Source organism: Rutidosis leptorrhynchoides, chromosome 10, assembly GCF_046630445.1.
Source record: "Rutidosis leptorrhynchoides isolate AG116_Rl617_1_P2 chromosome 10, CSIRO_AGI_Rlap_v1, whole genome shotgun sequence".
Taxonomy (NCBI): domain Eukaryota; kingdom Viridiplantae; phylum Streptophyta; class Magnoliopsida; order Asterales; family Asteraceae; genus Rutidosis; species Rutidosis leptorrhynchoides.
In genome coordinates this window covers 149,998,572-150,070,660 of record NC_092342.1, presented here as the reverse complement: position 1 = coordinate 150,070,660, position 72,089 = coordinate 149,998,572, and the positions used below count along the sequence as shown (strand labels likewise).

The following is a 72,089-nucleotide window of genomic DNA, read 5'->3' as shown; positions in this document are numbered from 1 at the left end:
TGGAAAAGTTAATTACATCACAAACTCAGCTTGTCACAAATATAAACCAAACCAACGAGAAAAACGAACATCAATTTAGAAACCAACAAGCATCAATTCAAAATTTAGAAAAACAAATGAGTGGTTTAGCCAATTTACTGAGCGAGAGGAAACCAGGTAGTTTACCGGGCGATACCAGTAAAAACCCACGAAATGAGCACGCAAATGTTATCACCACACGGAGTGGTCTAGCATACGATGCTCCAATAATGCCCGAAAATTCTGATTTCAGGGTTCCATTGAACCAAAATGATGAACCGGTTAAGGAGCCGGAAAAAGTGGTTGAAAAGGAAAAACGGGAAAAACCCGTAGTGAAACCATATCAACCACCGCTCCCATACCCAAGAAAACAACAACAAGAGAGGCTAGAGGCCGAAAGGTCGAAATTCCTAGATATGTTTAAACAAATTAACATAAACATGCCTTTCATTGATGTAATCTCAGGTATGCCCAAGTATGCTAAGTTTTTAAAAGACTTACTTACTAATCGGAAGAAAATGGAGGAACTTTCATCCGTCACCATGAATGCTAATTGTTCAGCAATTTTGATGAACAAAATACCGAAAAAGTTAGCTGATCCTGGAAGTTTTACCATACCATGTCTCCTGGGAGATTTGGAATGCATTAAAGCATTAGCGGATTTAGGGGCTAGCATAAATTTAATGCCTTATTCATTATATGTTAAGCTAAACCCCGGGGAACTGAAACCAACTCGAATGGCAATCCAACTAGCAGACCGCTCTGTTAAATTCCCTCGTGGAATTTTAGAGAATATGTTAGTAAAAGTAGGTACCCTAGTATTTTCGGCTGACTTTGTAATTCTAGACATGGAGGAGGACACACGTGTGCCTCTTATATTAGGTCGACCTTTCCTCAATACCGCTAGAGCTATGATAGATGTTCATGGGCAGAAATTGACCCTTAGTATTGAGGATATGAAGGTTACCTTTTCCGTTGACCATGCCTTGCAATACCCCGAGTCTACTGATGATCAATGTTATTATTTGCAAACCGTAGACACGTATTCGGAGTTATTGCAGGAATTTCCAGAATTGCAAGGTACAGGAGAATGCATTTTTGCGGAAGGTGATGATGAAACAATGGTGGAAGAAGTGGAGATGTTGACCACTTTGATGGCTAACGGGTATGAGCCAAATGATGAAGAGTACAGAAAGTTGGATTTAGGGAATGAATACCGATGTAAAACATCGATTGAAGAACCTCCCGTTTTGGAACGAAAGCCACTTCCAAATCACTTGGAATATGCTTACCTACAAGAAGGTTCTACTCTCCCGGTGATCATTTCATCCGAACTCTCTGTAAGTGAGAAATCTAAGCTTGTTTCCATGTTAAAAGCCCATAAAACGGCTCTAGCATGGAAAATTCATGACATCAAGGGTATAAGTCCCTCTTATTGTACACATAAGATATTAATGGAAGATAACTATAAGCCGTGTGTACAAAGACAAAGGCGACTCAACCTCAATATGCAAGAAGTTGTTAAGAAGGAGATTGTAAAACTCCTAGATGCGGGTCTTATTTATCCAATTTCGGATAGTCCTTGGGTGAGTCCGGTCCAATGCGTGCCCAAAAAGGGTGGCATGACCGTTGTCACAAATGAAAATGACCAATTAATTTCTACCAGGACTATCACGGGTTGGAGGGTATGCATTGACTACAGGAAATTAAATGATGCTACCCGAAAAGACCATTTTCCCCTTCCTTACATTGATCAAATGTTGGAAAGATTAGCGGGAAAGAATTTTTATTGTTTTCTTGACGGTTTCTCGGGATATTTCCAAATCCCTATAGCACCCGAGGACCAAGAGAAAATGACCTTTACATGTCCTTATGGTACTTTCTCCTATCGGCGTATGCCTTTTGGCTTATGCAATGCTCCTGCTACCTTCCAAAGGTGTATGGTGGCTATTTTTCATGACATGATTGAAGATTTTATGGAAGTATTCATGTATGACTTCTCAGTCTTCGGTGATTCTTTTGACTCATGTCTTAAAAATCTTGAGCGTATGTTGATTAGGTGTGAAGAATCAAATCTTGTACTAAACTGGGAAAAATGCCATTTTATGGTAAAAGAGGGAATTGTATTGGGTCATAAAATTTCTTGTGCAGGTCTTGAGGTGGATCGGGCTAAAGTGGAAGTAATAGCCAAATTACCACCACCAACGAATGTGAAAGGTGTTACAAGTTTTCTGGGGCACGCCGGTTTTTACCGGCGGTTCATTAAAGATTTTTCCAAAATTGCAACCCCCATGAACAAACTTCTTGAGAAGGACGCTCCATTTGTCTTTACGGACGAGTGTCTTACCGCCTTTAATCTTCTTAAAGCAAAGCTCACGCAGTCACCGATTCTCATATCTCCGAATTGGTCAATACCATTCGAACTTATGTGTGACGCCAGTGACTTTGCTATTGGTGCCGTCTTGGGGCAAAGAATAGAAAAACATTTCAAGCCCATTTACTATGCTAGTAAGACACTGCAAGGAGCCCAACTTAATTACACTACCATCGAGAAGGAACTCCTTGCAATCGTCTTTTCGTTTGACAAATTCCGATCCTATTTAGTGCTAGCAAAGACGGTTGTCTACACCGACCACTCGGCTTTAAAGTACTTTCTTTCTAAGCAAGATGCTAAACCCCGTTTAATACGTTGGGTCTTGCTTTTGCAAGAATTCGACATCGATATAAAGGATAAAAAGGGTGCCGAAAACCTAGCTGCCGATCACCTTTCTCGACTTGAGAACCCGAATCTTGGGATTCTACATGAGACAGTTATCCAAGATAATTTTCCTGATGAAAATCTCATGAGAGTTGAGAAAATTGATGATCCATGGTTTGTAGACATTGCCAACTATCTTGCGGGTGGATTCCTAGAAACCGGTATGTCACACCAGAAAAGAAAGAAATTCTTTAGTGACTTAAAATACTATTTTTGGGAACACCCATATCTCTTTAAACAGTGTCCCGATGGGATAATCCGTCGGTGTGTTTCGGGGAAGGAATGCACCGAAATTCTGCTTGACTGTCACCTTGGTCCAACAGGTGGGCACTTTGGTCCCCAAATCACGGGGAAGAAAGTTTATGAGGCCGGTTTCTATTGGCCTACAATATTCTAAGATGCCTACACTGTTTGTAAGGCTTGTGACGCGTGCCAACGGGCCGGTCAAATAACTAAACGGGAAGAAATGCCTCAACAAAGCATCCAAGTATGCGAGGTGTTCGATGTTTGGGGAATTGACTTTATGGGCCCCTTTCCAAAATCTCATTCTTACCTCTACATACTTGTCGCCATAGATTATGTTTCTAAATGGGCGGAGGCAAAACCTCTACCAACAAATGATGGCCGAGTAGTGGTAAACTTTTTGATGGAACTTTTCTCTAGGTTCGGCACACCAAAAGCTCTTATAAGTGACCGGGGCACCCACTTTTGCAATAAGCAACTGGAAAAGGTATTGAAAAGATATGGAGTAATTCATAAAATTTCGACATCTTATCATCCCCAAACGAGTGGGCAAGTAGAAAACACCAACCGGTCATTAAAACGCATACTTGAAAAGACCGTTGGTGCCAATCCAAAAGAGTGGTCAACCAAGTTAAACGATGCATTGTGGGCCTTTCGCACGGCCTACAAAACACCGATTGGAACAACTCCTTTCCGTATGGTATACGGAAAAGCATGCCATCTCCCGTTGGAGATTGAACATAAAGCACATTGGGCGCTAAGGGCATGCAATTTGGATTACCAAGAAGCGGGTCGGTTACGTTTGACCCAACTAAATGAATTAGACGAGTTGAGGCTTGAAGCCTATGACAACTCTCTAATTTACAAGAAAAAAACCAAACAATGGCACGACAAAAGATTGAACCGTCCAAAGGAATTCATGGAAGGCGATCGTGTCCTTGTTTATAATTCCCGTTTCAAGTTATCACCCGGAAAGCTTAAGTCCTGATGGACGGGACCGTTTGTTGTTAGAAAGGTGTACCCTTATGGTACAGTCGAAATGGAGAACGGGAAGGGTGATATTTTTAAAGTGAATGGCCACCGGGTCAAACACTATGTTGATGGTCCCCTAGAAATTGAGGATGAGGTTAGCCTCAACTTCAAGAAAAACGCCTAAATCTAAATGGGGACGAGTTTGGTGAACGACTCGTAGAAAAAATGGTTCACAATTGCAATTAGGTTTGTATTGTGTGCACGATAAATTTTAGTTTGGTACAAAATGATTAACGTATGACCACTAAACACGCGCGACTCAGAAAATCTGATCAGTGAGTTTTAGTGAAACGGGACGCCGTCCCAAAACGCTAGACGCCGTCCCACATTACAAACCGGGACGCCGTCCCAAAACGCTAGACGCCGTCCCAACTCTTAAACCGAGACGCCGTCCTGTTGGCCGAGACGCCGTCCTGAACCCCTGATTCAGAAAATAATACGCGTTTTATACACCTACCCACTCATTTCTTATCCACAAAACACACTCTTCTCTATTTCTCTCTGCCCTAACACGAACCACTCTCCAAATACCCTAATTTCTACCTCAATTTCGCGATTTCTTCTTCAAATTCAAGCTTCAAATCATGAACTTTTGGGTATGGATACTCCATTTTTACACTTTTCTTTATCAATTACTTGAATTGTATGTCTATATCTATAAATTGGTGAAGGATAAGTGTGGGGTGTTTGATTTGCATGATTATTGTTAAGATTAACATACCTTAGTAGTTTAATTGCCCTTAATGTGTTTATTTTGCAAAGATTACATGTTTTTAAGGGTTTGTTCATGATTCTAGGGTTTGTAGAAATTAAATCCGAATTTGGGATGCTTAATTTATGATGTTGAGTTTATGTATGATGTTTATGATTCTTGTGAAGTATATGATTGTGTTGGTGATGTTGATGTCAACTTGGCCGGGTCATTTTTGAATGTTAGTGAATTTCTAAGCATATTGTTGAATTGTAATGAATTTATGAAATGTGTATGCTTGTTTTTCATTTGTAAGGGCCTGTTGAATCAAATTAATGGAATGGAATGCCATAATGTATGATGTTAAGATGGTCATTTGAGCTAAAAATTGTGAAAATTGTATTATGATTTGTGATGAATATGATTAGAATGCAAAGTTAAATGTTATGACCTATGACACAACATACTTGAATCTTTGAGTCCTAAGTTTGTGCTACTTTGTGAAGTTATGATTTTCATTTTTAAAGGTGTCTTAACGAACTCATGTTGACGTTGGTTGACTTTGGTTTAAAATTGTGAACATGCACTTTCGTTTAAATGAATCATAACGCTTTTGAACTAGGAATTGAATGATTAAGTTCTCCTGCTACTCGGTTATGTTTTTAGCTAACATTAACACAACGGTTTCTATGTTCTTTTGGTTTGGTGTATAATGTTTTGCAGGGACAACCAAGCAGAGGAGGACCGGCAAAAAGAGGAAGGACAGCAGGTTTGGCTCCTCCACGACAACCACCACCACCACAACAACAACATCATTCATCATCGTCTTCCAGAGAAGAAGAGGAGGAGGATCTAAACGATCCTCGAGTTTGGTTAACACAGGTTCAGAACGATGAAGACTATACGGAAACATTTGAGAGAATAAACCGTAGGCCGATTAATGCAACTTGGTATTTTATCTGGGGGCCATTGGAAGAGGCGGGCATGCGCCGACATGTTTCTAATTTACTCGCCATTCCTTACGGTAGAGTAGTTACCCACGCTTGGGAACAGGTTTTTAGCATCAATGAACCAATCTATCCGGTGCTGCTTAAAGAATTTTACTCTACCATGCGGTTTAACAATGTCAGCGATTATTTATCGAATGAGTTTCTACGGTTTCGTCTCGGGGGCCAAGATAGGGGTATAAGCAGTTTACAGCTTTGTAGAGTTCTGGGAATTTTTGGGGAATTCACCGATAATCAGTTAGGTGAATATTTGCGGGCTTCTGATTACGTTGGCCGGCATGTTTTTGATGACACCTCTTATTGGCGCAGAATTTGTAAGCCAGATATTGCGCCTGCACATTTTAGATCAAGCAAGCACAGGTACAACTAAATCGCAGCCCGGGATGATAAGCTGCTTCATCGACTCATCGCATGCACGTTTAATGCGAGGATTGAGGGTCATGAGAAGGTGAAAACATTAGATTTGTGGATTATGGATTAAATCAAGCGGGGTTCCTACACCGACATTCCTGGGCTAATCGGTAATTATTTCCTTGCCATTGCGACTGAGACACGGCTACGGAAGCCACTTCTGGGAGGCCACTACATCACCCGAATTGCCCGACATTTTAACATTGATTTCAGTAGATTACAGGAGTACACGAGCGTAATGAAACCATTAAAAAAGGTTTTTTATATTAATGCTGAAATCATTATGAAAGATAGAAATGGGCATTTGGTGCCTTTTGTGGCAGTTGGTGCAGGTGACGCAAGTGGCAGTGGTGTTCAGCAAGAGCAGCTGCAGGAAGAGGAGGCGGAAATGGAGGCACAGACTAATGTTGGTGAACAGGTTCCGTGGCATCCGTCCCAATCAAGTTGGGACAGTTTGGTTGGTAGTGTTAATAACATGAGGTTGAGCCCGAACGAACAAAGGATGCACAACGATCGAATGTGGGATAGTCAGCAGCGAATGGAGCAACGACAGATTGCTCAAGTGCACGATCAGGGATGGATGAGTTATGGTATTGATTGGAATAACCATAACTCAGAGTTGTTTTATTCCAACCCCGAGCAGTACTATAGGACGACACGTCTGACACCCCAATATTACACGGATCCTCAAAACCCACCTCCGCCTCACCCGATTTATGATAATACCGCTGCGTTGCAGGATGCTCGGAACAGATTTGAGCAGCAATATCCACAGGGACGCCCGTACAGAGATGGTTCGGGTAATTATTTTTGGCCGTTTGATAACTAGGCCTGCGTGCCTATTGGATCATTTTGTACTTTGTTTTGAGACAATTTAATTTGTGTGATGTGTTTTGAGATAATTTCGGTTTGTAATAATGTACTAATGGTGTGGTTTGATAAACGGTTGTGGTTGTAAAAACACCGTTATTTTTATTGTGATTTGTGTGGTTTGTTAATTTGTGCAGCATGATTGAACTTCAAAGACTGGCATTAAGTTCAGCGACATTTGATATTATGATGTGTGTATGATGATAATCGCGGACTGGATGATGCTCTTATGCTGGCAGTAAGTTCAGCAGCATCCGTCTACATGTTCCACGATTTACAGGTTAAAAATTGAAAATTTCTACAATCACCCTATCACTTTGCCCTCTAAATTTAATCCTTTTTCTGATTTCATGCAATGAGGGCCTTGCATGATCTCAAGTGTGGGGTGGGGAGTAGAAATTTATCGGGAACTCATTTTACTAAAATTAAGGCGTTCAAGGCAACATAACTTGTAAAAGGTTAAATTTTATAAATTGATTTTAAAATTTATCGACGGATTAAGATCAGGTATAACAACCGAATTTCCGTTATAAATATAAATTTTTAAAAGATATTTTATAAACTTAATTGATTATAATATTATTTAAAAAATTTTAAAATTTTCAAGTAGCCTTAAAAACGATTAAAAGCTCAAAAACCACATTATACACATTATGGTCTTAAAATCTAGAAAATAAATGTTGGTTTACATTTTAAATTATTAATAGTCTTTGAAGTTGCACTATCATTCAATTATTTGAATGAAAATCCTACTAGTTTAGTAAGCTAACTTGTAGGTCACTTGTACCAAAACGAGTGTAAACCGTGAGAGAGCGGTGATTGTATAGCGTGGTCGGAAACCGGATCTCGCGCCAGATCGAAAACCTTAAGGACGATCCTCATTATTTCTCCTAACAAGGACAATGTTGCGTCCGACCACCTATTATGACCAATAGGATGTATCCATTCCATCCTTAAGGAAGTAAAGTCTTCCGAATGACACACTTACTGATTCAATTCAGAAGATGTAGTCCAGACCAGTTGTAGGGTGATAAAAACTCTTGAAAAGTCATTACTAACATCGACTGGAAATCTACCAGGCCTCAATGTCAAACAGGGAAACTGGTAGTCAAGGTTTGTCTCAATGAGGGGGATTAACTAGTAAAACGGGGGGGCACCATGTATACACAAAATGTTAGTGATTTATCAGATCCCCGGAAGGATAACCTCCAGAAAGGTAAGATATCAGCTTTTAAGACTGATGAACCTCAATCTTAATGATTGATTTAACGGATTAGATGATTACCTCATAATTGTCAATGATATCCGGACGTAATGTGTATCCTCCTAAGCACATTATTTTCTACCGACATCTCATGATGTTAGGTACCGGGGGAGGGATTGGCTTGACCAATAGCGGGAAACCCGCACTCATTTTTCAAAATTCAGAAAATCCGACAAAATCGGAAAACGGGTCTAGTATTAAAAACTAGCATGATATTTTCAAAACCACAAAACGTTTTCATCAAGGTCCTGATTTTCCTAGGATCAAATTTTTCGAATACTTGGCTCTAATCTACCAAAAATGTGTGTGTGTGTTTCCATTGTGTATATAGCGTGAGTGTGTTACTTAAAGCGTGTGTTTCATATAGTGTGAGTTGTGTTTCATATCAACGTGTGTGTTCCGTGTGCTTCGAGTGATTCATGTAATGTTTGTAATCTATATTGTGTGATTATGTTTGATATTGTTCTACTTTGTAACGAAAGAATTGCTTGAGGACAAGCAAGGTTTAAGTGTGGGGTGTTTTGATATTGCTCAAATACATCATATATATCTATCGCAATATCACTAAAAGCGCTCTAGAATCAAAGATAATGAAGGTGTTCTACAAGTGATAAGCCAAGATGCGCAAATTTGTATCGGAAGAATGATTTACAAAGAATTTTGATGATTTATGACATTGGTTGATCCCGATACGACTTAGGGTCTATTTAGTGCTTTAAAATGATAAAACAAAGCTTCCAAGGTGTTAGGCTTCGTCCGAATGAAGTAATATTGAAAAGAAAACGAAACAGTCAAAATCAGTACTTGAGGACGCCGTCCAGGGATTGAAGACGCCGTCCTGGCTTTTGATCTGGGACGCCGTCTAGGGGGTTCGAGACGCCGTCTTGACCTTTAATTCGGGACGCCGTCCTGCATTTTGGGACGACGTCCCGTAGTAGGTGTGGCCGACTTTTTGGCTTTTTACCTAATTTCTCCACTTTAAAACTTCAGTTTTTGAGGGACTGTTTAATGAGAATACGAACCAGAGAGTTTAGAGGCGATTTTCAGGAGCAAATTGGAGAACTCCAACCTCTTTGAAGAGGCTCAACATCAAGGCATCATCCATCAAAACCTTTTTCATCCAAGAACTCTTGTTCTTGTAGGTTATTTACTTGTTCTCAGCAATGATTTCAGTTAATAATTTGATTATATTGTTGTCTGTTACCATGATTGTTGGCTAGTTTCTATAATGTTTGTCTAGATTAATAACCAAGGTATTGGATGTAATCTTATTGATTGAATGTATTATGCGTGATAGATTGAAGCTTGAATTAAGAACCATGCTTATTGTTGTTAAAATCATTTGTATCTAGTTAATTGATATGTTGTTGATAAAGAGAACTCTTGTTGATGTATCATATTGATTTACAATCAACTTGTCTTAGATTGATTGTTTGCTAAACCGGACCAAGGGGGTAAACTAGATTAAAACGGTTAAACAAAATAGGAATGAATTGTGTAGAGCGAACGCAAAGACAATTGTTATTCAAGTCTTTGATTTTGTTGATCAACTAGTCACAAACTAAAAGGTCTAAGTTATAGGGAACCCTCGCTTAGTAATTCTAGTTTGAGTACTTGCTAAAGAGAACTCTTGGCGAGTCGATTTAGGTGATTAGCATGCTTATAGTTATTTGATTACAAATACAAGAACCATAGTGAAAAGGGAACCCTTGATCTTGTTATTGTATTTGCGTGTTTATCCGAGAGAACTCTTAGTGAACCTATTAGATAACTACACACATAATTATTCAATCAGGACTTAATATCTAAAAATACATCCAATACCGAGGGTAAAATATCTAGATAAACATTTCATCTCTTTGATTTAATTCAAAACTATCTTACTTGCTTTATTTGCATTTATTATCATTTCATAAACTTAAAAGACAAAAATATTGTTTTTACATTTAACCTTCTTTGATTTGGCTAAATCGTTAAATAGCCACCAAAACATAAAACTTGTACTTTTAACTTTCATTCACTTAGTTAATCATAATATAGTTTCTAATTCTAGTTTGACTGATATAACTGTCCTTGGAACGATACACGAAACTAAACCAGTTACTATACTACTACACGATCGGGTACACTGCCCGTTAGTGTGTAGCAATCTCTAAAACCGGTATTTTCCATACGATAATTCATATACCACTTTTCGCACATCAACCATCTCTCCAATTTCAAATTCTATATCTTTTCTTTTAATGTCAGCGAAGCTCTTTTGTCGACTTTGGGCGGTTTTCAACCGTTGTTGAATTTGGATGATCTTCTCGGTAGTTTCTTGTATAATCTCCGGACCCGTAATCTGTCTATCCCCCACTTCACTCCAATAAATCAGAGACCTGCACTTTCTACCATAAAGTGCTTCAAACGGCGCCATCTCAATGCTTGAATGGTAGCTGTTGTTGTAGGAAAATTCTGCTAACGGTAGATGTCGATCCCAACTGTTTCCAAAATCAATAACACATGCTCGTAGCATGTCTTCAAGCGTTTGTATCGTCCTTTCGCTCTGCCCATCAGTTTGTGGATGATAGGCAGTACTCATGTCTAGACGAGTTCCTAATGCTTGCTGTAATGTCTGCCAGAATCTTGAAATAAATCTGCCATCCCTATCAGAGATAATAGAGATTGGTATTCCATGTCTGGAGACGACTTCCTTCAAATACAGTCGTACTAACTTCTCCATCTTGTCATCTTCTCTTATTGGCAGGAAGTGTGCTGATTTGGTGAGATGATCAACTATTACCCAAATAGTATCAAAACCACTTGCAGTCCTTGGTAATTTAGTGATGAAATCCATGGTAATGTTTTCCCATTTCCATTCCGGGACTTCGGGTTGTTGAAGTAGACCTGATGGTTTCTGATGCTCAGCTTTGACCTTAGAACACGTCAAACATTCTCCTACGTATTTAGTAACATCGGCTTTCATACCCGGCCACCAAAAATATTTCTTGACATCCTTGTACATCTTCCCCGTTCCAGGATGTATTGAGTATCTGGTTTTATGAGCTTCTCTAAGTACCATTTCTCCCATATCTCCAAATTTTGGTACCTAAATCCTTTCAGCCCTATACCGGGTTCCGTCTTCTCGAATATTAAGATGCTTCTCTGATCCTTTGGGTATTTCATCCTTTAAATTTCCCTCTTTTAAAACTCCTTGTTGCGCCTACTTTATTTGAGTAGTAAGGTTATTATGAATCATTATATTCATAGATTTTACTCGAATGGGTTCTCCGTCCTTCCTGCTCAAGGCATCGGCTACCACATTTGCCTTCCCCGGGTGGTAACGAATCTCAAAGTCGTAATCATTCAATAATTCAATCCACCTACGCTGCCTCATATTCAGTTGTTTCTGATTAAATATGTGTTGAAGACTTTTGTGGTCGGTATATATAATACTTTTGACCCCATATAAGTAGTGCCTCCAAGTCTTTAATGCAAAAACAACCGCGCCTAATTCCAAATCATGCGTCGTATAATTTTGTTCGTGAATCTTTAATTGTCTAGACGCATAAGCAATCACCTTCGTTCGTTGCATTAATACACAACCGAGACCTTGCTTTGATGCGTCACAATAAATCACAAAATCATCATTCCCTTCAGGCAATGACAATATAGGTGCCGTAGTTAGCTTTTTCTTCAATAACTGAAACGCTTTCTCTTGTTCATCATTCCATTCAAATTTCTTCCCTTTATGCGTTAATGCAGTCAAGGGTTTTGCTATTCTGGAAAAGTCTTGGATGAACCTTCTGTAGTAACCAGCTAGTCCTAAAAACTGGCGTATGTGTTTCGGAATTTTCGGGGTTTCCCACTTTTCAACAGTTTCTATCTTTGCCGGATCCACCTTAATACCTTCTTTGTTCACTATGTGACCGAGGAATTGAACTTCTTCCAACCAAAATGCACACTTTGAAAACTTAGCGTACAATTCTTCCTTCCTCAATACTTCTAACACCTTTCTCAAATGTTCACCGTGTTCTTGGTCATTCTTTGAGTAAATAAGTATGTCATCAATGAAAACAATGACAAACTTGTCAAGGTATGGTCCACACACTCGGTTCATAAGGTCCATGAACACAGCTGGTGTATTAGTTAAACCAAACGGCATGACCATAAATTCGTAATGACCGTAACGCGTTCTGAAAGCAGTCTTTGGAATATCATCTTCTTTCACCCGCATTTGATGATACCCGGAACGTAAGTCAATCTTTGAATAAACAGACGAGCCTTGTAGTTGATCAAATAAGTCGTCGATTCTCGGTAGTGGGTAGCGGTTCTTGATGGTAAGTTTGTTCAACTCTCGGTAGTCGATACACAACCTGAATGTACCATCTTTCTTCTTGACAAACAAAACAGGAGCTCCCCACGGTGATGTGCTTGGTCGAATGAAACCACGCTCTAAAAGTTCTTGTAATTGGCTTTGCAGTTCTTTCATCTCGCTGGGTGCGAGTCTGTAAGGAGCACGAGCTATTGGTGCAGCTCCTGGTACAAGATCTATTTGAAATTCAACGGATCGATGTGGGGGTAATCCCGGTAATTCTTTCGAAAATACATCGGGAAATTCTTTTGCAATGGGAACATCATTGATGCTCTTTTCTTCAGTTTGTACTTTCTCGACGTGTGCTAGAACAGCATAGCAACCTTTTCTTATTACTTTTTGTGCCTTCAAATTACTAATAAGATGTAGCTTCGTGTTGCCCTTTTCTCCGTACACCATTAAGGGTTTTCCTTTTTCTCGTATAATGCGAATTGCATTTTTGTAACAAACGATCTCTGCTTTCACTTCTTTCAACCAGTCCATACCGATTATCACATCAAAACTCCCTAACTCTACTGGTATCAAATCAATCTTAAATGTTTCGCTAACCAGTTTAATTTCTCGATTCCGACATATATTATTTGCTGAAATTAATTTACCATTTGCTAATTTGAGTAAAAATTTAATATCCAAAGGCGTCAATGGACAACTTAATTTAGCACAAAAATCTCTACTCATATAGCTTCTATCCGCACCCGAATCAAATAAAACGTAAGCAGATTTATTGTCAATAAGAAACGTACCCGTAACAAGCTTCGGGTCTTCCTGTGCCTCTGCCGCATTAATATTGAAAACTCTTCCGCGGCCTTGTCCATTCGTGTTCTCCTGGTTCGGGAAATTTCTAATAATGTGGCCCGGTTTTCCACATTTATAACAAACTATATTGGCATAACTTGCTCCGACACTACTTGCTCCGCCATTACTCATTCCGACACCATTTGTTCCTTTTGTTCTATTAACCCCTGGTCCGTAGACCTCACACTTAGCCGCGCTATGACCATTTCTTTTACACTTGTTGCAAAATTTGGTGCAGAACCCCGAGTGATACTTTTCACACCTTTGGCATAGCTGCTTCTGATTGTTATTGTTGTTGCGGTTATTATTTTTGTTGGGATGATTATTGTAGTTGCTGTTGTTGTTGTTATTGTTGTTGTTGTTGTTGGGCCGTTTGTTGTAGTTGCGATTGATGTTGCGATTGTTGGGATAATTGTTGCGATTATTGTTGTAATTACTGTTGTTGTTGTATTGGTGATTCTTATCACCGTTTTCCTCCCACTTTCTTTTGACTTGCTTCACATTGACCTCTTCAGCAGTCTGTTCTTTAATTCTTTCTTCAATCTGGTTCACTAGTTTGTGAGCCATTCTACATGCCTATTGTATGGAGGCGGGCTCGTGTGAACTTATATCTTCTTGGATTCTTTCCGGTAATCCTTTCACAAATGCGTCGATCCTCTCTTCCTCATCTTCGAATGCTCCCGGACACAATAGGCACAATTCTGTGAATCGTCTTTCGTACGTGGTAATATCAAATCCTTGGGTTCGTAACCCTCTAAGTTCTGTCTTGAGCTTATTGACCTCGGTTCTGGGACGGTACTTCTCGTTCATCAAGTGCTTGAATGCTGACCACGGTAGTGCGTACGCATCGTCTTGTCCCACTTGCTCTAGATAGGTATTCCACCATGTTAACGCAGAACCTGTGAAGGTATGCATAGCGTACTTCACTTTGTCCTCTTCAGTACACTTACTTATGGCAAACACCGATTCGACCTTCTCGGTCCACCGTTTCAATCCGATCGGTCCTTCGGTTCAATCAAATTCCAAAGGTTTGCAGGCAGTGAATTCTTTGTAGGTGCATCCTACACGATTTCCTGTACTGCTAGATCCAAGGTTATTATTGGTATGTAGCGCAGCCTGTACTGCGGCTATGTTTGAAGCTAGAAAAGTACGGAATTCCTCTTCATTCATATTCACGGTGTGTCGAGTAGTCGGTGCCATTTCCTTCAAAATAGTCAAATGGAACAAGTTAATCATACAGAATATTAAGAGTAGTTAATAGTATTTCGTAGCATAATATGAACTCATTTATAAAAGCTTTTTCTTCATATTAGCGTTTTATAAGTTTAAATTCGGGTAGTATCTACCCGTTAAGTTCATACTTAGTAGCTAATATACAATTCAACTACTACAATTCTATATGAAAAACTGATTATAATAATATTCCGCGTTCAAACTTTTACACAATATTTTACAAACTTACAATACCGCTTATTTTACATATAACATGAAATATAGCACACAATAAATTTGATACAAGATGGTTGTGAAGATAATTCTAGCTAGTACACAATTCGTTCAGCAAAGGCAATAAAGACACGTAATTCATACGTCCAGAAACAAGTCATGCATTCTGGTTTTACTAGGATTACTTCCCATCCTTGGTCTTGTGAAACATAACCGTTATGGCCGTTGATAAGACAGCGTGTTGTAACGTCATCAAAGGGACGAGGGTTACGTAATGTCCAACAGTGCCGTAACAATCTAAAAACCTCATTTCTTACCCCAATTACCGACTCCGTCACTTGTGGGAACGTTTTGTTTAATAGTTGTAGCCCGATGTTCTTGTTCTCACTTTGGTGAGAAGCGAACATTACTAATCCGTAAGCATAACATGCTTCTTTATGTTGCATGTTAGCTGTTTTTTTTAAATCACGAAGTCCAATATTCGGATATATTGAGTCAAAATAATTTCTTAACCCATTGCGTAAAATAGCATTTGGGTTCCCCGCAATATATGCGTCAAAGTAAACACATCGTAACTTATGGATTTCCCAATGTGATATCCCCCATCTTTTGAACGAAGGCCTTTTATAAACCAAGGCATTCTTGGAACGTTCTTCGAATATCTTACAAACTGATCTCGCCTTAAATAGTTGTGCCGAAGAATTCTGACCGACTCTAGACAAGATTTCATCAATCATGTCTCCGGGTAGGTCTCTTAAAATATTGGGTTGTCTATCCATTTTGTGTTTTTATACTGTAAAATAGACAAGAGTTAGATTCATAAAAAAAAATACGTATTAATACAAGCAATTTTTACATATATCATAAAGCATAAGCACACTATATTACATATATTACACCACACGAATACAACTATCTTATTCCGACTCGCTTGTTTCTTCTTCTTCAGTTTTGGTTCATTTTGCCAAGTTTCTAGGGATATATGATGTTCCCCTAATACGAGCAGTCATTTTCCACATTGGTTTAGAAAAACCTGGCGGTTTAGAGGTTCCCGGGTCATTGTTACAACTTAAGGACTTCGGGGGTTGACGATACATATAAAGTTCACCGGGGTTGGAATTAGATTTCTCTATTTTTATGCCCTTTCCCTTATTATTTTCTTTTGCCTTTTTAAATTCAGTTGGGGTAATTTCTATAACATCATCGGAATTCTCGTCGGAATCCGATTCATCGGAGAATTGGTAATCCTCCCAATATTTTGCTTCCTTGGCGGAAACACCATTGACCATAATTAACCTTGGTCGGTTGGTTGAGGATTTTCTTTTACTTAACCGTTTTATTATTTCCCCCACCGTTCTATTTCTTCATCCGGTTCCGATTCTTCTTTCGGTTCCGATTCTTCTTCCGGTTCCGAGTCTTCTTCCGGTTCCTCTTCGGGAACTTGTGAATCAGTCCACGAATCATTCCAATTTACATTTGACCCTTCATTATTATTAGGTGAGTCAATGAGACTTGTTCTAGAGGTAGACATCTATCACATAATATCAAACGCGTTAAGAGATTAATATATCACATAATATTCACATGTTAAAAATATATAGTTTCCAACAAAATTTGTTAAGCAATCATTTTTCAAGTAAACACGGTCGAAGTCCAGACTCACTAATGCATCCTAACAAACTCGATAAGACACACTAATGCAAAATTCTGGTTCTCTAAGACCAACGCTCTGATACCAACTGAAATGTCCCGTTCTTATTGATTAAAAACGTTCCATATTAATTGATTTCGTTGCGAGGTTTTGACCTCTATATGAGACGTTTTTCAAAGACTGCATTCATTTTTAAAACAAACCATAACCTTTATTTCATAAATAAAGGTTTAAAAAGCTTTACGTAGATTATCAAATAATGATAATCTAAAATATCCTGTTTACACACGACCATTACATAATGGTTTACAATACAAATATGTTACATCGAAATCAGTTTCTTGAATGCAGTTTTTACACAATATCATACAAACATGGACTCCAAATCTTGTCCTTATTTTAGTATGCAATAGCGGAAGCTCTTAGTATTCACCTGAGAATAAACATGCTTTAAACGTCAACAAAAAATGTTGGTGAGTTATAGGTTTAACCTATATATATCAAATCGTAACAATAGACCACAAGATTTCATATTTCAATACACATCCCATACATAGAGATAAAAATCATTCATATGGTGAACACCTGGTAACCGACATTAACAAGATGCATATATAAGAATATCCCCATCATTCCGGGACACCCTTCGGATATGATATAAATTTCGAAGTACTAAAGCATCCGGTACTTTGGATGGGGTTTGTTAGGCCCAATAGATCTATCTTTAGGATTCGCGTTAATTAGGGTGTCTGTTCCCTAATTCTTAGATTACCAGACTTAATAAAAAAGGGGCATATTCGATTTCGATAATTCAACCATAGAATGTAGTTTCACATACTTGTATCTATTTTGTAAATCATTTATAAAACATGCATGTATTCTCATCCCAAAAATATTAGTTTTTAAAGTGGGACTATAACTCACTTTCACAGATTTTTACTTCGTCGGGAAGTAAGACTTGGCCACTGGTTGATTCACGAACCTATAACAATATATACATATATATATCAAAGTATGTTCAAAATATATTTACAACACTTTTAATATATTTTGATGTTTTAAGTTTATTAAGTCAGATGTCCTCGTTAGTAACCTACAACTAGTTGTCCACAGTTAGATGTACAGAAATAAATCGATAAATATTATCTTGAATCAATCCGCGACCCAGTGTATACGTATCTCAGTATTGATCACAACTCAAACTATATATATTTTGGAATCAACCTCAACCCTGTATAGCTAACTCCAACATTCACATATAGAGTGTCTATGGTTGTTCCGAAATATATATAGATGTGTCGACATGATAGGTCGAAACATTGTATACGTATCTATGGTATCTCAAGATTACATAATATACAATACAAGTTGATTAAGTTATGGTTGGAATAGATTTGTTACCAATTTTCACGTAGCTAAAATGAGAAAAATTATCCAATCTTGTTTTACCCATAACTTCTTCATTTTAAATCCGTTTTGAGTGAATCAAATTGCTATGGTTTCATATTGAACTCTATTTTATGAATCTAAACAGAAAAAGTATAGGTTTATAGTCAGAAAAATAAGTTACAAGTCATTTTTGTAAAGGTAGTCATTTCAGTCGAAAAAACGACGTCTAGATGACCATTTTAGAAAACATACTTCCACTTTGAGTTTAACCATAATTTTTGGATATAGTTTCATGTTCATAATAAAAATCATTTTCTCAGAATAACAACTTTTAAATCAAAGTTTATCATAGTTTTTAATTAACTAACCCAAAACAGCCCGCGGTGTTACTATGACGGCGTAAATCCGGTTTTATGGTGTTTTTCGTGTTTTCAGGTTTTAAATCATTAAGTTAGCATATCATATAGATATAGAACATGTGTTTAGTTGATTTTAAAAGTCAAGTTAGAAGGATTAACTTTTGTTTGCGAACAAGTTTACAATTAACTAAACTATGTTCTAGTGATTACAAGTTTAAACCTTCGAATAAGATAGCTTTATATGTATGAATCGAATGATGTTATGAACATCATTACTACCTTAAGTTCCTTGGATAAACCTACTGGAAAAGAGAAAAATGGATCTAGCTTCAACGGATCCTTGGATGGCTCGAAGTTCTTGAAGCAGAATCATGACACGAAAACAAGTTCAAGTAAGATCATCACTTGAAATAAGATTGTTATAGTTATAGAAATTGAACCAAAGTTTGAATATGATTATTACCTTGTATTAGAATGATAACCTACTATAAGAAACAAAGATTTCTTGAGGTTGGATGATCACCTTACAAGATTGGAAGTGAGCTAGCAAACTTGAAAGTATTCTTGATTTTATGTAATTAGAACTTGTAGAATTTATGAAGAACACTTAGAACTTGAAGTTAGAACTTGAGAGAGATCAATTAGATGAAGAAAATTGAAGAATGAAAGTGTTTGTAGGTGTTTTTGGTCGTTGGTGTATGGATTAGATATAAAGGATATGAAATTTTGTTTTCATGTAAATAAGTAATGAATGATTACTCATATTTTTGTAATTTTATGAGATATTTCATGCTAGTTGCCAAATGATGGTTCCCACATGTGTTAGGTGACTCACATGGGCTGCTAAGAGCTGATCATTGGAGTGTATATACCAATAGTGCATACATCTAAAAGCTGTGTATTGTACGAGTACGAATACGGGTGCATACGAGTAGAATTGTTGATGAAACTGAACGAGGATGTAATTGTAAGCATTTTTGTTAAGTAGAAGTATTTTGATAAGTGTATAGAAGTCTTTCAAAAGTGTATAAATACATATTAAAACACTACATGTATATACATTTTAACTGAGTCGTTAAGTCATCGTTAGTCGTTACATGTAAGTGTTGTTTTGAAACCTTTAGGTTAACGATCTTGTTAAATGTTGTTAACCCAATGTTTATAATATCAAATGAGATTTTAAATTATTATATTATCATGATATTATCATGTATGAATATCTCTTAATATGATATATATACATTAAATGTCTTTACAACGATAATCGTTACATATATGTCTCGTTTAAAAATCATTAAGTTAGTAGTCTTGTTTTTACATATGTAGTTCATTGTTAATATACTTAATGATATGTTTACTTATCATAGTATCATGTTAACTATATATATATCCACATATATGTCATCATATAGTTTTTACAAGTTTTAACGTTCGTGAATCACCGGTCAACTTGGGTGGTCAATTGTCTATTTGAAACATATTTCAATTAATCAAGTCTTAACAAGTTTGATTGCTTAACATGTTGGAAACATTTAATCATGTAAATTTCAATCTCAATTAATATATATAAACATGGAAAAGTTCGGGTCACTACATATCTTGTGGTCTTCTATTTCTTATTTGTACAGCTAAATGGCGAACAATCACTTCATCAAATCTGAAACCAGTATTCCCTGCAACTACTGGACAGCAATTCTAGAGAGGCACACACTATGACCTGCTCTCAGTACTACTGCCAGTGTAGCTGTAACAGATTTGGAGTTACTTAACAGATCAATTAGGTTTGTGGAAGCTACACAACCTACTACTGAAAATCCAGAGGGAACACAAGCTCGTTTTGAATTTCAACTGAGAGGAGTTCAAGGGAGGAGGAGTATCACTAAAGCTGATTTCAGGAGGATATTCAGACTTCCTGTTGTGCAGAATGCTACTGCTTTTCCTGCTACTCAGCAAATGATGACTTCTGTCTTTGATCTTGGTTATGTTGGAGCTACCAATGTTCCACCAGCTAAGTTTCAGAAGAAATATCTGCACTCAAGGTGGTATGTGATCTTCTCAATCATCAACAGATGCTTGCTGATGACAAGGAGTGGATCCGATAGCTTGACTGTGCCAATGCTGAAAGTATTCTACTCTTTCATAAGAGTAGAGGCTCCTGACAATGCTGAGCTTTTATGGGATCTGGTTCAAGCTCAAGTTGATAAGTCAAGGGGTTCATACATCCCTTGCGAAAGGTTTTTCTGTATCTTTATCCATGATGCTATAAATGCTTGCAGAAATGCAAATATATTTGTACCAGGTACACATGGATTACAGATGAAACGATTTGGGGAGCTGAAGATGAATACCCCGATGGTGTCTGATAATCAATTCACTGCGCCAATTCCAAATTGGCTAGTGAGGCTAGATGAACCCCAAGACGCTCGTATGCGTTCTTATTTTGAGGCTGTAGGAATACCTCTTCCGAACCCGGTACAACAAGAACAAGTTGAACCCGCCGCGGTTCCAGCCCCAGAGGTTGTAGGGGAACATGTAGTTCAACCACCCGGGCCAGCTAATCCTCCACTTAGGGTGAACCTTAAACGATCTAGGGTAGCACACCAAGCTCAACCCGTGAGGATCAGGGAACCTAGTCCAACTAGGATTAAACGAACCCTTTCCATAACACCCGAAGTGAGCAGTGACACCGACACTTCAGCAACAGCATCTGAATCGTCTCCCGAACATTCACCTAAGAGAACTCGATATATACCTGATGAAATGATTCAGACTCCGCCAACCCAACGAGTAACTAGATCTAGGACTTTGACACCTATCGTCCGCCAAACAGTTACTACTACCGTTGGTGATACGGACCAAGACCTAGAACCAATTAGGTCACCCTCACCCATCTCCGTATCACATCCAATAATAACAGTAAGACCTACGCTAAATGAAGCGCAAGTTTCGGTAGGCAAGAGATCTAAACGCACGGATGGTAAAAAGGCCACTAAGCCCATCCAATCTAAACATGACTTAATAATAAATCCTACAAAGCAAGGTGCTTCGGCATCTAAGGAAGTAAAGTCTTCCTCTGCAGTAAAGTCTGCGTTGACTCAATCGATTGAGGAAACTCAATCATTGAAGTCCAGAACGGCCGAAGGGGAGCAGAAAAGTCTTGAAAAGGCACCCTGCGTATCGGCTGGAAATCCTCCTGTGCCTCAACGTACAACAGGGTCTCGAGGTCCGGCTTATCTTGATGAGGAAGAGCTGCCGCGTCCCATGGAAACGAGTCAACATGACAATCCTTCGGGATATTTATCAGACTTCTAGCAGACTGATCCCTTGATTCATGAAAGTGATTCATTGGATCAAACCACTTCTCTTCCGGATTCTGAACCTCAGGGTCTGGAGGAAGAGTCTTTAACTGAAAGAGATTTACCACCTCATGGTATATCAATGATTTCAGGAGTCGGAGATAGCAATATATCTGTGAGAGCTAAACCGACGGGTAGTTCTGCTACTTTGTCAGAGTCCCATGAGACCAAAGTCATGGAGGCGGATGCTTCGAAAGAAACTTCGCCGGTGACAACTCCGGTTGTTACCCAACCTCCATCAGAAGGGGATATCACGAATCTGACTAGTAGTATGTACAGCCCTACATATAAGAATAATACCGTACAATCATCCTTACCTGCCCTCACGGTAACTCATACACTTCCATCGACATCGCCTTCAACAGGTACTGCTGCTGCTGCTGTTCCCATTGTTACTTTTCCATCATCACCCTCTCGTTTACCACATTTCTATGATGCTTTGGAGCAAGAATATTTCAGTCGTATGTTTTCTAGAGTCAATCTTGATGTTCTTCGACGTACTTCGCTTCAAGCATTGTTTCGTGCTCGTGTTCGATATCCACTTACTTCCTGCTCTTCTCCTTTAAGTCCTCACCGTGATGATGAACATGACGATTCTGATCCTCAGAATAGCCATGAGGGGGAGATAGGAGTAGATGGAGAATATCTATCGGTGAACATTTCAACCAAGGGTGGTGATGTGAGATCTTCATCAGCTTCACAAGCTCAACGAGTTCAGACGGAATCAGAAATGGTTTCTGTACATGATGAAATTAATGATAAGGAGCCTGAGAAAGTTATAATTCCAATTGTTCATAAAGAGGCTGATAGTGGACCAGTAGATGAGGATTTGAACTTAAGTGATTTTTATCTTGAAGAGACGGATGATGATGGGGTTGTCATCTTAAGCAAGTTATCTTCAGTATCTTCAATTCCGGAAGATGTAGAGATTGTAGATGAAGGGAATCCTGATCCAGTAATAGAAAGTGATGATGAAATGGATTCTTCTGATGACGAAGAAGACAATCTTTATGTTGATCCAAATGAAGATGATATCTTTGATCATATTGAAGATGATGATGTTCCAAATGATGATGCAACAAATCCTACTGATCATTCATCGAATTCTACACCTTCATCGAGTTCACATCCAACAAATGCTAATGAAAGATCAACTTCTGGTACATCTACATCAAGTGAAACAGTAAATTCCAGATTCAAATACAACCATGGAATATTCTTTAAGTATCATGAACAAAGATTGTTATTGGGAGTTGAACATGATTTTATAACGTTACGAAACACATTCATCGAAGAAAATGCTTACAAGATCTTCCGCATCAAAGATACACCAAGGAGTAAAAGGTTTACTTATATAGGTTCACGATTGCTTCCAGCAAGTGAAAGGAATTGGTATGAGTTTATGTGGAGGAAACATATCAACAAAGATGAAGATGATTTGTGGCTTCAAAGAAAATATCGTATTTCAGAAGTGTTGAATATTGCTCAAGTCGGAGTAGAGATAAGTGAAAAAAAGACGTCATCAGTCAGTTCCATGTTATAAGAGAAGATGAGAAAGAGTACAAGTTCACAGAAGCAGATTTTCATAATCTTGATATGCTTGACATCATTCACATCTACAACTACCTCAGTATCATCACCATTCGACCTTTTGCTAAAGCTCAAGCTTTGGAAGCTGTGAAAAGATACATGATGGAGACAATTGAACTGATGAGACGTGAAGATTTTCAAATAGGTCTCGAAGCAAATAGGAAAAAGATTCGAATAACTTGTCCGAATCAATTTACAGAGCGAATGAAGGATATGGGGATGTTTCAAATGCAATTCGAACCAGAAGGGTTTGTATTTGTAAATTCTCAAAAGGAAAAGGTGTTCATTCGTACTGAAGAGCTGAACAAATATTCAGATGGAACACTTAAGGCTGCACTGAAGTATCTTAAAATTCGTCAAAGCAAGGTTGATGACTTTGATACAAAAATGGGTCTTGGAGAGTTTATAAAGCATATCAGAGATCGTTTAAAGCTCCGAATCCGTACAAGACAGTTTGAGATTCTTCGTGGCCAGAGAAAGAGAAGGTATTTCAAGGAAATGGATGAATATCCATTACATGAGGGAGATCCAAGAAAAACGTGGGGAGTCTGGAAAACTTCTAAGCAAATTTCAGAAAATCAAGTAGAAGTTTCAAAACCAGATGGCTCACGATGAAAACTAACGTTTGGACCTCTCAAGATTTCACAATAGGATTATATTGTAAAGTTCACATTTAACACTAAGGGGGAGATTGTTAGGACCCCGAAGTTGTATAGTGTTAATGTGAATTAAGCTTAAATGAAGGTTCCTTAGAAGAGGGCTATATAAGGAACCTATGTAGTCCTAATTAGATAGCCATTGTATTGTAACTGAGTTCTAGAAGCTGTGGAATTTAATTTGTACCGATTCTCTCTAGTACCGAGTCTCCTTATATACCGAATCTCATTCTATCTTATCATTTCTCTCAATCTCAACATGATCTGACCTATCAAAATTGTAGAGATATAGGGAAAATCCTTGGTCCAACATATCCTAAAACTTTAGCTCCAATCCAATTTTTGGATCACTTTATCCGGGGTTAGTCCGACCTTATTTTCCATGCATTTCTTAGAGCTTTTGAGTATGCCAAGTCGCATTTATGATTAGCTAGTTACATGACTATATCATTTTGGCTATGATATTTACACAACGAGTTTTATTTCTTTCTTTTTACCAAAAAAACAAACTTGTATAAATAGAGTGTTGAGAAATTTTCATTCAGAAATGAAAGAGTCGAGAAAAACGATACTAAGAGCTTAAAAAACTAAACTAAAACGAAACACATCATGGAGCCATTGGTTTTATACATCCAGCACAAAAGTACTTCATCAATGCATTTGTTACAACACATTTATGCATATTACTTGGTGTATGCGTTTGAAATATATTACAACAATTATATGTGTACGCAGATAAATTAAAAGTATAGTGTAAAAATCACTACCCATATTTATCCTTTATATACTATTTGTCTCGCCAGAATGTGTCGTATGATCCCTCAAAAACGACATCCCCAACCATATATATTAGTGGCAACTGAAATTAAAAAAAAAAAAACCTAGCACCCACTCTTTCACCCATTCTTCCTCCCGACCCTTCCATCAACTCTACTTTCTTTTCTCTACACCTAATTAATCTTCCCAATTAACAAGCAACTTTAATTCTACGCGAACTTATTAAAGCATCTTCAACAGAATACACCAACATTGCTCAATTCCGTCAAGACATGTATTGAGAAGAAACAATTATACTTATAAAAAAGACTGTTTTTAGACGGGCCGTCAGCTACCTCAAATGCACAAAGGTAATAAAAATAAAAAATAAAAAAATAAAACAGATAAAATAAAAAAAATTGATGTGAGAATATATGGATACGTATATATACTTAACATACTCTTCCATTATCGGTATCAAACCAATTGCGATTCATACAAGCTAGATCATCTAGTTGATGTGTTAGGCCAAAAGAAAAACTTTAAAATAGTTTATTCGTTTTATTTTGTCAACATTTCTACTTTCATCTTAAAACTTAAAAGGGTCTTGTTCATTGGCGAAACTAGTAAGTGTGTGTCACTTGGCCCCAGTGAATTTAAATATTTTAGTGCAAAAATTTTTGGATTTTTTTATTTTCCCTCATTGATTTTATTGATTATTTTTTTTTTAACATCAGTACGGGATCACCCAGGGGACTTAACCACCCACACGTTCATCTCCCTACAGTTTCAAACCTGCCCCCAACTGCTGTTCAGGAGGAAACCCAGCCCAATCTGAGGGCATGGGCGGTAAAACCCCCCCTCCCCCACTGCCCCGCAACGCGATGTGAGGAAGGCACCCTTGGGTGGAATTCAAGGGTAAATGGGCAACCTTGTGTGCAATGTTGCACCCCAGGGGAGTCGAACTTCTGAGAGAGGCAGACCACTACCAACCTCAAAATCTTCGTATTTTGCCTAAAAACTTCTATAGTTTGCTTAAATTTGCCCCAAATCCTCCATTTTCTGCCCAAAAAAAATCGCTACGTTTGTAAAAAAAGATTCGCCCCGGTGAAAAAAGCTCGTGTCTCCGCCACTGGTCGTGTTTATGGTAAAAGTTGCTGATCGGAACTTGCTCTCACTTTTATCTTTAGGCAGGTAATTTACAAATTAAATATCTCGAAGATGAGTATGTTACTTATTAACTTTGTCCCAATGTATTATGTTTGCAATTCTAAATCTTAAGTTATATTATTTTACAGTAAGTTGCAGTCAGAAGATTTAAATGTATGGGTCAAGAGCTGAATTAGGGCTACAATACATAAATAAAAGAGTTGTTGCCCAACGTGAAAACATAGAAAGTTTAGGTAATAAAGGAAAAACTGTGTAATATTAAACTTATTCCTGCTTTAATATCCAATGATGAATACATATTGACTAACAGATTCTTATATGTATATATATGCTGCTTTATGCCTTTGTAACTTCACATTTTTGTTTTCTGTACAATGTTGATTTCAGCTGCAAGTCAACTTGTAGTGGTAATTTTTACAATGTTTTCGGTGTCCAGATGACGCCATTAGAACTACAATAGCTACAACAAACATGGATAGCATGCCTACAAGTAATCCATATGTTCTCTTTGACGATTTGCGGTATTCGCCAAAAAACAGCATTCCCCAAAAGGTAATCACAAGTGGAAAAGCCTGAAATGAAACATGTACATATCGGTTGTACACTAGAATAATGCATTATTTAGTTGTACCATAAAGTACAACAAATTTCTAATAACCATCAGCTTATAAAGACTTTGAACTAACCTGAACTGCACCAGCAGCAGCATAACCAGCAGCTTGACCTCCCATAAACTGGAGACCGTTCCCAAAACCGCACAAAAAACCAGCCAGAAACGCCCAACCTCGCCCATCCCAGTCCGACAAATACGCCTTGATCGAAGATGTAGGCAAGTTGAACAAAGGGCGGTAAAGAAATATAATATTTAAAATTAGACCGATTACAAAACACGAGCAAGAAAAGCAGAAAAAAGCTGTGTAGACACTTAAGTATGGGACCCCATAGTCCAATGTATGCCATTGATCATTCGTTGCAAGATTAAATGCCGGTGAAAAAAGAGAGAAACAAATTCCAGCAAATAAACATAGGGCTAAACCAATCAAAGTGCTTCTTCCAAACACCTTGATTGATCTTCGGCTCTCAATCTCGATAAGAAAATTAGCAGTCCCTCCTTTAGCTTTCGCTACTTTGAGAGATCCATTTTCCAAATCCTTTCCTGAGGATTATAAAAAAAAAAAAAATTTAAAAATAGTCATGAACCATCATGTTGGTTGCTTGACGAATAGACTATGAACCTAAATGTCAATGTTGTACACCTAGGTTGTTATGAACACACGAAAGTTATCGTCACAGGAGCATATGTGACAAGATTAGTTCACTCGTGAGAGAAAGGTCTGTCACACTTGCGGATGAAAGTCAAACGCACGTGTGGGAATCTCACGCGTGCGAATGGACTTCATCCATACGCAGCGGCGGAACTTGAACTCGGATACAGGTGGGGCGGGTGTAAATTTTTTTTAAATATTTCATATTCAGCAGGGACGAACACTAAAAAAAACCTTAATTTTTAGTAAATTTTTTTTTTTAGTGTACAAATTTTTGTTCCGTAAAATCCAGGGTGGACGGATACCCACTTTGGGTTACCCTATGTTCCGCCTCTGTCCATACGTGTGAGTTGACAGTAGAAAGCAATTTTTGGGGTTCATGCATTCCACCCTCTTCAACTGCGGCTGAAGAGGCTCCAGGGTGATTTCATGTTCAAATGATTCCTGAAAAACCCATGTTTCATTGTTTAAATCGTTTGTATACATCGTGTAATCGTTCCTCAATCAATATAAGCATTCAAAAAGCATGTCATTGAACATGAATAACTGAAAATTCAAGTGTTCTTACTTGAATTCGAGTTTGTTCCATTACCCGTTGATCTGTCATGTACCATTTGAACCATGTCATTTGAACCAAGTCCTAGTTTATCAAGTTTTAGTTTATTATCTTTGGCATCGGATGTATGCACCAATGAACCAAGACAAGCAGCAATCAAGAAACACGCTACGCCTGGGAAAAGTATTTCGGCTCTGTTGATCTTGTCGTCTAGAAAGTAGTTCGAGGTTGTACCTATTGCCTCATGAAAGACATGCTAGTATGATCAAAATAATTATATTTCTAAAATGATAATCCCATCTTTGAACTATAAATGATGTTAATGTGATGATGATACCTATGATAACTGCAATACTTGAAGTCATCACCTCAGTTACTGATAAACCAACAAATGCCCAGGCATATTGTGTCGACAGAGTTCCTAGACTTAAAACGACCCCACCAGCCATTGCAAACAAAACACTTGGCCAATTATTCTGCAACAACACATAATAATCCACATTTTACAACTCAAAAACACATATAAGATTGCACCAAGGCATTTAGTTACTTTCAGTTCATGATGATATTTACCTGAGATAGCTGGACTATAAAGTTGGGTTTACCATCATTAGTATGTCCTAATTCCCCAAACGTAAAAGCAATTATGACAGAAGCTAGAAGATTAGTGATTGTGTAATCAAGATAAGTGTGTTGAGGTAGCCTGCCACGTCGTTCTAACAACGTTAAAATGGCGGGCCATGTTCCTAGAAAAAAGAGTGCAAGCAGCATACATGCTATAGCTCCTCCTCTGCTTTCTACTACATACATCCTAAAGCCAGTAAATTTGATCAAGAAATGAAACTTGTAGATTACCCTGAACAAAATAACAGAAAGATTAATGGGGTCTTGGGATTTTATAAAATCTTGAATGAATATAAGAAGTTATGATTTGTGAAGCTGAGCTAATCAGTTAGTCAAACTACAAAAGAGACTAGTTAATTACCCATCATAATTTTGAAATATAATTAGCATCAAGTTGGAACCTTTAGGAATCTTGAAAGAGACTAATTAACCATCAAAAACGGTTAATACCCTCACATGCTATGATTTTTTTTATTCTTTATAAAAATGTTTAACTTCCCAAGATCACATCTCAAATCTTAGAGCTCTTTAAATAATCATGACCGGCCTGTCAAACAATGTGTTAGAGTGTACTTTCGTATATTTGTAAAACATAATCTCCTAATTATCTAAATCCCAACAGATACATATTTAAGATGTGAGGTATATTTAACTTGTATACTACATAAGGAATATAAATACTAAATCAAGTAGCAAACCTCCACCAACATATCAAATAGTACAACAAACACCACATAAATACCAATTCAAAATCCAAACATATCAAATCAACACAAATCACCTGAAATAATAAATCAATGATAATATCAATACATCACAATGAAACGACTAGAATCGTTTATGAAAAACGACAACATTTTTCTTTAATAATGTAGATGCGATGCATCTTGACCTCAGATGCGGCGCATCTTTGGAATACGGCACAACCTTCAGCAACCATTTCTATCCGTGGAATTTGGATCCGGCGCATAGATTCCCGTAGCTCAACAATTCAGCTATTTTTGATCAGTTTCACCCATTTCAAATGCCCATTTCGACATCAGCTGTTTAACAAGACATGAACCACATCATTTACATCTATAATCAGAAACAAGGAATCGAAAACTAAAGATTAAGAACAAGAGAAAAGAAAAGAACAAAATATAATGCCAAATACTAAAAAGACTGTTAACAATTGATATGCGGAAATATTAATTGAAAGTAAACTGAATTCATTATCATTGAATTGATTATGAATTAAAAGAAGACTATAAACTTTGAGTACTACATTTTGAATATATTGCTTGATTATTTATAATGAGTTGACTGTCTACTTATAATACAAGTCCTAAAGGTTATGTGGCTAAATAAGGAATGGAGCCTTATGTAAATAAAAAGAAACAATTCAATTATGGGTTATATAGAATGTAGCCGTTGATATGCTTTGATGTCTTCTTTCTTGAAGATAATGTCCTGACCCCACATATAAGTTATTCTTTTATTTATTTTATTTCTAACACTCTCCCTCAAGTTGAATAGTGAGATTTTCACAATTCAACTTGCACAACACATCGTTGAGGAGTCTTCAGTTGACTAATTTTCTGGGACCTGCTGCAAGCTAGTCTTAACTCGTGTTCAGTCGATTTCCGACTTGAACTTCTTTGATTTGCCTCGGTCATCAAGCTCCCGACATGAACCTAGTTCAATATTGAACCTTTACTAGTTCGCCAAGGAGTATTCATTTTCTAGACATGAACCTAGTCCAACTTAGACCTTTATTGGTTCGCCTATGAATATTCAGATTCCAACATGAACTCAGTTCATTATTGAACCTTGTTTGGTTCGCTTAGAATATTTAAGTTTCCTTTTCCTGACATGAACCCAGTTCAATGTGAACCTTGTTTGGTTCGTCAAGTATTTAAGTTTCCCGACATGAACCCAACTCCACTTGAACCTTGTTTGGCTCGCCCGACATAAACCCAGTTCAACTTTAGCCTTGTTTGGTTCGCCCGGAGTGTCTTGCTTTATGTACCGGAAATATCATTAAAGCAAGGATTAGTTACATCGTAATCATATTTCTTTTTCTTTTTTATCAACACACAATGATATTGATCAAACTCCCCCTCACTTGTGTGTTGAGCCTTTTTGACTCGAAATTTTCATAAAAAACTTAGAAACCCCCACCCCCTTTTTAAACGGATTTTAACATTGAACTGAATAAAAGATTACAACTTGGTCTAAGTTTTCAAAATTCATAACATGTTCAAATTTTAACCTTTTTAAATAAAATACGTAGTAAATAGTTTATATATTTATGATTTACTGGCAATCACCAATAACTAGTGAAATGAAATTGAAAAAGTGAATTTCTCTGACAAAAAAGTTTAACATATGCGGTTGTCCATCCAATTTTATTTGACCAAAATAAAGATAAAGACAAGAGACAAAGAATCTTTTATGTTCTCAATGTCTTGAAAGGCTTTTTTGACCACTCTTTGTTGTTTTGAATAAGCTCCTTACATAAAAAAAGCAATTTGTTTACTCCGTATTTTATAGGTCATTCAATTAAACAAAAGGCCAACTCTTTTTCTCCTATCAGTTTTTGAGATAGCAACTAGGATTTACCCCTGTATCATCTTTGATAGGTAGAGGCATGGTTGCAAAACTCGGGCTACTCGGCCGATTTCTCGGCGATTAGTCGGCAAGATTGTCTCAGCGAGAAATCGGCAGTCAACTCGGCTAGTAACTCGGTCAACTGCCAGTCAACGGCAGTCAAACGACGTTCAACGGCGGTCAACGGCAACCAAGCCTGAATAATTGATAGATCTGTAAACAAGATGACAGTAGTTGAGAAAATTAAAGATGGAAGATGTAAAGACGTGGCTCCGGTGAGGATTTGGAAAGAAAAAGATGAAGATGGTGCACATAAAAAAGAGAGAGCGTATGTTGGGAGGAGAGAAAAAGTGACAGGTTGGAGAGAAAAACATGTGGACTTAATTCTCTCTATTTTTTGGGATATAGGAGTATTAATATTTTACTCCAATATTAATATTTAATTCTGTCCACTTGAAAAAGTGACAGGCTGGAGCATTACAACATATATTATATATTTTGAAAAGGTACTTGGTGTAATACGGAGTAAAGTCTAAGATAAAATTTACATTTAATATATCTAATCTAATTAATATATATAAAATAAACATATATATTTATATTTATAAGTGTATTATTTATACATATAAATAATTATTATATATTTATATCTAATTAATAATAGGAACAAACTTGATATCCACTCTTAAACTTTTTATTAATTGATATCAAACTCCCTCATATTACAAATACATTGAGAATTCGGTCCTTAAATTTTAATTTACCAAGTTAAAACATAAAACATTATTAGTTTGAGATATAATTAATTAGTTTTTATTTAAGAAGTTTAATATTTAACATATATATATGAGAATATATATATTTATCTTAAAAAGTCAACGAAAGTCAACATCCGATTACTCCCCCGAGTACTCCCCGAGTCGCCGATTACTCCTCAAAAACCTCCTGGCGAGTACTCCCCGAGTCGCGAGTTTTACAACCTTGGGTAGAGGTAATCGAGTTAAACACTTATGCTTACTCCCACCCCCGATCATTTTGTGCGACCCTTATATAAAAGGGTTGAATTCGGGTTTGGGGGTTTTTCTCTCACCCATTTGGCCGTTTTGTGATTAACACAAGATTCAAGGAAAAAAGATTGAGGAGAGAAGGATTTGAGGTGTTAACCCATACCCTTTACCTGACCAGTAGATGTCGAAGCTATGAAATTGAAGCATTTGTGGTGTCGTTGCGGGTAGCTTCATGGTTGCCGCCGACTACCGCTGTTGCTCCCTCCGCCGCCGTTCAGGTCGCTGATTTCTTTTCCTTTTTTTTACTGGTGCCAGGTAAACCCGCCGTTCATTATTAATGGTTGGTGGTGCCGCCGTTAACTATTGATGGTTGGTGGTGGCCACCGTTGTTAGTAGCCTCTTGGTTACCCACGGCTGCAAATCCAACCCTTTCTTCATTCTGAAACCGCAATATAATCACCATGGCATTCACAACTAATCTTTGTTGTTTGGTGGCCGGTGATTTTGAGGCTTGGTTTGTTGTTGTCTGTTGATTATTGAGTCAAGCTACGGTCCTCGGACATGATAGCTAGATTTGAGAAGCCCTTTTTTCGGCATTTCCAAGCTACCGTCAATTCTTTGACATGGCGGCTTGGTTTTTGATGATTCTGAGTTCTCTATGCCCTCTCTTGTGACAGTCATTCATTTGACCTTGTCCTAAGAGTTCATTGGCAGAAAACTTTCAAAAACATTAAGCTACCGTCATTTGACATGGCGGCTTAATTTCGGTAAATGATTGAAGTTAAATATGAGTGTCTTGATTCAAGATCGACACCGTTAGCTCTGATACCATGTTAACAATTGATATGCGGAAATATTAATTGAAAGTAAACTGAATTCATTATCATTGAATTGATTATGAATTAAAAGAAGACTATAAACTTTGAGTACTACATTTTGAATATATTACTTGATTATTTACAATGAGTTGATTGCCTACTTATAATACAAGTCCTAAAGGTTATGTGGCTAAATAAGGAATGGAGCCTTATGTAAATAAAAAGAAACAATTCAATTATGGGTTATATAGAATGTAGGCCTTGATATGCTTTGATGTCTTCTTTCTTGAAGATAATGTCCTGACCCTACATATAAGTTATTCTTTTATTTATTTTATTTCTAACAAAGACTATGAAATGTCCCGTTCTTATTGATAAAAAACGTTCCATATTAATTGATTTCGTTGCGAGGTTTTGACCTCTATATGAGACGTTTTTCAAAGACTGCATTCATTTTAAAACAAACCATAACCTTTATTTCATCAATAAAGGTTTAAAAAGCTTTTACGTAGATTATCAAATAATGATAATCTAAAATATCCTGTTTACACACGACCATTACATAATGGTTTACAATACAAATATGTTACATCGAAATCATTTTCTTAAATGCAGTTTTTACACAGTATCATACAAACATGGACTCCAAATCTTGTCCTTATTTTAGTATGCAACAGCGGATTCTCTTAGTATTCACCTGAGAATAAACATGCTTTAAACGTCAACAAAAATGTTGGTGAGTTATAGGTTTAACCTATATATATCAAATCGTAACAATAGACCACAAGATTTCATATTTCAATATACATCCCATACATAGAGATAAAAATCATTCATATGGTGAACACCTGGTAACCGACATTAACAAGATGCATATATAAGAATATCCCCATCATTCCGGGACACCCTTCGGATATGATATAAATTTCGAAGTACTAAAGCATCTGGTACTTTGGATGGGGTTTGTTAGGCCCAATAGATCTATCTTTAGGATTCGCGTCAATTAGGGTGTCTGTTCCCTAATTCTTAGATTACCAGACTTAATAAAAAGGGGCATATTCGATTTCGATAATTCAACCATAGAATGTAGTTTCACGTACTTGTGTCTATTTTGTAAATCATTTATAAAACCTGCATGTATTCCCATCCCAAAAATATTAGATTTTAAAAGTGGGACTATAACTCACTTTCACAGATTTTTACTTCGTCGGGAAGTAAGACTTGGCCACTGGTTGATTCACGAACCTATAACAATATATACATATATATCAAAGTATGTTCAAAATATATTTACAACACTTTTAATATATTTTGATGTCTTAAGTTTATTAAGTCAGCTGTCCTCGTTAGTAACCTACAACTAGTTGTCCACAGTTAGATGTACAGAAATAAATCGATAAATATTATCTTGAATCAATCCACGACCCAGTGTATACGTATCTCAGTATTGATCACAACTCAAACTATATATATTTTGGAATCAACCTCAACCCTGTATAGCTAACTCTAACATTCACATATAGAGTGTCTATGGTTGTTCCGAAATATATATAGATGTGTCGACATGATAGGTCGAAACATTATATACGTGTCTATGGTATCTCAAGATTACATAATATACAATACAAGTTGATTAAGTTTTGGTTGGAATAGATTTGTTACCAATTTTCACGTAGCTAAAATGAGAAAAATTATCCAATCTTGTTTTACCCATAACTTCTTCATTTTAAATCCGTTTTGAGTGAATCAAATTGCTATGGTTTCATATTGAACTCTATTTTATGAATCTAAACAGAAAAAGTATAGGTTTATAGTCGGAAAAATAAGTTACAAGTCGTTTTTGTAAAGGTAGTCATTTCAGTCGAAAGAACGACGTTTAGATGACCATTTTAGAAAACATACTTCCACTTTGAGTTTAACCATAATTTTTGGATATAGTTTCATGTTCATAATAAAAATCATTTTCTCAGAATAACAACTTTTAAATCAAAGTTTATCATAGTTTTTAATTAACTAACCCAAAACAGCCCGCGGTGTTACTACGACGGCGTAAATCCGATTTTACGGTGTTTTTCGTGTTTCCAGGTTTTAAATCATTAAGTTAGAATATCATATAGATATAGAACATGTGTTTAGTTGATTTTAAAAGTCAAGTTAGAAGGATTAACTTTTGTTTGCGAACAAGTTTAGAATTAACTAAACTATGTTCTAGTGATTACAAGTTTAAACCTTCGAATAAGATAGCTTTATATGTATGAATCGAATGATGTTATGAACATCATTACTACCTTAAGTTCCTTGGATAAACCTACTGGAAAAGATAAAAATGGATCTAGCTTCAACGGATCCTTGGATGGCTCGAAGTTCTTGAAGCAGAATCATGACACGAAAACAAGTTCAAGTAAGATCATCACTTGAAATAAGATTGTTATAGTTATAGAAATTGAACCAAAGTTTAAATATGATTATTACCTTGTATTAGAATGATAATCTACTGTAAGAAACAAAGATTCCTTGAGGTTGGATGATCACCTTATAAGATTGGAAGTGAGCTAGCAAACTTGAAAGTATTCTTGATTTTATGTAACTAGAACTTGTAGAATTTATGAAGAACACTTAGAACTTGAAGATAGAACTTGAGAGAGATCAATTAGATGAAGAAAATTGAATAATGAAAGTGTTTTTAGGTGTTTTTGGTCGTTGGTGTATGGATTAGATATAAAGGATATGTAATTTTGTTTTCATGTAAATAAGTCATGAATGATTACTCATATTTTTGTAATCTTATGAGATATTTCATGCTAGTTGCCAAATGATGGTTCCCACATGTGTTAGGTGACTCACATGGGCTGCTAATAGCTGATCATTGGAGTGTATATACCAATAGTACATACATCTAAAAGCTGTGTATTGTACGAGTACGAATACGGGTGCATACGAGTAAATTGTTGATGAAACTGAACGAGGATGTAATTGTAAGCATTTTTGTTAAGTAGAAGTATTTTGATAAGTGTATTGAAGTCTTTCAAAAGTGTATAAATACATATTAAAACACTACATGTATATACATTTTAACTGAGTCGTTAAGTCATCGTTAGTCGTTACATGTAAGTGTTGTTTTGAAACCTTTAGGTTAACGATCTTGTTAAATGTTGTTAACCCAATGTTTATAATATCAAATGAGATTTTAAATTATTATATTATCATGATATTATCATGTATGAATATCTCTTAATATGATATATATACATTAAATGTCTTTACAACGATAATCGTTACATATATGTCTCGTTTAAAAATCATTAAGTTAGTAGTCTTGTTTTTACATATGTAGTTCATTGTTAATATACTTAATGATATGTTTACTTATCATAGTATCATGTTAACTATATATATATCCATATATATGTCACCATATAGTTTTTACAAGTTTTAACATTCGTGAATCACCGGTCAACTTGGGTGGTCAATTGTCTATATGAAACATATTTCAATTAATCAAGTCTTAACAAGTTTGATTGCTTAAAATATTGGAAACATTTAGTCGTGTAAATATCAATCTCAATTAATGTATATGAACATGGAAAAGTTCGGGTCACTACAGTACCTACCCGTTAAATAAATTTCGTCCCGAAATTTTAAGCTGTTGAAGGTGTTGACGAATCTTCTGGAAATAGATGCGGGTATTTCTTCTTCATCTGATCTTCACGCTCCCAGGTGAACTCGGGTCCTCTACGAGCATTCCATCGAACCTTAACAATTGGTATCTTGTTTTGCTTAAGTCTTTTAACCTCACGATCCATTATTTCGATGGGTTCTTCGATGAATTGAAGTTTTTCGTTGATTTGGATTTCATCTAACGGAATAGTGAGATCTTCTTTAGCAAAATATTTCTTCAAATTCGAGACGTGGAAAGTGTTATGTACAGCCGCGAGTTGTTGAGGTAACTCAAGTCGGTAAGCTACTGGTCCGACACGATCAATAATCTTGAATGGTCCAATATACCTTGGATTTAATTTCCCTCGTTTACCAAATCGAACAACGCCTTTCCAAGGTGCAACTTTAAGCATGACCATCTCTCCAATTTCAAATTCTATATCTTTTCTTTTAATGTCAGCGTAGCTCTTTTGTCGACTTTGGGCGGTTTTCAACCGTTGTTGAATTTGGATGATCTTCTCGGTAGTTTGTATAATCTCCGGACCCGTAATCTGTCTATCCCCCACTTCACTCCAACAAATCGGAGACCTGCACTTTCTACCATAAAGTGCTTCAAACGGCGCCATCTCAATGCTTGAATGGTAGCTGTTGTTGTAGGAAAATTCTGCTAACGGTAGATGTCGATCCCAACTGTTTCCGAAATCAATAACACATGCTCGTAGCATGTCTTCAAGCGTTTGTATCGTCCTTTCGCTCTGCCCATCAGTTTGTGGATGATAGGCAGTACTCATGTCTAGACGAGTTCCTAATGCTTGCTGCAATGTCTGCCAGAATCTTGAAATAAATCTGCCATCCCTATCAGAGATAATAGAGATTGGTATTCCATGTCTGGAGACGACTTCCTTCAAATACAGTCGTGCTAACTTCTCCATCTTGTCATCTTCTCTTATTGGCAGGAAGTGTGCTGATTTGGTGAGACGATCAACTATTACCCAAATAGTATCAAAACCACTTGCAGTCCTTGGCAATTTAGTGATGAAATCCATGGTAATGTTTTCCCATTTCTATTCCGGGATTTCGGGTTGTTGAAGTAGACCTGATGGTTTCTGATGCTCAGCTTTGACCTTAGAACACGTCAAACATTCTCCTACGTATTTAGCAACATCGGCTTTCATACCCGGCCACCAAAAATGTTTCTTGAGATCCTTGTACATCTTCCCCGTTCCAGGATGTATTGAGTATCTAGTTTTATGAGCTTCTCTAAGTACCATTTCTCTCATATCTCCAAATTTTGGTACCCAAATTCTTTCAGCCCTATACCGGGTTCCGTCTTCCCGAATATTAAGATGCTTCTCCGATCCTTTGGGTATTTCATCCTTTAAATTTCCCTCTTTTAAAACTCCTTGTTGCGCCTCCTTTATTTGAGTAGTAAGGTTATTATGAATCATTATATTCATAGATTTTACTCGAATGGGTTCTCTGTCCTTCCTGCTCAAGGCATCGGCTACCACATTTGCCTTCCCCGGGTGGTAACGAATCTCAAAGTCGTAATCATTCAACAATTCAATCCACCTACGCTGCCTCATATTCAGTTGTTTCTGATTAAATATGTGTTGAAGACTTTTGTGGTCAGTATATATAATATTTTTGACCCCATATAAGTAGTGCCTCCAAGTCTTTAATGCAAAAACAACCGCGCCTAATTCCAAATCATGCGTCGTATAATTTTGCTCGTGAATCTTCAATTGTCTAGATGCATAAGAAATCACCTTCGTTCGTTGCATTAATACACAACCGAGACCTTGCTTTGATGCGTCACAATAAATCACAAAATCATCATTCCCTTCAGGCAATGACAATATAGGTGTCGTAGTTAGCTTTTTCTTCAATAACTGAAACGCTTTCTCTTGTTCATCCTTCCATTCAAATTTCTTCCCTTTATGCGTTAATGCAGTCAAGGGTTTTGCTATTCTGGAAAAGTCTTGGATGAACCTTCTGTAGTAACCAGCTAGTCCTAAAAACTGGCGTATGTGTTTCGGAGTTTTCGGGGTTTCCCACTTTTCAACGGTTTCTATCTTTGCCGAATCCACCTTAATACCTTCTTTGTTCACTATGTAACCGAGGAATTGAACTTCTTCCAACCAAAATGCACACTTTGAAAACTTAGCGTACAATTCTTCCTTCCTCAATACTTCTAACACCTTTCTCAAATGTTCATCGTGTTCTTGGTCATTCTTTGAGTAAATAAGTATGTCATCAATGAAAACAATGACAAACTTGTCAAGGTATGGTCCACACACTCGGTTCATAAGGTCCATGAACACAGCTGGTGCATTATTTAAACCAAATGGCATGACCATAAACTCGTAATGACCGTAACGTGTTCTGAAAGCAGTCTTTGGAATATCATCTTCTTTCACCCGCATTTGATGATACCCGGAACGTAAGTCAATCTTTGAATAAACAGACGAGCCTTGTAGTTGATCAAATAAGTCGTCGATTCTCGGTAGTGGGTAGCGGTTCTTGATGGTAAGTTTGTTCAACTCTCGGTAGTCGATACACAACCTGAATGTACCATCTTTCTTCTTGACAAACAAAACAGGAGCTCCCCACGGTGATGTGCTTGGTCGAATGAAACCACGCTCTAAAAGTTCTTGTAATTGGCTTTGCAGTTCTTTCATCTCGCTGGGTGCGAGTCTGTAAGGAGCACGAGCTATTGGTGCAGCTCCTGGTACAAGATCTATTTGAAATTCTACGGATCGATGTGGGGGTAATCCCGGTAATTCTTTCGGAAATACATCGGGAAATTCTTTTGCAACGGGAACATCATTGATGCTCTTTTCTTCAGTTTGTACTTTCTCGACGTGTGCTAGAACAGCATAGCAACCTTTTCTTATTAGTTTTTGTGCCTTCAAATTACTAATAAGATGTAGCTTCGTGTTGCCCTTTTCTCCGTACACCATTAAGGGTTTTCCTTTTTCTCGTATAATGCGAATTGCATTTTTGTAACAAACGATCTCTGCTTTCACTTCTTTCAACCAGTCCATACCGATTATCACATCAAAACTCCCTAACTCTACTGGTATCAAATCAATCTTAAATGTTTCGCTAACCAGTTTAATTTCTCGATTCCGACATATATTATCTGCTGAAATTAATTTACCATTTGCTAATTCGAGTAAAAATTTACTATCCAAAGGCGTCAATGGACAACTTAATTTAGCACAAAAATCTCTACTCATATAGCTTCTATCCGCACCCGAATCAAATAAAACGTAAGCAGATTTATTGTCAATAAGAAACGTACCCGTAACAAGCTCCGGGTCTTCCTGTGCCTCTGCCGCATTAATATTGAAAACTCTTCCGCGGCCTTGTCCATTCGTGTTCTCCTGGTTCGGGCAATTTCTAATAATGTGGCCCGGTTTTCCACATTTATAACAAACTACATTGACATAACTTGCTCCGACACTACTTGCTCCGCCATTACTCGTTCCGACACCATTTGTTCCTTTCGTTCTATTAACCCCTGGTCCGTAGACCTCACACTTCGCCGCGCTATGACCATTTCTTTTACACTTGTTGCAAAATTTGGTGCAGAACCCCGAGTGATACTTTTCACACCTTTGGCATAGCTGCTTCTGATTGTTGTTGTTGTTGCGGTTATTATTGTTGTTGGGATGATTGTTGTAGTTGTTGTTGTTGTTGTTGTTGTTGTTGTTGTTGGGCCGTTTGTTGTAGTTGCGATTGATGTTGCGATTGTTGGGATGATTGTTGCGATTATTGTTGTAATTGCTGTTGTTGTATTGGTGATTCTTATCACCGTTTTCCTCCCACTTTCTTTTGACTTGCTTCACGTTGGCCTCTTCAGCAGTCTGTTCTTTAATTCTTTCTTCAATCTGGTTCACTAGTTTGTGAGCCATTCTACATGCCTGTTGTATGGAGGCGGGCTCGTGTGAACTTATATCTTCTTGGATTCTTTCCGGTAATCCTTTCACAAACGCGTCGATCTTCTCTTCCTCATCTTCGAACGCTCCCGGACACAATAGGCACAATTCTGTGAATCGTCTTTCGTACGTGGTAATATCAAATCCTTGGGTCCGTAACCCTCTAAGTTCTGTCTTGAGCTTATTGACCTCGGTTCTGGGACGGTACTTCTCGTTCATCAAGTGCTTGAATGCTGACCACGGTAGTGCGTACGCATCATCTTGTCCCACTTGCTCTAGATAGGTATTCCACCATGTTAACGCAGAACCTGTGAAGGTATGCGTAGCGTACTTCACTTTGTCCTCTTCAGTACACTTACTTATGACAAACACCGATTCGACCTTCTCGGTCCACCGTTTCAATCCGATCGGTCCTTCGGTTCCATCAAATTCCAAAGGTTTGCAGGCAGTGAATTCTTTGTAGGTGCATCCTACACGATTTCCTGTACTGCTAGATCCAAGGTTATTGTTGGTATGTAGCGCAGCCTGTACTGCGGCTATGTTTGAAGCTAGAAAAGTACGGAATTCCTCTTCATTCATATTCACGGTGTGTCGAGTAGTCGGTGCCATTTCCTTCAAAATAATCAAATGGAACAAGTTAATCATACAGAATATTAAGAGTAGTTAATAGTATTTCGTAGCATAATATGAACTCATTTATAAAAGCTTTTTCTTCATATTAGCGTTTTATAAGTTTAAATTCGGGTAGTACCTACCCGTTAAGTTCATACTTAGTAGCTAATATACAATTCAACTACTACAATTCTATATGAAAAACTGATTATAATAATATTTCGCGTTCAAACTTTTATACAATATTTTACAAACTTACAATACCACTTATTTTACATAAAGCATGAAATATAGCACACAATAACTTTGATACAAGATAGTTGTGAAGATAATTCTAGCTAGTACACAAGTCGTTCAGCAAAGGCAATAAAGACACGTAATTCATACGTCCAGAAACAAGTCATGCATTCTGGTTTTACTAGGACTACTTCCCATCCTTGGTCTTGTGGAACATAACCGTTATGGCCGTTGATAAGACAGCGTGTTGTAACGTCGTCAAAGGGACGAGGGTTACGTAATGTCCAACAGTCCCGTAACAATCTAAAAACCTCATTTCTTACCCCAATTACCGACTCCGTCACTTGTGGGAACGTTTTGTTTAATAGTTGTAGCCCGATGTTCTTGTTCTCACTTTGGTGAGAAGCGAACATTACTAATCCGTAAGCATAACATGCTTCTTTATGTTGCATGTTAGCCGCTTTTTCTAAATCACGAAGTCCAATATTCGGATATATTGAGTCAAAATAATTTCTTAACCCGTTGCGTAAAATAGCATTTGGGTTCCCCGCAATATATGCGTCAAAGTAAACACATCGTAACTTATGGGTTTCCCAATGTGATATCCCCCATCTTTCAAATGAAAGTCTCTTATAAACCAAGACATTCTTGGAACGTTCTTCGAATGTCTCGCCTTAAATAGTTGTGCCGAAGAATTCTGACCGACTTTAGACAAGATTTCATCAATCATGTCTCCGGGTAGGTCTCTTAAAATATTGGGTTGTCTATCCATTTTGTGTTTTTATACTGTAAAATAGACAAGAGTTAGATTCATAAAAAAAATACTTATTAATACAAGCAATTTTTACATATATCATAAAGCATAAGCACACTATATTACATATATTACACCACACGAATACAACTATCTTATTCCGACTCGCTTGTTTCTTCTTCTTCGGTTTTGGTTCGTTTTGCCAAGTTTCTAGGGATATATGATGTTCCCCTAATACGAGCCGTCGTTATCCACATTGGTTTAGAAAAACCTGGTGGTTTAGAGGTTCCCGGGTCATTGTTACAACTTAAGGACTTCGGGGGTTGACGATACATATAAAGTTCATCGGGGTTGGAATTAGATTTCTCTATTTTTATGCCCTTTTCCTTATTATTTTCTTTTGCCTTTTTAAATTCAGTTGGGGTAATTTCTATAACATCATCGGAATTCTCGTCAGAATCCGATTCATCGGAGAATTGGTAATCCTCCCCATATTTTGCTTCCTTAGCGGAAACACCATTGACCATAATTAACCTTGGTCGGTTGGTTGAGGATTTTCTTTTACTTAACCGTTTTATTATTTCCCCCACCGGTTCTATTTCTTCATCCGGTTCCGATTCTTCTTCCGGTTCCGATTCTTCTTCCGGTTCCGACTCTTCTTCTGGTTCCTCTTCGGGAATTTGTGAATCAGTCCACGAATCATTCCAATTTACATTTAACTCTTCATTATTATTAGGTGAGTCAATGGGACTTGTTCTAGAGGTAGACATCTATCACATAATATGAAACGCGTTAAGAGATTAATATATCACATAATATTCACATGTTAAAAATATATAGTTTCCAACAAAATTTGTTAAGCAATCATTTTTCAAGTAAACACGGTCGAAGTCCAGACTCACTAATGCATCCTAACAAACTCGATAAGACACACTAATGCAAAATTCTGGTTCTCTAAGACCAACGCTCGGATACCAACTGAAATGTCCCGTTCTTATTGATTAAAAACGTTCCATATTAATTGATTTCGTTGCGAGGTTTTGACCTCTATATGAGACGTTTTTCAAAGACTGCATTCATTTTAAAACAAACCATAACCTTTATTTCATCAATAAAGGTTTAAAAAGCTTTTACGTAGATTATCAAATAATGATAATCTAAAATATCCTGTTTACACACGACCATTACATAATGGTTTACAATACAAATATGTTACATCGAAATCATTTTCTTAAATGCAGTTTTTACACAGTATCATACAAACATGGACTCCAAATCTTGTCCTTATTTTAGTATGCAACAGCGGAAGCTCTTAGTATTCACCTGAGAATAAACATGCTTTAAACGTCAACAAAAATGTTGGTGAGTTATAGGTTTAACCTATATATATCAAATCGTAACAATAGACCACAAGATTTCATATTTCAATATACATCCCATACATAGAGATAAAAATCATTCATATGGTGAACACCTGGTAACTGACATTAACAAGATGCATATATAAGAATATCCCCATCATTCCGGGACACCCTTCGGATATGATATAAATTTCGAAGTACTAAAGCATCCGGTACTTTGGATGGGGTTTGTTAGGCCCAATAGATTTATCTTTAGGATTCGCGTCAATTAGGGTGTCTGTTCCCTAATTCTTAGATTACCAGACTTAATAAAAAGGGGCATATTCGATTTCGATAATTCAACCATAGAATGTAGTTTCACGTACTTGTGTCTATTTTGTAAATCATTTATAAAACCTGCATGTATTCTCATCCCAAAAATATTAGATTTTAAAAGTGGGACTATAACTCACTTTCACAGATTTTTACTTCGTCGGGAAGTAAGACTTGGCCACTGGTTGATTCACGAACCTATAACAATATATACATATATATCAAAGTATGTTCAAAATATATTTACAACACTTTTAATATATTTTGATGTCTTAAGTTTATTAAGTCAGCTGTCCTCGTTAGTAACCTACAACTAGTTGTCCACAGTTAGATGTACAGAAATAAATCGATAAATATTATCTTGAATCAATCCACGATCCAGTGTATACGTATCTCAGTATTGATCACAACTCAAACTATATATATTTTGGAATCAACCTCAACCCTGTATAGCTAACTCCAACATTCACATATAGAGTGTCTATGGTTGTTTCGAAATATATATAGATGTGTCGACATGATAGGTCGAAACATTGTATACGTGTCTATGGTATCTCAAGATTACATAATATACAATACAAGTTGATTAAGTTTTGGTTGGAATAGATTTGTTACCAATTTTCACGTAGCTAAAATGAGAAAAATTATCCAATCTTGTTTTACCCATAACTTCTTCATTTTAAATCCGTTTTGAGTGAATCAAATTGCTATGGTTTCATATTGAACTCTATTTTATGAATCCAAACAGAAAAAGTATAGGTTTATAGTCGGAAAAATAAGTTACAAGTCGTTTTTGTAAAGGTAGTCATTTCAGTCGAAAGAACGACGTTTAGATGACCATTTTAGAAAACATACTTCCACTTTGAGTTTAACCATAATTTTTGGATATAGTTTCATGTTCATAATAAAAATCATTTTCTCAGAATAACAACTTTTAAATCAAAGTTTATCATAGTTTTTAATTAACTAACCCAAAACAGCCCGCGGTGTTACTACGACGGCGTAAATCCGGTTTTACGGTGTTTTTCATGTTTCCAGGTTTTAAATCATTAAGTTAGAATATCATATAGATATAGAACATGTGTTTAGTTGATTTTAAAAGTCAAGTTAGAAGGATTAACTTTTGTTTGCGAACAAGTTTAGAATTAACTAAACTATGTTCTAGTGATTACAAGTTTTAACCTTCGAATAAGATAGCTTTATATGTATGAATCGAATGATGTTATGAACATCATTACTACCTTAAGTTCCTTGGATAAACCTAATGGAAAAGGTAAAAATGGATCTAGCTTCAACGGATCCTTGGATGGCTCGAAGTTCTTGAAGCAGAATCATGACACGAAAACAAGTTCAAGTAAGATCATCACTTGAAATAAGATTGTTATAGTTATAGAAATTGAACCAAAGTTTGAATATAATTATTACCTTGTATTAGAATGATAACCTACTGTAAGAAACAAAGATTTCTTGAGGTTGGATGATCACCTTATAAGATTGGAAGTGAGCTAGCAAACTTGAAAGTATTCTTGATTTTATGTAACTAGAACTTGTAGAATTTATGAAGAACACTTAGAACTTGAAGATAGAACTTGAGAGAGATCAATTAGATGAAGAAAATTGAATAATAAAAGTGTTTGTAGGTGTTTTTGGTCGTTGGTGTATGGATTAGATATAAAGGATATGTAATTTTGTTTTCATGTAAATAAGTCATGAATGATTACTCATATTTTTGTAATCTTATGAGATATTTCATGCTAGTTGCCAAATGATGGTTCCCACATGTGTTAGGTGACTCACATGGGCTGCTAAGAGCTGATCATTGGAGTGTATATACCAATAGTACATACATCTAAAAGCTGTGTATTGTACGAGTACGAATACGGGTGCATACGAGTAGAATTGTTGATGAAACTGAACGAGGATGTAATTGTAAGCATTTTTGTTAAGTAGAAGTATTTTGATAAGTGTATTGAAGTCTTTCAAAAGTGTATAAATACATATTAAAACACTACATGTATATACATTTTAACTGAGTCGTTAAGTCATCGTTAGTCGTTACATGTAAGTGTTGTTTTGAAACCTTTAGGTTAACGATCTTGTTAAATGTTGTTAACCCAATGTTTATAATATCAAATGAGATTTTAAATTATTATATTATCATGATATTATCATGTATGAATATCTCTTAATATGATATATATACATTAAATGTCTTTACAACGATAATCGTTACATATATGTCTCGTTTAAAAATCATTAAGTTAGTAGTCTTGTTTTTACATATGTAGTTCATTGTTAATATACTTAATGATATGTTTACTTATCATAGTATCATGTTAACTATATATATATCCATATATATGTCACCATATAGTTTTTACAAGTTTTAACGTTCGTGAATCACCGGTCAACTTGGGTGGTCAATTGTCTATATGAAACATATTTCAATTAATCAAGTCTTAACAAGTTTGATTGCTTAACATATTGGAAACATTTAGTCATGTAAATATCAATCTCAATTAATATATATGAACATGGAAAAGTTCGGGTCACTACAGACTACACCATGTATTACTTGCATACACTATGATGTGTTTACAAGACTCACTACATAGATACAAGAGAACACCTAGAAGCCTCTAACATTAACTACTATCTAACAACTACTTTCTAACAATAATAAATGTATTCATACATTCTAACACTAGTTGGAGCATAGATAATGATCCAATTTGTTACAAAACCGAAAGACATGAGCAACTATATTCGTCTCAACAAGGACGAAGAAAGAACCAAACTTGCTTCACCAGGAGCATCCAAACTCGCCTCACCTGGAACGACCAAACAACTAATCTTGCTTCACCAGGAGCAACAAAACTCATCTCGCCAGGGATGAACAAATAACCAAATTTGCCTCACTAGGGCTTCCAAACTCGTCTCACCAGGAACGATAAAACAAGTGAATTAGCCTCACAAGGGGCTACCAAACTAACCGAACTAGTCTCACAGGGGACTACTCAACAACCGAATTAGCCTCACAAGGGGCTACCAAATAACCAAACTCTCCTTGCCTCACCAGGGGCAATCTCGACACACTAGGGTCAACATCTTCTAAATATCATCCTCCACACAGAAGGGCCTTATGTATACTCCATAGGACCCACCGAATCATACAAAAATAGAGCAGCAACTAGAAACCCAGCAATTGATTCAGGAACAGCCAAATTAGAAATCAGAATTCTCTAACCCACCAAATTAATCAAATATAAAAATCAAAGTAGCAGTAGCAACCCAATACAATAACTCAAATATAACAACCCAAATAGATAGAATACGTCAAATACAATACCCCAAATAAAATAAATAAGCACCTGAAATACCAGATAAACCAAATTATACAAATCGGGTTCGAAATTCAAAGTGACATAATGGACCATTACTCACTGGGGTAATGGTCGGAATTTCATGATGAACTCACCGGAACAAAAAACGACGGCGTATGGCAGCACATGTGCCCTCACGCTGCGGCGCATGGACGGAAGGGTTGCGGGGGTCAGCGGCGCGTGGGGGTGCGTCGGTGGTCGGAAACTCAATTAACTTTCAGATTATGCAGTTCGGGGTCTTCGAAATCAATTGAAGGTGGTGGTGAGACTTAAAAACCACTCTTCGGGGGTGATTATGAAAATCCGTCGTAGTGGGTAATTTCAAAATCAATGGTACGCCCCCACAATACAATCTCCACAAAATTAAAATATCACGAGTTGAACTAGATGTCACCAGGGAACTAGTTGGAATATCACAAAATAGAGATTCGAAAAAAAAGAAGGAAACTTAACTTGGACTGATTGTGCACTCTCCTGGGTGCTCACAGATTCAGTACTCTCAAGGTACCTTATTCAAACTTTCAAACACTTACACAGGTGCACTCTCTCGGTGCTCTCTGATACCATGTAATCAGAAACAAGGATTCGAAAACTAAAGATTAAGAGAAAAGAAAAGAACAAAATATTTAACGCCAAATACTAAAAAGACTAGATCTTGAATTAAAATATATAGATACAATAGAACACCTAGAAGCCTCTAGCATTAACTAGTATCTAACAACTACTTTTTAACAATAATAAATGTATGACTCCGGTTTCTCACAAAGCGGGTAGTTGCCCTGGGATTAGTCAGTTCAAAAAAAATGTTGGATACACAGTTAAAAAATAATAATAATAATAAATGTTTTGCTACATTCTAACAACATCCAAACCAACTTTCAACAAGTTTCAAGATTCACAAATACGATATAGTATTAAACGACCAATTACACAAGGATGTGGTTATCTTGACCCATTACACAGATCTTTAACTTAAAAACCGACAAGTATCATGAGCATGCATCTTCAGGATATATCTACCCCATACAAAACTACAAGCCATCACTAAAAGCACCGTTCTAATCTCTAAGTCCCAAAATAACCATCTACAAGCTACTCGAGGTATTCCCACCTCCTTACCCTTCCCTTTCTTCGCGTGCGAGCCTATAAAATGTATAAACAACAATGGGTAAGTGAATGCTTAGTGAATACAAAATCTGAATATTAATCAATAACTTCATAAATACAAGTTAAACTTCAATCAACTTCAAGTCAACAAGCATACATCCGAGTAAGTAAGCACACATCAAAACAAGCATACACGCAATATGTCTCGTAAGCTTTGTCACATCCCATACGAGAACCAAGTCAATACCCGCTTGTCACATTCCCTACGGGAACCAAGCCATCACTGGTGACCTATGGACCTTAAGCTTGTCACATCCATAGGCCATCATTAATATGAGAACTTCATAAAGACAAGTCAAACTTCAAGCACCTCCCCTACGGAAATCGAGCCATCATCAATACGAGAACTTGTAACATCCCCTATGGGAGTGAAGTCTCACATCCATAGGCAATTTCATATATCAATACAAACTTATCAAATAATATGCGTACAATGTACTCACCTTCAATCCAAGAAAGTATTTCAACAACACTTCCAAGCAAGAAGTCAATCAATTATTCTCAACACAATCACCTAGTCAACAAGTATACACACATTTTATCATTATACATCCAATTTTGGTTAAACAAAACCAACAGCACCTAAGGTTTTTCTTTTGACTATTAAAACCCATTTTGGCACTAATTTGACTAGTTCAAGACTCATGATTTCAAGTCTTCTCAACCCATAATTCAAACCATCCAATATCTAACTTACACGAACAAAATTTTCATAGTCAAACATAGTCAAAGTCAGCTTTTAACTACAAGTTCATCTCTTTACAAAATCAACCATAGTCAACTACAAGTTCATCTCTTTTAAACATAGTCAAACATAGTCCAACAAACTTTTAAACTCCCTTAAACAACTTTCAACTACAAGTTCATCTCTTTACAAAATCAACCATTTTTTCTAACTTTGACACATAAACCCTAACGCTAAAATTCGAATTAGGATTTCATTTAAGTAAAGAACCTTGTTTCTAACAACAACAACATCATCTAACTATAAAATTTTGGTTTTAAAAGTAAAAGTTAGTCATACCTCAAGTTTAGGGTTACAAAACCCCAAAAATCCCAAATTGATGATGAACTAGGAAGAATTTGAGGTTCGTGTAGTACTAGTAAGTAATAACAAGGTTAATTGCATCCACAAGTTAGCTTTCGGATTCAAAGGTTTTGAGTTTAATCTATAAAAATCGCACACACCTCCACTCTCCCGTTCTTTCTTTTTAGTTTTTAACTAGTTATCGAACCCTCGCTTCGCGCCGGGGGTTCGGTTTTCAATGTATTTTATTGCGTTTAGTAAAATTATTTTGTGGCTAACGATGATGTCGTTGAAGCGCAACTCGAGTCGAACTAAAAAGTATAACCCGTGAGAGATTTAAATGTTATTTTAAATTAACAATATATGTGCATCTCCGCGTTTCGCTATGGAATTGTCGACTTTTAAAAATTTAACATAAAATCAACGTGTATGAAAAGTACCCCAAATATTTAGCGTTTTTTAAAAAGCGTCCGTTTTGCGTACAGCTAGTGACATTGTGTTCCTAAAATTATTTCGAGTTTAACGATGGTTGAAATGTCCCGTTCATATTGATTATAAACGTTCCATATTAATTGAATTCGTCGCGAGGTTTTGACCTCTATATGAGACGTTTTTCAAAGACTGCATTCATTTTTAAAATAACCATAACCTTTATTTTATCTATAAAGGTTTAAAAGCATTACGTAGATTATCAAATAATGATAATCTAAAATATACCGTTTACACACGACCATTACATAATGGTTTACAATAAGAATATATTACATAAAAAATAAGTTTCTTGAATGCAGTTTTTACATAATATCATACAAGCATGGACTCCAAATCTTGTCCTTATTTTAGTATGCAACAGCGGAAGCTCTTAATAATCACCTGAGAATAAACATGCTTAAAACGTCAACAAAAATATTGGTGAGTTATAGGTTTAACCTATATATTATCAAATCATAATAATAGACCACAAGATTTCATATTTCAATATACATCCTATACATAGAGATAAAAATCATTCATATGGTGAACACCTGGTAACTGACATTAACAAGATGCATATAAGAATATCCCCTATCATTTCGGGAAATCCTTCGTACATGATAAAAACAACATCGAAGTACTAAAGCATCCAGTACTTTGGATGGGGTTCGTTAGGCCCAATAGATCTATCTTTAGGATTCGCGTCAATTAGTAGATCGGTTTACTAATTCTTAGGTTACCAAGCAAAAGGGGCATATTCGGCTTCGATCATTCACCCATATAATGTAGTTTCATTTACTTGTGTCTATTTCATAAAACATTTATAAAACTGCATGTATTCTCATCCCAAAATATTAGTTTTTAAAAGTGGGACTATAACTCACTTTCACAGATTTTTACTTCGTCGGGAAGTAAGACTTGACCACTGGTCAATTCACGAACCTATAACAAATATGTACATATATATCAAAGTATGTTAAAAATATATTTACAACATTTCTAATACGTTTTAATGTTTTAAGTTTATTAAGTCAGCTGTCCTCGTTAGTTACTTACAACTAGTTGTCCACAATTAGATGTACAGAAATAAATCGATATATATTATCTTGAATCAATCCACGACCAAGTGTATACACGTCTCAGGCTAGATCACAACTCAAAGTATATATATTTTTGGAATCAACCTCAACCCTGTATAGCTAACTCTCACATTACTGCATATAGAGTGTGTATGGTTGTTCCAAATAATATATATACATGGGTCGATATGATATGTCAAAACATTTGCATACGTGTCTATGGTATCCCAAAATTATATTAGAATACATGTATAATACAATATAAGTTAGCTAGGATATGATTTGTATAGAATTGTTACAATATTTCCCGTAGCTACAACAATCAAAAAAATATCCAATCTTGTTTTACCCATAACTTCTTCGTTTTAAATCCGTTTTGAGTGAATCAAATTGCTATGGTTTCATATTGAACTCTATTTTATGAATATAAACAGAAAAAGTATAGGTTTATAGTCAGAAATATAAGTTACAAGTCATTTTTGTAAGAAGTAGTCGTTTCAGTCGAAAGAACGACGTCTTGATGACCATTTTGAAAAACATACTTCCACTTTGAGTTTAACCATGACTTTTGGATATAGTTTCATGTTCATAAGAAAAATCATTTTTACAGAAGAACAACTTTTAAATCAAAGTTTATCATAGTTTTTAATTATCAAACCCAAAACAGCCCGCGGTGTTACTATGACGGCGTATGTCGGTTTTACGGTGTTTTTCGTGTTTCCAGGTTTTAAATCATTAAGTTAGCATATCATATAGATATAGGAAATGTGTTTAGTTGATTTTAAAAGTCAAGTTAGAAGGATTAACTTTTGTTTGCGAACAAGTTTAGAATTAACTAAACTATATTCTAGTGATTTCAAGTTTAAACCTTCGAAAAAGATAGCTTTATATGTATGAATCAAATGACGTTATGAACATCATTACTATCTCAAGTTTTGTGGATAAACCTACTAGAAAAGAGGCAAATGGATCTAGCTTCAAAGGATCCTTGGATGGCTTGAAAGTTCTTGAAGCAGAATCATGACACGAAAACAAGTTCAAGTAAGATCATCACTCGAAATAAGATTGTTATAGTCATAAAAATTGAACCAAAGTTTGAATATGAGTATTACCTTGTATTAGAAAGATATCTTACTGTAAATAAGAAATATTTCTTGAGGTTTGATGATCACTTTACAAGATTGGAAGTAAGCTAGCAAACTTGGAAGTATTCTTGATTTTATGAAACTATAACTTATAGAATTTATGAAGAACACTTAGAACTTGAAGATAGAACTTGAGAGAGATCAATTAGATGAAGAAAATTGAAGAATGAAAGTGTTTATAGGTGTTTTTGGTCGTTGGTATATGGATTAGATATAAAGGATGTGTAATTTTGTTTACATGTAAATAAGTCATGAATGATTACTAATATTTTTGTAATTTTATGAGATATTTCATGCTAGTTGCTAAATGATGGTTCCTACATATGTTAGGTGACTCACATGGGCTTCTAAGAGCTGATCATTGGAGTGTATATACCAATAGTACATACATCTAAAAGCTGTGTATTGTATGAGTACGAATACGGGTGCATACGAGTAGAATTGTTGATGAAACCGAACGAGGATGTAATTGTAAGCATTTTTGTTAAGTAGAAGTATTTTGATAAGTGTCTTGAAGTCTTTCAAAAGTGTATGAATACATATTAAAACACTACATGTATATACATTTTAACTGAGTCGTTAAGTCATCGTTTGTCGTTACATGTAAATGTTGTTTTGAAACCTTTAAGTTAACGATCTTGTTAAATGTTGTTAACCCATTATTTATTATATCTAAAGAGATGTTAAATTATTACATTATAATGATATTATGATATATTAATATATCTTAGTATGATATATATACAGTTAAATGTTGTTACAACGATAATCATTACATATATGTCTCATTTCGAAATCATTAAGTTAGTAGTCTTGTTTTTACATATGTAGTTCATTGTTAATACACTTAATGACATGTTTACTTATCATTTATCATGATTAAACATAATGTATCAATATCTTAATATGATTCATATGTATTTAGTAAAACGTTGTTATAACGATAATCGTTATGTATATCGTTTCGAGTTTCTTAATTCAATAAACTCAATTTTATTTATATAACTCATTGTTAAAATACCTAATGATATACTTACTTATCATAATATCATGTTATATATATATATATATATATATATATATATATATATATATATATATATATATATATATATATATATATATATATATATATATATATATATATATATATATATCCATATATATGTCATTTTTACAAGTTTTAACGTTCGTGAATCACCGGTCAACTTGGGTGGTCAATTGTCTATCTAAAACCTATTTCAATTAATCAAGTCTTAACAAGTTTGATTGCTTAACATGTTGGAAACATTTAATCATGTAAATAATAATTTCATTCAATATAAATAAACATGGAAAAGTTCGGGTCACTACAGTACCTACCCGTTAAATAAATTTCGTCCCGAAATTTTAAGCAGTTGAAGGTGTTGACGTATCTTCTGGAAATAAGTGCGGGTATTTCTTCTTCATCTGATCTTCTCGTTCCCAGGTGAACTCGGGTCCTCTACGAGCATTCCATCGACCTTTAACAATAGGTATTTTGTTTTGCTTAAGTCTTTTAACCTCACGATCCATTATTTCGACAGGTTCTTCGAAAAATTGAAGTTTTTCGTTGATTTGGATTTTCTCTAACGGAATAGTGAGATCTTCTTTAGCAAAATATTTCTTCAAATTCGAGACGTGGAACGTGTTATGTACAGCCGCGAGTTGTTGAGGTAACTCAAGTCGGTAAGCTACTGGTCCGACACGATCAATAATCTTGAATGGTCCAATATACCTTGGAGTTAATTTCCCTCGTTTACCAAATCGAACAACGCCTTTCCAAGGTGAAACTTTAAGCATGACCATCTCTCCAATTTCAAATTCTATATCTTTTCTTTTAATGTCAGCGTAGCTCTTTTGTCGACTTTGGGTGGTCTTCAACCGTTGTTGAATTTGGATGATTTTCTCGGTAGTTTCTTGTATTATCTCCGGACACGTAATCTGTCTATCCCCCACTTCACTCCAACAAATCGGAGACCTACACTTTCTACCATAAAGTGCTTCAAATGGCGCCATCTCAATGCTTGAATGGTAGCTTTTGTTGTAGGAAAATTCTGCTAACGGTAGATGTCGATCCTAACTGTTTTCGAAATCAATAACACATGCTCGTAGCATGTCTTCAAGCGTTTGTATCGTCCTTTCGCTCTGCCCATCAGTTTGTGGATGATAGGCAGTACTCATATCTAGACGAGTTCCTAATGCTTGCTGGAATGTCTGCCAGAATCTTGAAATAAATCTGCCATCCCTGTCAGAGATAATAGAGATTGGTATTCCATGTCTAGAGATGACTTCCTTCAAATACAGTCGTGCTAACTTCTCCATCTTGTCATCTTCTCTTATTGGTAGGAAGTGTGCTGATTTGGTAAGACGATCAACTATTACCCAAATAGTATCAAAACCACTTGCAGTCCTTGGCAATTTAGTGATGAAATCCATGGTAATGTTTTCCCATTTCCATTCCGGGATTTCGGGTTGTTGAAGTAGACCTGATGGTTTCTGATGCTCAGCTTTGACCTTAGAACACGTCAAACATTCTCCTACGTATTTAGCAACATCGGCTTTCATACCTGGCCACCAAAAATGTTTCTTGAGATCCTTGTACATCTTCCCCGTTCCAGGATGTATTGAGTATCTAGTTTTATGAGCTTCTCTAAGTACCATTTCTCTCATATCTCCAAATTTTGGTACCCAAATTCTTTCAGCCCTATACCGGGTTCCGTCTTCCCGAATATTAAGATGTTTCTCCGATCCTTTGGGTATTTCATCCTTTAAGTTTCTCTCTTTTAAAACTACTTGTTGCGCCTCCTTTATTTGAGTAGTAAGGTTAGTGTGAATCATTATATTCATAGATTTTACACGAATGAGTTCTCTGTCCTTTCTGCTCAAGGCGTCGGCTACCACATTTGCCTTCCCCGGGTGGTAACGAATCTCAAAGTCGTAATCATTCAACAATTTAATCCACCTACGCTGCCTCATATTCAGTTGTTTCTGATTAAATATGTGTTGAAGACTTTTGTGGTCGGTATATATAATACTTTTGACCCCATATAAGTAGTGCCTCCAAGTCTTTAATGCAAAAACAACCGCACCTAATTCCAAATCATGCGTCGTATAATTTTGTTCGTGAATCTTCAATTGTCTAGACGCATAAGCAATTACTTTCGTTCATTGCATTAATACACAATCGAGACCTTGCTTTGAGGCGTCACAATATATTACAAAATCATCATTTCCTTCAGGTAATGACAATATAGGTGCCGTAGTTAACTTTTTCTTCAATAATTGAAACGCTTTCTCTTGTTCATCCTTCCATTCAAATTTCTTCCCTTTATGCGTTAACGCAGTCAAGGGTTTTGCTATTTTAGAAAAATCTTGGATGAATCTCCTGTAATAACCAGCTAGCCCTAAAAATTGGTGTATGTGTTTTGGAGTTTTCGGGGTTTCTCACTTTTCAACGGTTTCAATCTTTGCTGGATCCACCTGAATACCTTTTTTGTTCACTATATGACCGAGGAATTGAACTTCTTCCAACCAAAATGCACACTTTGAAAACTTAGCGTACAGTTTTTCTTTTCTCAGCAACTCTAGCACTTTTCTCAAATGTTCTTCGTGCTCTTGATCATTCTTCGAGTAAATAAGTATGTCATCGATGAAAACAATGACAAACTTGTCAAGATATGGCCCACACACTCGGTTCATGAGGTCCATGAACACAGCTGGTGTGTTGGTCAATCCAAACAGCATAACCATAAACTCGTAATGACCGTAACGTGTCCTAAAAGCAGTCTTTGGAATATCATCCTCCTTCACCCACATTTGATGATATCCAGAACGTAAATCGATCTTCGAATAAATAGACGAGCCTTGTAGTTGATCAAATAAGTAGTCAATTCTCGGTAGTGGGTAGCGGTTCTTGATGGTAAGTTTGTTTAACTCTCGGTAGTCGATACACAACCTGAATGTACCATCTTTCTTCTTGACAAACAAAACAGGAGCTCCCCATGGTGATGTGCTTGGTCGAATGAAACCACGCTCTAAAAGTTCCTGTAACTGACTTTGTAATTCTTTCATTTCGCTGGGTGTGAGTCTGTATGGAGCACGAGCTATTGGTGCAGCTCCTGGTACAAGGTCTATTTGAAATTCAACGGATCGATGTGGGGGTAATCCCGATAATTCTTTCGGAAATACATCGGGAAATTCTTTTGCGACGGGAACATCACTAATGTTCTTTTCTTCAGGTTTAACTTCCTCGATGTGTGCTAGAATGATGTAACAACCTTTTCTTATTAGTTTTTGCGCCTTCAAACTACTAATAAGATTTAATTTCGCGTTGTTCTTTTCTCCGTACACCATTAAAGGTTTTCCTTTTTCACGCATAATGCGAATCGCCTTTTTATAACAAACGACCTCTGCTCTCACCTTCTTCAACCAGTCCATGCCAATTATTACATCAAAACTCCCTAACTCGACTGGTATTAAATCAATCTTAAACGTTTCATCACCCAGTTCAATTTCTCTATCCCGACATATATTATCTGCTGAAATTAATTTACCATTTGCTAATTCGAGTAAACATTTATTATCCAAAGGCGTCAATGGGCAACTTAATTTAGCACAAAATTCTCTACTCATATAGCTTCTATCCGCACCCGAATTAAATAAAACATAAGAAGATTTATCGTCAATAAGAAACGTACTCGTAACAAGCTCCGGGTATTCCTGTGCTTCTGCCTCATTAATATTGAAAACTCTTCCACGGCCCTGCCCATTAGTATTCCCCTGATTCGGGCAATTTCTAATAATGTGGCCCGGTTTTCCACATTTATAACAAACAGGGTTGGTATTACTTGCTCCGACACTATTCGTTTCGGCATTACTTGTTCCGACATTATTTGTTCCTTTGGTTCTGTTACACTTTGGTCCGTATACCTCACACTTTGTCGCACTATGACCATTTCTTTTACACCTGTTGCAAAATGTGGTGCAAAACCCCTAATGATTTTCTTCACACCTATGACATGGCTGTTTTTGGTTTTTGTTGCCGTTGTGGTTATTGAGGTTGTTGTTGGGATTGTTATTGTTGTTGAAACAGTTGTTGTAGTTGTTGTTGTTGGGATGTTTGTTGTAGTTATTGTTAGGATTGCGGTTATTGTTGCGATTATTGTTGCAGTTGTTGGGATAGTTGTTGCGATTGTGGTTGTAATTGTTGTTGTTGTTGTACTGGTGACTCTTGTCACCGTTTTCCTCCCACTTCCTCTTGAGTTGTTTCGTGTTGGCTTCTTCGGCCGCCTGCTCTTTAATTCTTCCCTCAATCTGATTTATGAGTTTATGAGCCATTCGACTTGCCTTCTGTATAGAAGCGGGCTCGTGTGAACTCACATCTTCTTGAATCCTTACTGGTAACCCTTTTACAAACGCGTCGATCATCTCTTCTTCATCTTCGAATGCTCCCGGGCACAATAGGCACAACTCTGTGAATCGTCATTCATATATGGTAACGTCGAACCCTTGTGTTCGTAAATCCCTAAGTTCTGCCTTGAGTTTATTGACTTCGTTTCTGGGACGGTACTGCTCGTTCATCAATTTCTTGAATGTCGACCACGGTAGTGCGTAAGCAACATTTTGTCCTACCTGTTCAAGATAGGTGTTCCACCACGTTAACGCAGTACCTGTGAAGCTATGCGTAGCGTACTTAACTTTGTCCTCTTCAGTACACTTACTTATGGAAAACACTGATTCGACTTTCTCGGTCCACCATTTCAATCCAATTGGTCCTTCGGTTCCATCAAATTTCAAAGGTTTGCAGGCAGTGAATTCTTTGTAGGGGCATCCTATACGATTTCTTGCGCCGTTAGCTGCATTGCTAGATTCAGAGTTATTGTTGGTATGTAGCGCAGCCTGTACTGCGGCTATGTTTGCAGCAAGAAAGGTACGAAATTCCTCTTCGCTCATATTCATGGTGTGTCGAGTAGTTGGTGCCATTTCCTTCAAAATAGCCAATTGAATCGAGTTAATCATACAGAATATTAAGAGTAGTCAATAGTATTTCGTAGCATAATATGAACTCATTTATAAAAGATTTTTCTTCATATTAGCGTTTTATAAGTTTAAATTCGGGTACTACCTACCCGTTAAGTTCATACTTAGTAGCTAATATACAATTCAACTACTACAATTCCATATGAAAAACTGATTATAATAATATATCCCATACAAATATTCTTCAAACTTACAACTTCGCTATATTACATATAACATGAAATATAGTACACTTTGATACAGGACAGTTTTGAAGATAAACCTAGTTAATACGCAAGTTGTTCAGCAAAAGAAATAAAGACACGTAATTCATAAGTCCAGAAACAAGTTATGCATTCTAGTTTTACTAAGACGACTTCCCATCCTTGGTTTTGTGGAAAGTAACCGTTATGACCATTGGCTAGGCAGCATGTTGTAATGTCGTCAAAAGGACGAGGGTTTCGTAATGCCCAACAGCCCCGTAACGATCTAAAAACCTTGTTTCTCACCCCAACTACTGAATCCATCACTTGTGGGAAGGTCTTATTTAAAAGCTGCAGTCTGATGTTCTTTTTCTCACTTTGGTAAGAAGCGAACATCACTAACCCGTAAGCATAACATGCTTCTTTATGTTGCATGTTAGAAGCTCTTTCTAATTCACGAAATCCTATGTTGGGATATGTTGAGTCAAAATAGGTTCTTAAACCGTAGCGTAAAATTGCATTTGGGTTCCCCGCATTTAATGTTTTAAAGAAAACACGGCGTAACTTATGGTCTCCCCAATGTGATATACCCCACCTATCAAAGGAAAGCCTTTTATAAACTAAGGCATTTCTGAAAAGTCTTTCAAATGTTTGACAAGTTAATTTCGCCATAACTAAATGTGCTGATGAATTCTGACCGACTCTAGACAAGATTTCCTCAATCATATCCTCTGGTAGGTCTTCTAAAATATTCGGTTGTCTACCCTTAACGTCCATTTTGTTTTTATACTGTAAAATAGACAAGGATTAGATTCGTAAAAGATAATTAACAAACAATACAAGCAATTTTTTTTTCATAGAACATAAAAGTACAAGCACACTACAATACATATAATATACAACATGATTACAACCCTCTAATCTGAATCACTGGCTTCTTCTTCTTCGGACTTGGTTCGTTTTCCTAATTTTCTAGGAATATATGGTGTTCCTCTAATACGAGCCATCATTTTCCACAATGGTTTAGAGAAACCTGGTGGTTTAGAGGTTCCTGGGTCATTGTTACATTTTAAGAAATACGGATGTTGTCGATACATATAAAGTTTATCGGGGTTGGAATCGGGTTTTTCTATTTTTATACCTTTTCCCTTATTATTTTCTTTCGCTTTATTAAATTGGGTCGAGGTAATTTCTATAACATCATTGGAATCCTCATCGGGATCCGATTCATAGGAAAATTGGTAATCTTCCCAATATTTTGCTTCTTCGGCGAAAACACCATTGACCATTATTAACTTTGGTCCGTTAGTTGAGGATTTTCTTTTATTTAATCGATTTACTATAGGTATCAATATTTCTTCCTCCAGAACCTCTTCTTCTGGTTCCTCCTCTTCCGATTCCTCCTCTTCTGGTTCCTCTTCTTCCTGTTCCTCCTCTTCCGGTTCCTCCTCTTCTGGTTCCTCTTCGGGAATTTTTGAATTAATGGGATTTGTACTAGAGGTAGACATCTATCACACAATATCAAACACGTTAAGAGATTATTAATATATCACATAATATTTACATGTTAATAGTATATAGTTTCCAACAAAAATAAAAATAAAAAATTAAGCAATCGTTTTTGAAGAAAAACACGGTCGAAGTCCAGACTCACTAATGCATCCTAACAAACTCGGTAGAACACACTAATGCAATTTTATGGTTCTCTAAGACCAACGCTCGGATACCAACTGAAATGTCTCGTTCATATTGATTATAAACGTTCCATATTAATTGAATTCGTCGCGAGGTTTTGACCTCTATATGAGACGTTTTTCAAAGACTGCATTCATTTTTAAAACAACCATAACCTTTATTTTATCTATAAAGGATTAAAAGCATTATGTAGATTATCAAATAATGATAATCTAAAATATACCGTTTACACACGACCATTACATAATGGTTTACAATAAGAATATATTACATCAAAAATAAGTTTCTTGAATGCAGTTTTTACATAATATCATACAAGCATGGACTACAAATCTTGTCCTTATTTTAGTATGCAACAGCAGAAGCTCTTAATAATCATCTGAGAATAAACATGCTTAAAACGTCAACAAAAATGTTGGTGAGTTATAGGTTTAACCTATATATTATCAAATCATAATAATAGACCACAAGATTTCATATTTCAATATACATCCCATACATAGAGATAAAAATCATTCATATGGTGAACACCTGGTAACCGACATTAACAAGATGCATATAAGAATATCCCCTATCATTCAGGGAAATCCTTCGTACATGATAAAAACAACATCGAAGTACTAAAGCATCCGGTACTTTGGATGGGGTTCGTTAGGCCCAATAGATCTATTTTTAGGATTCGCGTCAATTAGTAGATCGGTTTACTAATTCTTAGGTTACCAAGCAAAAGGGGCATTTTCGGCTTCGATCATTCACCCATATAATGTAGTTTCATTTACTTGTGTCTATTTCGTAAAACATATATAAAAATTGCGCATGTATTCTCATCCCAAAATATTAGTTTTTGAAAGTGGGACTATAACTCACTTTCACAGATTTTTACTTCGTCGGGAAGTAAGACTTGGCCACTGGTCGATTGACGAACCTATAACAAATATGTACATATATATCAAAGTATGTTAAAAATATATTTACAACATTTTTAATACGTTTTAATGTTTTAAGTTTATTAAGTCAGCTGTCCTCGTTAGTAACCTACAACTAGTTGTCCACAATTAGATGTACAGAAATAAATCGATATATATTATCTTGAATCAATCCACGACCTAGTGTATACACGTCTCAGGCTAGATCACAACTCAAAGTATATATATTTTTGGAATCATTCTCAACCCTGTATAGCTAACTCAAACATTACTGCATATAGAGTGTGTATGGTTGTTCCAAATAATATATATACATGGGTCGATATGATATGTCAAAACATTTGCATATGTGTCTATGGTATCCCAAGATTACATAATATATTAGAATACATGTATAATACAATATAAGTTAGCTAGGATATCATTTGTATATAATTGTTACAATATTTCCCGTAGCTACAACAATAAAAAAAAATATCCAATCTTGTTTTACCCATAACTTCTTCGTTTTAAATCCGTTTTGAGTGAATAAAATTGCTATGGTTTCATATTGAACTCTATTTTATGAATCTAAACAGAAAAAGTATAGGTTTATAGTCGGAAATATAAATTACAAGTCATTTTTGTAAGAGGTAGTCATTTCAGTCGAAAGAACGACTTCTTGATGACCATTTTGAAAAACATACTTCCACTTTGAATTTAACCATGACTTTTGGATATAGTTTCATGTTCATAAGAAAAATCATTTTCCCAGAAGAACAACTTTTAAATCAAAGTTTATCATAGTTTTTAATTATCAAACCCAAAACAGCCCGCGGTGTTACTATGACGGCGTATGTCTGGTTTTACAGTGTTTTTTGTGTTTCCAAGTTTTAAATCATTAAGTTAGCATATCATATAGATATAGGAAATGTGTTTAGTTGATTTTAAAAGTCAAGTTAGAAGGATTAACTTTTGTTTGCGAACAAGTTTAGAATTAACTAAACTATGTTCTAGTGATTTCAAGTTTAAACCTTCGAATAAGATAGCTTTATATATATGAATCGAATGATGTTATGAACATCATTACTACCTCAAGTTTTGTGGATAAACCTACTAGAAAAGTGGCAAATGGATCTAGCTTCAAAGGATCCTTGGATGGCTTGAAAGTTCTTGAAGCAGAATCATGACCCGAAAACAAGTTCAAGTAAGATCATCACTCGAAATAAGATTGTTATAGTTATAGAAATTGAACCAAAGTTTGAATATGAGTATTACCTTATATTAGAAAGATATCTTACTGTAAATAAGAAAGATTTCTTGAGGTTGGATGATCACTTTACAAGATTGGAAGTAAGCTAGTAAACTTGGAAGTATTCTTGATTTTATGAAACTAGAACTTATAGAATTTATGAAGAACACTTAGAACTTGAAGATAGAACTTGAGAGAGATCAATTAGATGAAGAAAATTGAAGAATGAAAGTGTTTTTAGGTGTTTTTGGTCGTTGGTATATGGATTAGATATAAAGGATGTGTAATTTTGTTTACATGTAAATAAGTCATGAATGATTACTAATATTTTTGTAATTTTATGAGATATTTCATGCTAGTTGCCAAATGATGGTTCCCACATGTGTTAGGTGACTCACATGGGCTGCTAAAAGCTGATCATTATAGTGTATATACCAATAGTACATACATCTAAAAGTTGTGTATTGTACGAGTATGAATACGGGTGCATACGAGTAGAATTGTTGATGAAACCGAACGAGGATGTAATTGTAAGCATTTTTGTTAAGTAGAAGTATTTTGATAAGTGTCTTGAAGTCTTTCAAAAGTGTATGAATACATATCAAAACACTACATGTATATACATTTTAACTGAGTCGTTAAGTCATCGTTAGTCGTTACATGTAAATGTTGTTTTGAAACCTTTAGGTTAACGATCTTGTTAAATGTTGTTAACTCATTGTTTATTATATCTAAAAAAATGTTAAATTATTACATTATCATGATATTATGATATATTAATATATCTTAGTATGATATATATACAGTTAAATGTTGTTACAACGATAATCGTTACGTATATGTCTCATTTCGAAATCATTAAGTTAGTAGTCTTGTTTTTACATATGTAGTTCATTGTTAATACACTTAATGACATGTTTACTTATCATTTATCATGATTAAACATAATGTATCAATATCTTAATATGATTCATATGTATTTAGTAAAACGTTGTTATAACGATAATCGTTATATATATATCGTTTCGAGTTTCTTAATTCAATAAACTCAATTTTATTTATATAACTCATCATTAAAATACCTAATGAGATACTTACTTATCATAATATCATGTTAACTATATATATATATATATATATATATATATATATATATATATATATATATATATATATATATATATATATATATATATATATATATATATATATATATATATATATATATATGTCATTTTTATAAGTTTTAACGTTCGTGAATCATCGGTCAACTTGGGTGGTTAATTGTCTATCTAAAACCTATTTCAATTAATCAAGTCTTAACAAGTTTGATTGCTTAACATGTTGGAAATATTTAATCATGTAAATAATAATTTCATTTAATATAAATAAACATGGAAAAGTTCGGGTCACTACAATGGTGTCGGAGAAATTTAACTCGTTGCGAGCGAGAAGATATGGCCCGTTGAATATTTGGGTGGAGTTTATTTAAGATTTTTTTATGAAAATGGTTATTTGACACTTTACCCCCTGTTTGGGGGGTCGATTTGAATTTTTCAAAAAAGTTTGGGGGGCTTTGTTGGTAAAATGAAATTTAGTTAAAATTTAAAAAAAAAAGGTGAAAAGTCAAAAATGCCCCTGGTTACTATTCATAACTTTTGTCAATTAGTTAATTTGTAAATTTATGCTTTTGAAAAAATATAGGGTGCTGTCTAGATTTTATGAAAATGTATTTTAACTCATATTTACTTTTTACCGTGCCACACTTAAAAGTCTTACAACCCACATCCCATTTCTTGCAACCCCACTCATCTTTCTAACAAATCAAGCTAACAAACATTAAACAGTAATATAATATTAAATTAATAAATTGGGGTGTTACAACTCTTCTCCACTCGTATTGGATCGCGTCCTCGTGATTCAAACTAGATGACAAGACGGAAAGTATAAAATCATAAATTCTTTCGTTTCCCATGTATACTTCATGTTCTTCCCGTACTTCCTTTTAACTTTGAAGGGCTTTATTGGTGTATTTCAGATCTTTTTCACTTGTTCATCCACTATCACAACTACATGTGTAGGAGGTTAGTCACACCACTACATGTGTTTGACACTTAAGGTCCTTCGAGAATATGTATTTAACTTTGCAAACCGATTACACATAAAATCTCTACTAAACCAGCATCCTTCTTTTTTCTTATTATTATCATTGAATCAATCATTATTACTTCTGCAATAACAAAAAGCCCTAATAATTGTACTCCATTCGTCCCAAATCTATTGTCATGTTTTGACTTTAAAAGTCTTTTTCTTTCAACTTTAACTTTAAATATTTCCGTTTATATTATATATTATTCGATTTATGTTAATGGATTGGTATTTGAATATGTTTTTTAACGGTATAACGTTCATTATGTATTATGTAACACATAAAAAGTAATTTAAAGTCAAAGTTGGAAGAAAAGACTTCTAAAGTCAAAACATGACAATATATTTGGGACGGAGGGAGTATAAAAGATAAAATTACAAAAGGAAGTAAGATGTAACACCCTGAAGTTCTAATACATCAGAAAGTGTTACCAGAAAGTGTCACCAGAGAGTTGTAACGACCGGACTTTTTCGACTTATATTTTTGTGCTCTATACTTTCACGAAACTGCGTATTTGTGCGACCTGAGCTTGTTTATGCTCTGGGATCTTTATTCATGTTAATTCTTTCGTTAATACCTTACAACGTGCTATTAAGTGTTTAATCACTTAACTTGATCCTCGAATGCTTTTATGACCGTTAGTGTCCCTTGATGTTTAGAACGAGCTATGTACTTTGTACACGTTAAACTTTGGTCATTATTGGAATATTATGACTACGTAATACTAATTGTTATTTTCTAATGACAATTACTTGGCTTTATGATTCCTTAATTATGCTTAGTGTTTACTAATGCTTACTAGTTAGTTTTAATGGACTTAAGCCCTTAATGGACCTAGCTTATTAAAGGCCCAACCTACTTAACTTAATGGGCTCACTTAATGGACTAATTAATAGACTAGTTAGCCCATGAAGCATACGACATGACCCATTAGTAAATAAGACAAGTATTAAGCATGCTTGGTACTAATACTTACACATTTTAACCTTACACCCCATGCCACCCAACATGTACCCACACCACCATGTACTACCACCCATGCCAAGCAAATGGTCCCCCCTTTTGCTCCCCAATACCGTCAGCCTAGAGGGCTCCCACCACCACCACCACCACCATTTCATTTTAAACATCTCATTTCATTTCACAAAAACACACACTCTTTTTCTCTCAAGTTTCTCTCTAACTTTTCTTGAAGAACTTGAAGGTTTAAACTCTTTTTCTTTCTTCTTTTTTGCTTCCAAAATCGTAATCATCATCATCTTTTTATTATTCTTGGATTTTGGTTCTTCTTGTAGCGACCCCGACAAATCGTCAAGTGACGGCGTCGGCTACGTGGGTCCCATTACCTGATTATAAGTCTTTAAGATAACGTTTGACCAAAATATGTCGCCTTCATTTCAAAATAAAGATTGTTTCAAAGTTTACAAGAATTGTTCAACCAAAAGTTAAGTTACAACGTTATAGATACGATTGAAATCTAGGCGACACGGTTTAAAGTAAAGTCAAAAGACGCTCCATGAAATGCATGTATACTCGACATCGGATGCAAGTATCAAATAGTAAGCGGAAGCATGTTTCACATATCGTGCAAGACCTGAGAAAAACATAGAAATCTGTCAACGAAAACGTTGGTGAAATCATAGGTTTAAGTAAGTAAGTACAAGTGAACCACAAGATTTGCATCAATGAAATAATAGTAATACATTCCAAAAGTTTGTTTCACGAGCACCCAATTATCAAAGCTTAACATTCCTTCCATTGTATACCCCATCACTTAGTGCTAGAACAAACACTGATTCTCGAAATTATATTTCATCCGTAGACGGTAGCGAACCGTCAAGGATGAGGGTTGTCAACCCATATGGCCATATAACATAAGTTCTCGCTTACACCCGGCAAGTGTAATTAATGATAATCGAATTGAGGATTTTGTTCTAAACTCGTATGTAGAATGTTTGTTTTCCCGTTCTTGTGTTCACTTAGTTCAAAAGAATCGTTTATGTTTTCTCATCCCAATATAAGTTCAAAAAGAGTAAAAGTGGGACTATGATCTCACCTTGAGTGCACGAGTAGTAAAGTACTTCAACAAGTAAACGTGTGCAAAGAACAATGCTAGTCTTGACCTAAACAATAGGTTGTATCAATAACGGTAAACACGATAGGTCAAAGATGTTCAATTAGTCCTATGGCTCAATACGACTCGATTAATATAGCATGTGAAGCAAATTGTCAAGTTTCATGCAAGATACAAGTATAAAAGCATGTTAGGAAGATTGCATAATTAATTGGTTAAGTTTGACAAAAAGTCAAACTTTGGTCGGTCAAAGTCAACGAAAGTCAACACGTTCGGGTCGGGTTCCGAACTATTTTTCTGAGATTTTTATTCATATATAAGCATGTTAGAACAAGTCTCATGTGAATCGGAGGTCCGTAGTATGCCAAACATTTTTCGTATTTTGGACATGGAGGTCAGAACCTGACCCCCTTATATGTCGCGCCGCGACATGAAAGGGCCGCGCCGCGGCAAAGGCCGGGTGCTGGTGCCTGGCCAGTCCCAAATGTTCAAGTCTCAATCCAAAACCTTTTTGTGCATAAAACACAAACCGCTAACACTTAGGACTCGCACCTTATATCGTTGGAAAGCTCTTTTGACGTAGAATGCAACTAAACACAATTCATCAATCAAAAACCTCATTTGTAACAACCGAGTTTTCAAACCAAGTGATCATTCAATGCACACATTAATGCTTCAAACTCACCAATGCACATTTAATGATTTAGGCATTCAATGCATACATATGACATGCCATTTTGTAGGTAATTGAGCATACAATACAACTAACAACTTACTAACAACAAATCATGGCAATCAATGCATCAAATAATCATTTCAAGTTCATTAAACCCTAGCTCAATTCCACCAAAAATCACTAATCAAGTTTATGGAGTTTTCTCAAGCAACCTACACATCAATTTGAAGCTAGTGATACTAGGAACACAATTAAAACATGAACTTTTAACATCTAACAACATATGATCATCCAAAATTCAAGAACAACACACCAAAATTCAAGTTCATGCTAGTTACACTAAAACAACGAGATCGAGCATATAAATTACACACACAACATCACAATGAGCCATAGACACTAACTAACACCATTTCAAGTCAAAAACACGAATTTAGAGAAATCTAGAGTTTTAGAAATGTTACCCAAACGAGATGAAGTTGGTACCAAAATGAAGAGGATGAAGAGAGGATCACGAAAATGTAATTTGTTTTGAAGTTTGCTTCCAATCCCGAATTTAGATGATGATTTTATGAAGTTGGGGTTTGTGTGTGTGTTCTTGCTAGAGAGAAAGAGAGAGAGAGATGGAGATGGTTGAATGGTGGTGATTGGGGTGGACTAGTTGACCTAGTCAACTAGTTTGCCCCGTGTCAATTTTAGTCCCTCGAGTTTAGAAGCGGGTGCGGGATTTAACCGATCGAATATTTTAAATTACACGAGAGTACGGGAGACGTTATCTTCCAACAACGATAATATTTAAAATGTTACATAACAAAGGATACGAATCTAGATACGAAGGGTATTATTTAAAAAGAAAAAGACGGGCGTTAAAATAATTTAACGGAAAAATGCGGGATGTTACACTTCTAACTTAAATCCTTATGTTATCTTGCATTCTTTAATTACTTGTATGATAAAGAAGCAAGAACAAGGATCAAAGCTTTGTAGCTTTTGGTTCTACATGAAACTTGTGATAATCAAAGGATCAAATACTTTAAGATCCTCTTTAAGTTCAAGTATTGGAACTTTAAAGTTCATTTTATGAAGATTAGCTTATAACTTGACATATTATCATATAAAGGATCCAACCTTGAACTTATTTAGTTTTAACTTTAAATTTATCATTTATGTTTGAGAAATTCGATTTATATAAACTTCTTGATCAAAGATTTACTTGTTAACTTTGATCTCATAAATCTTGTAACCGAAGTCTAACTTTGAAGGTTCAAGAACAAGAAAGTTTAAGCTTCCTAGATTATAACTTTTACTCATTTAAAGTTGATCTAATTTAAGTAACTTATGGTCATCTAGCTTGTCAAAACAAGAATTCATTAACTTGTGTTCACTTTACTTTACAAGATCTAAGTTTTGTAACTTATGGTTGTGTAAAAGTTGAAAGTCTAAGTATTATGACTTAGGGTTTCACCAATAATATGAGATCTAGACTTTTTAGTCAAAGGTATTTAATGTTTATCTAAGATCTAAGTTCTATAGCTTAAGGTCTTGCTTATTTAGTTGGATTTAAAGTTTATAGCATAATAGGACTTGTATTTGTGTTTGAACTAAGAAATTGATGTAACTTTGGTTCATCACCTTGCTCAAACTCTCACAAGAGTTGTATTCTATTTCTTAGTCCTAACTTTGTGTGTTTATGGTCAAACCTTGGTTAAATTGATGCTAAAACATCAAGAGTTGTATACTTGAGGCTCATACGCATCAAGGATGAGAATCGTGATGAACATCAAACACCAAGAAACTCACCGGAGCACTTGCTTTGTGTTTTTCAGGGTCTGATCGGGCTCCTGGGCTTCTGAAAATCTGATTTCCAGATATTTTGGTTCAAGTAGATGACTTTTCTTTTAAGACTCGTCTTAATCCGATTTACGGTTTAGGATTTGTAGCCTTCTGAAAGTCATTACGCCTTTGTAACGTTGTGCTGAAAATTCTGACCTACTCGCACTTAAACCGTCGCTACGGTCAAACGAAGATGAGTTAGATTCTGAAAATTGGTCAGATGTTAGAGGACTCACATACGGAGCCTTGGACACTGGTCTCATGTCATTTCAGTTTGTATAGAGGTCGTAGCAGCTGAACGAAGTCAGCCTTTGTTTCGATCTCTATTCTTGATTGAAAACTTACTTTACTTTTTACGTATGATGTTGATGATGATGACACTTAAGACTTAACTTATGTACATTTAAACCCTTTTGGGACAACTTACTGACTTAGTAACTTTTGACTTAGGTTGAGGACCTTTCGGACCGACTTACTTGCTTATTTATCTCGTATCGACTTTTACCGCACTTTCAATGTGAGTTATAGCTCCCTTTTTACCTAACTATTTTTGGGACTGAGAATAGATACGCTTTTTATGTTTACTTACTAGGCACGAGTACTTAAACTTTATATATGTGTGGGTGATATAACGACATAAAATTTCCCCTTAGCTCGGTAACGTTTACTCATTGGTTTTTGAACCGGTGAACGCGAATCTTAGATATGGATCCATAGGGTTTGACATCCCCACTCGGGCTAGTCGCGCTAGCATTCAACGGGTGTTTAATACTTCGTAAACTTACGCACTCGCCAAATGTACTTTTAGGGGGTGATATATACGTTAAGTTAGTTACCAAGTGCCTGTGACGACCCGGAAATTTCCGATCAGATTTAAACTTAATCTTATTATGATATCGACATGATAAGCAAAGTCTGTAATGTTGAGTCTCAAAATTTTTGAAACTATGTTAACATATTCAATTGACCTTCGACTATTCCGGACGATTCACGGACAATTGTTGTAAATAAATATGTATATATGTATATATATAAATATAAGTTTATATTATAAATTAAAATAATAAAATACAATTTAATCATCAGAGTTAAATATGTAAAAATATTTATACAAGATAAAAAGTTGTTGTGAATAAATATATATGATTTCTAATCATTACTCCATAATATATGTGCATTGTATTATATATATTGAAATGTATTATATTCAATATATGTTATTATATATATACATTATATAATTATTACATATTACATAATTAAAAACATGTAGTATTAATATATTAAATAAAAATTACAAATTAAGACATAGTTGTAATAATATCATTATTACTTTCAGTATTACTATTACTATCAGTATTCGTATTATTAATATCATTATTATTGTTATAAATGTAAGGTATGATAGAAAGATTATAAGAACAATTAAAATTAATTGCAGGATTGAATATAATTGTTATATTAATATTATTATGAAAATGGGTATAAATGTAAATTGTTATATTGTTATTACTAATATTTTTGAAATTAGTATTATTATTAGTATCATTAATAACATTATTATTATTATCAACATTATTATTATAGTTATTAACATTATTATAATAAAAATAATACAATTTAATAAGGTTATCATTAAAAATATTATTATTATTATTTTTGTAATTACTCATATTAGTATAATTTTGATAAAGTATTATTAATATTATTATTATTATTAATTCTATTATTATTATTAATTCTATTATTATTATTATTATTATTATTATTATTATTATTATTATTATTATTATTATTATTATTATTATTAGTATTCTTATTAAAAATAAAAAAATATTAACAGATTATATTAATAGATTTATATTATTAACTAATATTATAGAATTTAATATAATAGATATATAAATAACTGATATATATACGTAAACATAGATACAGAGATATAAAGATATATATATATATATATATATATATATATATATATATATATATATATATATATATATATATATATATATATATATATATATATATATATATATATATGTATATATGTATGTAGATTTATATTATTAACTAATATTATAGAATTTAATATAATAGATATATAAATAACTGATATATATACGTAAACATAGATACAGATATATATATATATATATATGTATATATATATATCTATATATATGTATGTATATATATATATATATATATATATATATATATATATATATATATATATATATATATATTGTAGTGACCCGGAAATTTTTGACTGAATTTAAACTCAATCTTTATATGATTTCAACAAGATAAGCAAAGTCTGTAATGTTGAGTCTCAAAAATGTTGAACTGTTTCATATATCATGTGACCTTTGACTATTACCGACGATTCACGAACCTTTGATCTTAAACAGAAATGTAGATATAAATAATTATATATGATAGTTTTATTATATTAATAAACTTTTATGTGATTAAGTTATTATTAAAAATAACTTAAAATAACTAAAACTTGTTATTGAGTATATTGATTATAAATGATTCTGAACATAATTTGTCAATGATAACAAAGTACTAAATATATAATGTTATACTTTGAGTGTATTTGTTTCCATATATAATTATCTACTGTATATTTAAAACATAATTAAATATATATATAGTAGTTTAAAAATATATATATATATATATATACATATATATATACATATATATATATATATATATATATATATATATATATATATATATATATATATATATATATATGATTTCTGTGCATAATTATTGATTTTATGTATATCGTAATATATTAAAATATGTAAGTAATAAATATTCAAAATGTGTTATTATAGTATATTCATTAATTATTAGACAGTTAATAAGATATAAATTCTACATATTAAATCTAATTACAAGTTAAAACATACAAGTTATACTAATAATCTTACTTTCATTATAAAGGTTAATATTAATAATTTTATTATTAATATTATTATAGAAAAGTATAAGTTATTATGTTATTATTATTATCATTATCATTAATATCATTATAACTAATATTATTTTAGTATCATTAATAAGATTATTATTATTATCAAATTAAATTATCATTATTATTAATATAATCATATTATTATTATTATCACTCTTATTATTATCATTATTATTAATATATTTTTTAACAATAATATAATTATTATTAGTATTATTTACATTATTAATATATATATACTTATTAATTATAAAAAAATTTACGAATCTTTTAAACAGATAAATAGGAATTAGTTGTTACACTTCACTATCATTGTTATACCTTCACAGAACGATTAAAAGAATGAAACAAACTCAAAACAGATTCGTTGACAATCTCTATCTGTTTATTCATTTATTTAATTCCCTGATTAAACATATATGTACTTCTTGT

The 72,089-nt window shown here is 35.1% G+C and overlaps 1 protein-coding gene and 1 long non-coding RNA gene across 4 annotated transcripts; both read right to left on the bottom strand.

Moving 5' to 3' along the window:
* Positions 1 to 26,028: 26,028 nt before the first annotated feature.
* LOC139873345 (ureide permease 1-like) lies at positions 26,029 to 28,689 on the bottom strand. 2 transcript variants are annotated; one of them, XM_071861272.1, is made up of 6 exons: positions 28,626 to 28,689; positions 28,214 to 28,496; positions 27,978 to 28,116; positions 27,653 to 27,874; positions 26,506 to 26,975; positions 26,029 to 26,391 (listed from the first exon to the last, which is right to left on the bottom strand). In XM_071861272.1, exons 1-6 carry the CDS (start codon positions 28,652 to 28,654, stop codon positions 26,203 to 26,205), a joined length of 1,332 nt encoding a protein of 443 aa, XP_071717373.1. In that variant the 5' UTR covers positions 28,655 to 28,689; the 3' UTR covers positions 26,029 to 26,202. The 2 variants fall into 2 exon arrangements, with proteins under 2 accessions (XP_071717373.1, XP_071717374.1); XM_071861273.1 differs by having other exon boundaries at positions 27,677 to 27,874.
* A 1-nt stretch (position 28,690) lies between these two features.
* On the bottom strand, positions 28,691 to 47,597 carry LOC139873346 (uncharacterized). 2 transcript variants are annotated; one of them, XR_011767315.1, is made up of 3 exons: positions 47,037 to 47,597; positions 29,046 to 29,307; positions 28,691 to 28,811 (listed from the first exon to the last, which is right to left on the bottom strand). It is a non-coding gene; the product is annotated as an uncharacterized lncRNA (long non-coding RNA). The 2 variants fall into 2 exon arrangements; XR_011767314.1 differs by lacking the exon at positions 28,691 to 28,811 and having other exon boundaries at positions 29,015 to 29,307.
* Between the last annotated feature and the right edge of the window lie 24,492 nt (positions 47,598 to 72,089).

What these genes read in the sequence shown, in the direction of transcription:
- LOC139873345 (XM_071861272.1), bottom strand. Translation starts at nt 28,654, where the DNA reads ATGCTAATTATATTTCAAAATTATGATGG. An exon ending in TGGAACAAACTCGAATTCAA is followed by an intron (nt 26,976 to 27,652) that starts GTAAGAACACTT and finishes TATAATCCTCAG; the next exon opens with GAAAGGATTTGGAAAATGGA. An exon ending in CTGCTGCTGGTGCAGTTCAG is followed by an intron (nt 26,392 to 26,505) that starts GTTAGTTCAAAG and finishes GTTTCATTTCAG; the next exon opens with GCTTTTCCACTTGTGATTAC.